General features: G+C 42.8%; 2 protein-coding genes across 5 annotated transcripts in view; both read left to right on the top strand.

Annotated features, from left to right (window-relative positions):
- Nucleotides 1-1,156, top strand: part of LOC109905645 (T-box transcription factor TBX2b) — a 10,402-nt gene extending 9,246 nt beyond the window's left edge. For all 4 annotated transcript variants that reach the window (XM_020503150.2, XM_020503147.2, XM_020503149.2 and 1 more), the window contains exon 7: nucleotides 1-1,156. This exon is cut by the window's left edge and continues 832 nt beyond it. The gene's annotated coding sequence lies outside the window, so the exon portion shown is untranslated.
- An 18,115-nt stretch (nucleotides 1,157-19,271) lies between these two features.
- LOC109904705 (T-box transcription factor TBX4-like) lies at nucleotides 19,272-48,129 on the top strand. The gene is made up of 9 exons (XM_020501880.2): nucleotides 19,272-19,687; nucleotides 24,278-24,423; nucleotides 24,784-24,878; nucleotides 37,105-37,224; nucleotides 41,280-41,427; nucleotides 44,373-44,525; nucleotides 44,779-44,867; nucleotides 45,653-45,891; nucleotides 46,142-48,129. Exons 2-9 carry the CDS (start codon nucleotides 24,280-24,282, stop codon nucleotides 46,813-46,815), a joined length of 1,662 nt encoding a protein of 553 aa, XP_020357469.1. The 5' UTR covers nucleotides 19,272-19,687; nucleotides 24,278-24,279; the 3' UTR covers nucleotides 46,816-48,129.
- Nucleotides 48,130-72,089: the final 23,960 nt, after the last annotated feature.

Below are 72,089 nucleotides of genomic sequence, written 5' to 3'. Positions count from 1 at the left end.
ACTGAAGAAAGAAAGAACTGTATCGAACTATAATCAATAGACGTGCTTTTGATTTACGATGAGAGCACTGCAACAGCATAAGTACTGAATGAATATGGGCGTGCAACCTGTGGAATGACAGGAAAACAAGCTACATCCAAAAGGTTTTCAAAAGGGATGGATAAAATAAACATTCCGTTAAATATAATTGAGAGAAGAAAGTTTAGGCCTATCATTTTTGCCAGAAAAAAATGTTTGAACTATTTATGTAATTAAAATTAATTATGTAAATAAGCTATAAAGGAATCCAAGAATATGCAATTGGTATTAATTTATTCAAAACTGTACATTGGCGTGTATATAATATTTAGAGTTTAACTCATTGCTTTTTATTATTTTTTATTTTACATGAACGTATAGGCCTTCTGTAAATGAAAGCTATTTAGCGCTTGTTGGTTTGAACCAGAACGTCTTTAAATGTAATGCATAGGCATAGCTGATTATCTGCCTGTGACACGTGAAGGAAACAAACATATGTGCCATGTTTATCTGCAATCTCTGTCTGCAAAAACTAATATCAGAAAAGAGAGAGAGAGAGATAGAAAGAGAGAGGGAGAGATAGATAGATAGAGAGGAAGCTGCCTATTTGTCACATTACCTGACTATTGTCTGCAGGAGAGGCAGAGATGTAGAAAAACCTCAGGTCATTTCACTCCAACACAGGAGAGGATGATAGCATGTATCTTTAAATGGGGCACAATGCATATCTATATATAAATATATTTAATTTGAAAGCGTATCTCGTTTATGCTGGTTGTCCGGGTAAGTTCATTTTTTTGTTGAATTATCTCAAAATTTCAATAAAAAAACAATGTGTTAAAAAGTTTAGTTCACTCTACTGGATACAGTTAAAGTACGTTTCAAATTCTGAATACTAATAATAATAATTTAAATGAATGATTCATAATGTATATAGGCTACCTATTACTAGTATTATTATGTTATAATTATAGCCGAATTATTATCTCCCAACATCAGATGAATGATGCCTCTAAATGAATGATAATACCGCCTTACAAAATAGAACTTAAAATGGTCAGACCTGAAAACACACACACACACAATTTTGTGAAACATGACCTAAGTAGTTCACTGAGTGTATGGCGCCCTCTGTCGGCAGTATATTTGAGGATAAAATGTATGTTTTTTTGCCCAGTATTTCTCTAGTTCTTTATCAGTGATGATTGTTTAATAAATTCACACGAAATATTATGTTACATTATACAATTTTTAAAAAGGCAAATCAATGTATTGTAGGTTTCTGTTCATTAGAGCAATGTAGCATGTATAACTGTCATTAGTTACAGGTCAATTTATTCTTATAATAATTAAGACTATAGGTCCATAATTGTCATATTTTCATTGCGTTGCAGTTGAATAGAGGCACGTGAGTGATGACACATGCAAGGTACTTATTTTTAAACTGAGCTACTGTTAGTGTTTCTATCAGTGTTTCCTGTAGTATTGTCTGTATTCTACTATTAATAGAATAGTAATATAGGAGTATTTATAGGAGGGCGAGACACGGAAGTTCCGTATCCTCAACCGCACATATCCTCTACACTTTCAATGGCACTTGGCCTATAGACGCAGTTAACCGTTTGAGTGAATGAGAAAAACGGATCACCATTTGTATGATACACACAAACACAGTAGCCTACGGTTGTATATAGGTCTATTGAAATCAACAATAATTGACATATAAGGAGGGTTAAATTAAATATACTTTCCCTTAAGAAATTAGAAACAAATTAAATTCAACAGCAGTGCTCAACATGCCTTATAAGCATTTTGTTGTCGCATTACAGAAACCGAAGGCATAACTTTCCAAAAAGTACACAAATATTGTCTTCACACGGGCTAGTACAGATGAAAACATTATTATTTTAATCGTGAGAGAGATGCCTTGGTCGGGGTGAACTTGTCCCATATCACCGTGAAAGGGTTTTAAACGCCACAGCACAGGCTGGGAAGTTTGGCGCTTGGACGCCAAGCCACTTTGGCAGCAGACAGCCCTTTGTCCAGCAACCGGCGCCTGTCGCCTGCCTGCCGGCCACACAGCCTCCCCACACCAGCGCATAAAGGCAAGGGGAGTTGGGGGAGATCCCACCAGCCACGGTTCTTCTAATTAGAGCACCCCTTCTTGTTTCTTTTCTTTTCTTTCTGCAGCCATAATCACAAAACTCTCATTCTATTATGGGGCCATTGTTGCCCACTCTGTTATCTTCAATTAACAGAGTGAGCTACTCGACCTCGCACTCTCGGATAACAAACTATTTGTCTAAAGCAATCAGTCAATGACTGATCAATAGGCTCGTTTAGTGGACTCATGGATGCGACTAATGATTGGTGACGGTTCGGGGTAAAAAGGCCAAGACTATTCACAACTTTGTTCAGTGATCAGTGTAGGCCGCTATTTTTCTATTGTTTCTACAACAGACATGAATAGAATCTCTACCAGGCCTGGTGGAACGAAATTAAATAAAATGTGCGCACGAGTTAATTAAAAGTGTGTGCATGACTCAAAAGAGCACGAGGTAAGCCTGAACCGAGATAACTCAAATTCTCTTGCTCATCATTAACTTATATAATTCGACTATAATTATTTATATGATTATTCAGCTACAGCAATTGAATATTCCGTTTTGACCACATTTTCACATGCATTCCCATGGGCATGAGAAAATGTCATTCTTCCTGATCTCAACCAACCAACCAACCAACCCAGCATGACTCATGATGAGTAAGTAGGCTACAGACTCGACTCCTTTCACTAAAATCAGGGCCAGACAATGACATGATGATGCTAATCTATTTGTCCATTACAGTTGACATGTGTTCTGTGTGCTTATGTAGATTTTCGGATGTTTACACTCACCTGAATCTCCAAACATTTCTCAGCAAAGTGATCGTGGAGGCAGGTGTTTCGCTGATTGGATCACTGTTGCCTGACTGTGGCCCAATCCCAAGTGCACATTTTCCCGTAAAAAGCCGATATTTGAGCTCAAATTAGATAGCCTATAAAATAGCTTCATCAATACAGCAAAGAGGAAATGCATTGGTCGCGTTCCCCTGCTCAGACACCTATAAAATAGCTTCATCAATACAGCAAAGAGGAAATGCATTGGTCGCGTTCCCCTGCTCAGACACCTATAAAATAGCTTCATCAATACAGCAAAGAGGAAATGCATTGGTCGCGTTCCCCTGCTCAGACACCTATAAAATAGCTTCATCAATACAGCAAAGAGGAAATGCATTGGTCGCGTTCCCCTGCTCAGACATTGCATGCATCAACCAAAAGTTGCATGAGATTGCTATAACAAAACGATGTGGTTAGCTGATACTTAAAATACCTATCCAGGCGTTGTAGATCTGGCATGTGTCAGCAACGGCTGGGCAAAGGAAAGCGTCCATTATCTGTTGTCTGTTCCACTGAATAGCAGATAATTAGGGGAGACCGAACACAAAGTAACACTTTCAGACTTTTGCTTATTTCTGAAACTATTATTTGAGTTAGATTAATAATATGTTTATACAAACAACATACACATATGCCATTGAACACTGTAACTAAGTTTCTCCCTAGGACATGGCAGAAGCAAAAGATTGTCTATTATATTTAACAAGACAGTCAAGTGAACGCTATAACAATGGAAATACATGTCCTCAAAGATGGAAGGCAACAGTAGCTAATAAGAGGGCGGGCATGCGTGAACAACAGGCCAGAGAGATAGATAGAGGACTCATTTTGTATCAGTCCCATTATTGACAGCAAGGACAACGCCACTGAGGCCATCTCCATTTTAAAGTAGTATATTTTCTTCTTCTTCATTGCCTGATCACTCCCAACTCAGCTATCCAAAATGGATAGACTCTGAATTATATTAAGATAAAGAACAAGTAGCCTATTCACTTATAGCCATTGGTGATTAGTTGGTGATTCTCTGGTGATTAGAAGCAAAGATGGTCTATTATATTGACAAGACAGTCAAGTGAACACTATAACAATGGAAATATATACTCTCAAAGATCGAAGGCAACAGTAGCTAATAAGAGGGCAGATGCATGCATGACCAGCAGGCCATAGAGTGGCACAGCGATCTAAGGCACTGCATCCCAGTGCTAGAGGTGTCACTACAGACCCTGGTTCGATTCCTAGCTGAATCACAACCGGCCGTGATTGGGAGTCGCATAGGGCGGTATACAATTGGCCCTGCCTCGTCCAGGTTAGGGTTATTTTAACTAGGTAACTGACTTACCTAGTTAAATAAAGGTCCAATAATACAGCATTCGTGGTCAACATAAACATAGACAACATAAAATGTATTGATTAACTTGAAGAAGGACATTTAAAAACTTTATTTTAACAAAATTATCGAGATTCCTGGGAATTCTCTTGGGGGCAGGAGGAGTCTATTCTGCATTCTATATCGCGCCCCTTGCCGTCGCTATCTCAGAACGTGAGCTGGGTGAGAACACCGACAACACACCACTGGAGGAGTGGAGACAGATCTCTTGGCGGAGATAACCAGCAAGGAAGCAGATATCAGCCCAGAATAGACCGGCAAGGAGGGTGGCGCGCGCACAGGCTGCAGTAACCTTCTAAATAAACATTTCCTTGGAAGCTCTCACCTGCTCTGCGTTCCGAAAAGACACTTGCCATGACCTGGATTTCAGGCATAGGGCGCGTACACATAATGTGGGCTGGAACTGCCTCTGCCTCCGACTTTTTGCTTGTTCTTGCCAATCTTAGTGGACTTGCTCCAAACAGTTCTGAAGTACCAGCATTCACCACTAGATGTCACAACTACTTACTTTTGAAAAACAACAAGATTTTGGGGGAAATATCAGTATGAGATCAATTATTTCGTGAAATGTCACAAAAGCTGGAAAAAAGGCAAAGAAAGCAAAAATAAGTTAGCTACATGTTCTAAATATGAAGCAACATTTATGAATTCTAACACATTAGTGATGGTTCAAATGTATTCAACTTCTCCAGTACTGAGTTAAAGCCTTGAAATAAAAGAAGAGTACATCGACCTAATAATGTGTGTGTGCGCGTGTGCGTGCGTGTGCGTGTGTGTTTGCATGCACCCAACAGTATCTATAGCCATACTTATTGAGAAGTATGCCTTAACGAGGCCCTGAGAAAAGACTATCATGTAGGCTACATTGTTATTTTACAACTATCCTCGAAAAAGACAGTGGTGGAAAAAGTACTAAATTATCATACTTTAGTAAAAGTAAAGATACTCTAGTTAAATAAAAAGCTACTCAAGTAAAAGTAAAGTCACCCAGGATAATAATACTTGAGTAAAAGTGTAAAACTATGGTTTTAAATTTACTAAAGTACAGTGGTGGAAAAAGTACTAAATGTTTTAACTTAATGCTATACATACAAATGCTATACAATGCTAAATGCTATACATACAATTCCTTATATTAAGCAAACCAGACTTCATGATTTAAATGTATTTACAGACAGACGGGCATACTCCAACAATCAGACATCATTTACAAACGCAGTACACAAAATAGAAGCAGTAAGGATGATAACGCATTATATTGCGTGGTGCGTGAATTGGACCATCATTTTGTCCTGCCTCAGCATTGAAAATGTAACAAGTACTTTTTGGTGTCAGGGAAAATGTATGGGAGTAAAAAGTAAATATTTTCTTTAGGAATGTAGTGGAGTAAAAGTAAAAGTTGTAAAAGTTGTAAAAAAATATAAATTGTAAACTAAAGTACAGATACCCCAAAACCTACTTAAGTAGTACTTTAAAGTACTACTGGAAAAGGATGTGTATAAACTAAAATATTACAATACGAAAACCAGTAAATCAATGATAAACCAAACAATATTATAAATGAGCTCTTGAACCCAAGATTGTGTCCCAAATGGCACCCTATTCCCTACATTGTGATTATGGGCCATGGTCAAAAGAAGTGCACTATATAGAAAATAGGGTGCCATTTGGAGGCATCTCTCAGACACATGCTCCATGCATCCTGTAGGACCTGTAGAGTATACAGAGTAGACGTCCAAAGTGTCTTTTGATCTCCGGGGTCCTTGAGGACATGTTTAAGAAAACATAAAACACTGCAGAAGAGCGGTGAGGGATTTTCAGATCTGACCCGGGAGAAATCATTTGCGCCTAGCAAGCAGCACCCCTGGTCCTGACGCAGAGATTAACATAGCAGATGAATTTAGACTAACAAAGTTTGTCATGATGAACGGAGTACAGGGTCTAGCCGGGGCCTGAGACTAAACCAGCCAGCTCTTCTAAAAACATACAATCCTCTCACACAACCCCGGGTTAAGCACAGCGAGAAACAGTCACAACGGCTGACAGGGAGATAGTGCACATAGCTTGATTCAATCATATTCACGCTAGCCGACACCTGCATAGCTGGTGTTTTGATGTGTTAGAGGTGGAACCGCGTTCGAACAGTCAAATCCACAAGTGGCTCCCGGCATAGCTATCGCGGACATTGGTTGCACGGTCACATTAATAGACTCTTAGAAAAAAAGGTGATATCTAGTACCTAAAATTATTCTTCGGCTGTCCCCATTTGAGAACCCTTTGAAGAACCCTTTTTCGTTCTAGGTAAAACCCTTTTTTGTTCCATGTAGAATCCTTTCCCCAGAGGATTCTACATGGAACCCAAACAAGTTATACCTGGAACCAAAAATAGTTCTCCTATGGGGACAGCCAAATAACTCTTTTGAAAGCCTTTTTTCAGTGATGGAAAAAGTACCCAATTGTCATACTTAACTACGAGTAAATATACTGTAATAGAAAATTACTTAAGTAGAAGTGAAAATCAACCAGGAAAATACTGCTGGAGTAAATGTCTAAAAGTATTTGGTTTTAAATATACTTAAGTATAAAAAATAAATGTAATTGTTTAAATATACTTAAGTATCAAAAGTAAAAGTATAAATCATTTCTAATTCCTTATATTAAGCAAATTTACAGACAGTCAGGGGCACACTCCAACACTCAGACATAATTTACAGATAGCCAGGGGCACACTCCAACACTCAGTCATCATTTACAGATAGTCAGGGGCACACTCCAACACTCAGTCATCATTTACAGATAGCCAGGGGCACACTCCAACACTCAGTCATCATTTACAGATAGTCAGGGGCACACTCCAACACTCAGTCATCATTTACAGATAGTCAGGGGCACACTCCAACACTCAGACATCATTTACAGATAGTCAGGGGCATACTCCAACACTCAGTCATCATTTACAGATAGTCAGGGGCACACTCCAACACTCAGACATCATTTACAGATAGTCATGGGCATACTCCAACACTCAGACATCATTTACAGATAGTCAGGGGCACACTCCAACACTCAGTCATCATTTACAGATAGCCAGGGGCATACTCCAACACTCAGACATCATTTACAGATAGCCAGGGGCACACTCCAACACTCAGTCATAATTTACAGATAGCCAGGGGCACACTCCAACACTCAGACATCATTTACAGATAGTCAAGGGCACACTCCAACACTCAGTCATCATTTACAGATAGCCAGGGGCACACTCCAACACTCAGGCATCATTTACAGATAGTCAGGGGCACACTCCAACACTCAGACATAATTTACAGATAGCCAGGGGCACATTCCAACACTCAGTCATAATTTACAGATAGCCAGGGGCACACTCCAACACTCAGACATCAATTACAGATAGTCAGGGGTACACTCCAACACTCAGACATAATTTACAGATAGTCAGGGGCATACTCCAACACTCAGTCATCATTTACAGATAGCCAGGGGCACACTCCAACACTCAGACATCATTTACAGATAGTCAGGGGCACACTCCAACACTCAGACATCATTTACAGATAGTCAGGGGTACACTCCAACACTCAGACATCATTTACAGATAGTCAGGGGCATACTCCAACACTCAGTCATCATTTACAGATAGCCAGGGGCACACTCCAACACTCAGACATCATTTACAGATAGTCAGGGGTACACTCCAACACTCAGACATCATTTACAGATAGCCAGGGGCACACTCCAACACTCAGACATAATTTACAGATAGTCAGGGGTACACTCCAACACTCAGACATCATTTACAGATAGTCAGGGGTACACTCCAACACTCAGACATCATTTACAGATAGTCAGGGGTACACTCCAACACTCAGTCATCATTTACAGATAGCCAGGGGCACACTCCAACACTCAGTCATCATTTACAGATAGTCAGGGCTACACTACAACACTCAGACATCATTTACAGATAGTCAGGGGCACACTCCAACACTCAGACATCATTTACAGATAGTCAGGGATACACTCCAACACTCAGTCATCATTTACAAACTAAGCTTTTGTGTTTAGTGAGTCCTCCAGATCGGAGGGAGTTGGGATGACCCAGGATGTTCTCTTGATAAGTGTGTGAATTTGACAATTTTCCTGTCCTGCTAAGCATTCAAAATGTATTGAGTACTTTTGCGTGTCAGGGAGTAAAAAGTACATAATTTTCTTTAGAAATGTAGTAAAGTATAAAGAAATAGTTAAGTACAGATCAACTCAAAAAAGGTTTTATTCTTCAGCTTGAAAATGAGAAGTCACACCTAATGAAGAGGATCCTTGTGTTTTAGGTATTGAAATGCTCAGTAAGACAGAGCAATGAAAGTACTTTACACCACTGCATTTTTTCCAAAAGTGTTGGAATCCCTTTCCACCATAATTTGCAAATTAATTAATTAAAAATCCTACAATGTGATTCTCTGGATTTTGTTTTCTCATTTTGTCTGTCATAGTTGAAGTGTACCTATGATGAAAATTACAGGCCTCTCTCATCTCTTTAAGTGGGAGAACTTGCACAATTGGTGGCTGACTAAATACTTTTTTGCCCCGCTGTTCATACACATATGCACACATTTCTATTCAAAAGCTTGCATTCAGTCATGCACTTACATGTACCCTCACAACACATCATCCATGCACACTGATGGGGAATTGATGTAGGCTTACGTCCAATGTTGCTTCCTAATTGTCTAGTTTCTGTCTCCTATAGTCCTGGTGTTTCTGTGTTTCTACTACTCTCAATGCTTCTCTTTCCTCGAGAACAAAGGCTGAGTACTAGGGAAGTCTTTTGAAATACATTTGAGATAAAAATGGAGGGAAAAACTAAGTGTTGCATGACAAATGGCCTCCCTTATTCCATATATAGAGAGCAACACAAAGACCAAAGGGTTTAGGAAAGTTCCAGACACTAGTAGATTTCTATGCCAAGGGGCATTTAATCTGTTCTGGCTCGTGGTGGCCCAAAGCTTGCAAGGAAGATGACAAAATGACGAGATGACAAGGAAGATGTGTGTTTTAAAAAGAGACACAGGAAGAGGCCATCAAGTTAAAGGGGGATTCTGGGATGCTGGAGTCTCCCTGGGAGGTCCAAGCAGCACTACACACACACAGCGGGTGGAGCAGGACTAGACCCACGGCTTCTGTAATGTCGAACGGCCAAACTAGGTCCCACGTCTCCTCTTTGGGGATCAAAGAGCAGTCGACAGGAAGAGGTGACTGTGTGTGATTGTGTTTGTGTGTGTGTAACAGTGTGTATGTTACAGTGTGTGTGTTGTGTAAGTAAGTGTGCGTTGTGTTAGTGAGACTATGGGCCTTGCTTGACCGTATCCTGAACCACACAGCACATGATGCCTACATACCAAGAGAGAGAGGAGAGAGCTACTAAACTGGACTAAACACACCAATTAACCCTGACACTAATGTCTCGTAGCACTGCTATGAACTGAACACTAACAGTCCAAACCCCATTTCACTTCTAAGCTTGAAGGGCTTACCTCAGAAGAACAGAGTGCATTACTTTTCTAATTTACGCTAGCTAAGGATCTTACGATGGTTATGGTGATGTAATGGAGTACTGATGGCAATACCACCAAATAAACATGAGAATGGTTTTTACAGAGAACAGAGACATGTGCAGTAGTGCTTGTTTGTATTGTGGATAAAGAAAATACAATTATATGAGTGGTTCTGTGGTTAAATTGAGACCCCTGACCTCTTACTTTTTATCTCACAGCTTAGACGTAGGCCTCTTTCCACTTCACAGTGTAACTAAAATCAGCTTCAATAGTTACATGATCAGTCTGCTCATTGGGTTCACGTTCAACAATGAGCATCTACAACTAGAACAAGCAAGGGATTGCAAGTAACAGGCTACCAATATATCCAATATTCTGTCTCCCTACACAGATTGGCCATGATCAGAGCCATATATTTATTATTATAAACCGGGTGGTTCGAGCCCTGAATGATGATTGGCTGAAAGCTGTGGTTTATCATACCGTTTACCATGGGTATGAGTACGACCAAACATGCATTTTTACTGTTCTAATTATGTAGGTAACCAGTTTACAATAGCAATAAGGCACCTCTGGGGTTTGTGATATATGGCCTATATACCATGGCTGTCGGCTGTGTCCAGGCACTCCGCGTGCGTCGTGGGTGAGAACAGTCCTTAGCCGTAGTATATTGGCCATATACCACACCCCCCGTGCCTTAAATATATATTGAATTAAATACATGGCTCTGGTAGAGACGTAACATGGTCATTTTTACCAGTCCAGGACCTCCACACTCAGATAGGAATGTGAACCTTGCCTCTCCACTGCCTCTGCCTGAGTCTGAACCTAAACAACCTAGTGGGTCTCAACTGAGATTTGTAGCATGACACCCTCGGCTAGCTGACAGCCAGGGCTCAGTGTTTCATCTGCTTCGGACAGCTCTGAACCATGTGTATAAACTGTCCATTTGCCTTGACAGAAAGCCAGAAGATGTCAACTGCACTTGAGTTACTTTTCCCCATGTGGGGTGAGCCTCGGTATGGGTGAGCCCCAGTTTCTGCTCCTATCCAATGTTTTCCCATACCTTAGGGGTCAACTGGTCATCAATGGCTCTGTTTTGGTTTATAGATTTGCATGTAAGCAGGGCTATTCAGCGCTTGTGCAAACGTGTCTCTCTATTATGCGAGGGAATACTTGGGAACAGATTTCCAAAATTAAAATCAGTTGGAAGCTGATTCCTATGTGTTTTCAAAGTATTTGAAATGCCCCCTCCCACCAGTTGGGGAACCCTGTTATGTAGTATAATCATCTGCACCGGGCTTCACCGGAGAGAATACTGGCGGATGGCATTTGTCACTTGACCAAATATCTATAAATGTAATCTAGGTGTATAGAATTGTCAGAAATTGGGTGAAAAGAGAAAGCAAACTTCTTATACTTGTCAACCTCATTATCTGTGATAACCTTTGACTGCATTCAAAAAGTTTTTCAACAAACCACGACTTCTACATTAATTGGCCTTTGGGGATTTATGCTCGATCTAATCCAACCACAGCTATTTGGACTCAACTTTACCTCCCAAATTAAGGATACTTAATTTTTGACATCATTCAAAACAACGTTATAGTGTGTGTCACTTAAAATGGAAATAAACAAAGTCTTGTTTGAAAAACATAATTGGGTTAAAGCTTCTTTTGAGGCTGTTGTTTCAGAGTAGACCAGCCCACTTGTGGTTGAACTGAAACCAGAGGAGGCTGGTGGGAGGATATAGGAGGACGGGCTCATTGTAAAGACAGTAATGGAATAAATGGACTTGTATCTACCATATGGAAGCCACATGTTTGACTCCGTTCCATTTATTCAAATCGAGCCATTACGACGAGCCTGTCCTCCTATAGCTCTTCCCACCAGCCTCCTCTGATTGAACCACCCCAAGAGCTCCAAGAAGGATCTGAAATCCCATCCTGCCAAGAAGCCATTTAACACAAGTTCTACTGTAGGCTTGCCCTATGAATATTCAGAACTAAAATCATGAGCTAAGTTTTACAATGTTATCAAGGTCATTGCTCTATAGATACATTCAGATCGGGTGGATAACTTTGAAAAATATATAAATTGTGCCTGCTTTATAAATGAAAATGAAGAAAAAAAAAGAATCTTAAATCAGAAGATTCTCCTAATATTGATTATATGAATAATACCATTTCTTACTAGTTAGTACATTACCTAATAGAACTGCACACACAATTCTTTACTGAAGGTCTACCAAACTGAACAGTCAACGGACACTTGAGCTGTGACAATTGGGACATGGTGTGTGTCTCTGTAACATCCTTAACATTTAACAATTAACATTTCAAGTTAACGTGATGTAACAGGGTCGTAACTTTAGCCCCGTGTACAGTTAATCTGCCCCCATGTTTGGTCAGTGTCCTGGGACACGTCCTGTTTCCCATGATGCACCATGGCCATAGAGTAGAGCCTGGGGAAAAGATAGCCGGTCGGACCACCATTTGGATCTATAGAGAGAGAATAGTCATTTACACTTCCTGTGTGAGCAGCCAATCAGAACCATGGGTAGTTAATTTAGGCAAACCCATGGTTCTGATTGGCTGCTCACACAGGAAGTGTACGTGACTATTCTCTTTCTATAGATCCAGCTGGTGGTCCGACAGGCTCTTTATCCCCCAGACTGGCTAGTGGAGGGGATAGGAAGAGTCTCATTGGACTCATGCAGTGTGTCCGCCACCCACCATTCGGAAAGTATTCAGACCCCTTCACTTTTTCCACATTTTGTTTCATTACAGCATTATTGTAAAATGAATTAAATCAAATAAAAAATCCTCATCAATCTATACACAATACCTCATAATGACAAAGTGAAAACAGGTTTGTAGAAATGTTTGCAAATGTATAAAAAAAACAGAAACACATTGTTTACATAAGCATTCAGTCCCTTTGGTATGAGACTCGAAATTGAGCTCAGGTGCATCCTGTTTGAGATGTTTCTACAACTTGATTGCAGTCCACCTGTGGTAAATTCAATTGATTGGTCCCACAGTTTACAGTGCATGTTAGAGCAAAAACCAAGCCATGAGATCGAAGGAATTGTCCGTAGAGCTCCAAGACAGGATTGTATCAAGGCACAGATCTGGGGAAGGGTACCAAAAAATCTCTGAACTAAATATCAGCATTGAAAGTCCCCAAGAACACAGTGGCCTCCATCATTCTTAAATGGAAGAAGTTTGGAACCACCAAGACTCTTCCTAGAGCTGGTCGCACGGCCAAATTGGGCAATCGGGGGTGAAGGGCCTTGGTCTGGGAGGTGTAAGTGGGAGAAATAGCCTAGCACTATGCTCACTGCTAAACTAATAGAGCACTGTAGGTGTAATAAGCCCAAATTCACCACTCTCTCTATTTCACCACTCTCTCTATTTTACCACGCTCTCTATTTCACCACTCTCTCTATTTCACCACTCTCTCTATTTCACCACTCTCTCTATTTCACCACTCTCTCTATTTCACCACTCTCTCTATTTCCTCCATTTTGACTGCACTCAAATCAGCAAGGAGAGGCACTGGCTTCTTCAAGCCACAGTCTGCAAGATTAAACAGTCTGTAAGATTATTTCAACTAATGAATTATGTACTCCTTGATTTGGAAAAATATGACATACGCACACCTTATGGAGTGTGGCTTTAAAGAGAAGAAAGACAGCGACGGGAGAGAGAGAGCGAGAGGGGGAACCACGTCGTTCCCATCTTTTGTTTTTTATTAGCCGAGACCCCTCTCTCTCACCCACTGCCAATTACACAGGCAAATGTTTTCCCAAGGAAAGAAAAACCCTCACTCCCTCCGACATAAATCAGCCAATGGACTACTCTGTATGCTGTGACACCAACGCTCACCCTAGTTAGACAATATCACGTAGACACAACTCCAGCTAAATAAGCATTGTCCTTTATCGAACAGAATAGAACATCCCTATTTTCACTCCACACCAGAATTTAAGTCCTTGTCACAAAGCATAAAAGCAATTCTGAAATCATGAAAGGCTGAGTGGTGTCAAACTTCTATATAATACAATGGTATGTATGGCAATATATCAGAGAGGGGAAATGTCAAGTATATTATTGTAAACAACTGATTACAGAGCTAAGTCTGCTTCCATACAGTCAGATGGAATAGATTGAGGGAACATGTACACTCATACAACATTATATCAATATTAATAACATCAATGGGTTTGGGGTAAAATTGGCACATACAGTGCCTTCAGAAACTATTCAGACCCCTTGACTTTTTCCACATTTTGTTACGTTACAGCCTTATTCTAAAATTGACAACATTTTAAAAAAATGTCCTCCGCAATCTACACACAATACCCCATAATGACAAAGCAAAAACATTTTTTTTATAAATTTGTGCAAATGTATAAAAATTAAAACAGAAATACCTTATTTACATAAGTATTCAGACCCTTTGCTATGACTCAGAATTTAGCTCAGGTGCATCCTGTTTCAATTGATCCTCCTTCTACAACTTGATTGGAGTCCACCTGTAGTGAATTAAATTGATTGGACATGATTTGGAAAGGCACACACAGGTCCCACAGTTGACAATGCATGTCAGAACAAAAACCAAGCCATGAGGTTGAAGGAATTGTCAGTAGCCCTTCGAAACAGGATTGTGTCGAGGCACAGATCTGGGGAAGGGTCCCAAAAAATGTCTGCAGCATTGAAGGTCCCCAAGAACACAGTGGCCTCCATCATTCTTAAATGGAAGAAGTTTAGAACCACCAAGACTCTTCCTAGAGCTGGCCTTCCCGGCCAATTTGAGCAATCGGGGGAGAAGGGCCTTGGTCAGGGAGAGTCTGACAGAGCTCTAGAGTTCCTCTGTGGAGATGGGAGAACCTTCCAGAAGGATAACCATCTCTGCAGCACTCCACCAATCAGGCCTTCATGGTAGTGACCAGACGGAAGCCACTCCTCAGTAAAAGACTCATGACAGCCCGCTTGGAGTTTGCCAAAAGGCACCGAAAGATTCATACCATGAAAAACATGATTCTCTGCTCTGATGAAACTAAAATTGAACTCTTTGGCTTGAATGCCAAGCGTCACGTCTGGAGTAAACCTGGCACCATCCCTACGGTGAAGCATGGTGGTGGCAGCATCATGCTGTGGGGATGTTTTTCAGCAGCAGGGACTGTGAGACTAGTCAGGGTCGAGGCAAAGATGAACAGAGCAAAGTACAGAGAGATCCTTGATAAAAAACTGCTCTAGAGCGCTCAGGACCTCAGACTGGGGCAAAGGTTCACCTTCCAGCAGGACAACGACTCTAAGCACACAGCCAAGACAACTCAGGAGTGGCTTCGGGACAAGTCTCTGAATGCCCTTGAGTGGCCCAGCCAGAGCCCGGACTTGAACCAGATCGAACATCTCTGGAGAGACCTGAAAATAGCTCTGCAGCGACACTCCCCATCCAACCTGACAGAGCTTGAGAGGATCTTCAGAGAGGAATGGGAGAAACTCCCCAAATACAGATGTAAATACAGATGTGCCAAGCTTGTAGCATCATACCCAAGAAGACTCAAGGCTGTAATTGTTGCCAAAGGTGCTTCAGCAACATTTATTTTTTATTTAACCAACATTTATTTTTTATTTAACCAGGCAAGTCAGTTAAGAACAAATTCTTATTTTCAATGACGGCCTAGGAACAGTGGGTTAACTGCCTGCTCAGGGGCAGAACGACAGATTTGTACCTTTGTCAGCTCAGGGGTTTGAACTTGCAACATTCCGGTTACTAGTCCAACCCTCTAACCACCAGGCTACCCTGCCGCCTACTGACTACAGGGTCTGAATACTTATGTAAATGTGATATTTCAGTTTTTTATTTAAAAAAATAATTATAATTGCAACAATTTCTAAAAACCTGTTTTTGCTTTTTCAGTTTGGGATATTGTGTGTAGATTGAAAAAACAACAATTTAATCCATTTTAGAATGAAGCTGTAAAAAGTCAAGGGGTCTGAATACTTCCCGAATGCACTGTAAATGAAAATATCTCATTGTTACTTATAGTATTTGAAATGTTAAATTCGTTAGAGATGCGTAATTGGTTCTGAAAAGGCATATACCAACAATTATACATAGAGTTGGTGTATATCATTCCAATCACGATAATGACTAAAACATCTGCTTTTCTAATTGCTACATTTTAAGAAAAAAATCATATACATACATATACATACATATCAAGAACGTAAGCGTAGGATTTAGAAGTCAAAAGGTCTTGTAATCTTTTTTAAATTAAACTGATATTTGCATGATGGCTAGTTTTTTCTGCTAGAATGTTTTTAATAACTATTAATTTGTAGGCAAAGTAGTGGTATACCGCCATGAAACAAACTAATATATTCTACGGACCGTTCAGAGAAATGTAATACTTACATCCTGAATTGTTTGCGACTGTACTGCACCTCGTGCTTATCTACTCAGGGCCAAAGGTCAATGACATGTTCATTCACCATTCATCTCTTTTTAAGTTTGGAAAAAACAGTTTCTGGTTTAATTTGATACCGAAATAACGAATTAAAATGGTTCAAAATAGACTATACAAATAAGACAATTGGCACACATTTGTTTTTCTCACTTGTGAAAAGAAGCTGATGTTTGTATTGGAATTAATGTTTTTGCAACAGATATTTTCATTAATAAAACCAAAATGATCTACATATTAGCAAGGTTTATTAATGGTCCCATCAGAGCCACAGGTAACATATTGACACATGAATAAAAGGAACGGACTTTTCTATTTTTCTGCCTAGTATTTCTCAAAAACATAAAAATAGCCTAACTACTAAACCAACAAACACTATTCGTTTCGGACCAGAGACCAAAACGCCATCGGTATATATAATATTGGAGTTTTTAACGATGCTTGAAAGATGCTTGAACATTGTCCTCAGCAACACCCCGTTTTGCTCCAAGTCCACTAGCCCACCACAACCCCACTGAACTCCTGTTCCTAATTTCTGCACCACGTGACTGTGGGAGTGAGTCAAGTTTAAATTCCCTTTCAGAAACCCATCTCAATTCAGCTCCTATAAAAAAAATCTACCATTTTATAGCAGAAGCATCTTCTATACCACGGCGGCTAAGGTTTTGTCGTTGTGGGACTAAGATTCTCGGAAGAAAAGCACAGCTAAAGGGGAGTACAGTGCAGAGGTCAAATTCGTGTTAAGGGCTGAGCAATAACGTGGAGGTAAGAACCGCTACTTTTACATCACGTGTTATGTTTGTGAGGGCCAGTTACACATCATTTAGTATTAGCCTTTGGGCGTTTTAAATTCGGTATATTTATTGTCGGTCAATGGTTATACCATTTTTTTTGTCTTTCATGAGGTAGGCTAATATATATGATTTAAGAGATAGAATGGCACATCTGCATTTCCTCAAGCCTTCACTATATCCTTTATTAGTGGCGCACATTAGCAATATGACAGAAACATCCTCTAAATACTCATTTCTGTTCAACATTTACGAGGTATTTGTGTAAACACAGCCTGGCATTGTATTTATATGATGCAATGAATTTAGGGTCAATATTTACATGTATCGCTAAATATGTTCTTCCCGCGCAAATGACTGGAGGACTGCGTTAGATCCTGGATGAACGGCATCTTCGATATGGAACTAAAGGCCTTCACCCGGACTCAAGAGGCTTTGGCCTTTTGGCGCCACATGACTAAAGACAGATTACTAAAAACAGATTAGAGTCCCATTTAGCGAAGGGGTTGATATAGCAATATGGGATGGAAAACCATAGAAAACGGACTATTCTGCTTGATTGTTCCCTGACAAGAAATGTCAATATTTATTATATCATATAATAAAGATGACAGGCCTATCGAAAAAAATGCACGTGTGCATTCAATTAGATTAGCCTATGATTAGTACCCTATTATTAGGCTATTAGTAGTATTCTATGTTTACAATAAAGAAACATTACAACTATTATTAGTAAAACAATAATAATTCATAACTTAAATGGACGAACATAAAACGAAAATCACCCCATCTACAAAGTAAAGAAATTAAAGGCAACTAGTGTGTTACATTGCAGCCGATTTTCACTTTAAAAATACAGTCAGCCTAGATGCAATTTATTGTTCTCAAAATGATACCAAAATCAAGCCATTTGTTAATTATAATGTATATGGAAATATATATTTTGAACCAACAAATGATCAATAGGTCTCTAAAACCTGACATTAACCGATACAATACATCACCCATGTCCAAACATTCAACAGACTCAAGAAATGACCACTGTCTGATCATTCGATGCCTCCTCACCAGTCATATTTTTGCAGAGAAATATTGAAAGGGCTGAAAATGACAAACTGTCGCTGGAAGGACATTTAGGCTGTTCTCGTTCATTTGGTCATGTCACCAGTAGATATAAGTCAAACTCTCCCCGACCAACCCGACCCGCCAACTTCTATTGTTGATTTATTGGTCTTTCGGCCTTGTGCTTCGACACATTTATTCCAAAACCACAACCATATTTCACCTGAAAATGTATGATCGTTTTAGCGTCATTCTTCGACGCCTATTCCTGTTTTGAAAGGAAAACATAGCGTGCGAAATAACTGTCCAGAAATACCATCTATAACTCAACCAGATCATGGGTAGGCTATAGGCTAGTCCACTCGTCATCACTGTTGCCCTCAGAGGTCATTTGCTGTTTTGAAAGGAATACGTGGCGTGCGAAATAACGGTAAAGAAATCAAATCTAGAGCCTAACAGAACCAGAGGATGGGTTAGTTGTAGGCTAGTCCACTCCTCTCCACTGTGGCCCTCAGAGGTCATTTGATCTCACACTGGAACAGAGGAGACTCTGTTACCCCAACAATCCTGATTTGGACATGGTTCACCTCACAGATGTCTGTTTGCATAGTGACACCTGATTGACAAAGACCCAGAGCAGATGCTTCAATTATCAATTTATGCTCTTCTGAGTTTGTTTAATTTTTTTTATCTAGTAGAAAAGGCCTATCGGGCAAACTATTAATTATTCTCTGAATTGTTTATTAATGAAACCTATACTATATTATGTATAATAATATCCCATAGGCCCTATCAAACTCTGCAGCTACATCTAGTTATAGGCTATATAGCCTATATCATTGGATTAGTATTTTTAATGATGTAACCAATAGCCTGTGGGATGGGGGAGGAGATGAGGTTGTATTCATGTCATACACAACATTTATTAGTCCAATAGTCGTTGGTGGAGAGATTCTGGCTCCAGAGGAGCAGTGCATCGCGCTGTAAGGTATTCTCGTCGTTAGAGGAGCGACGTCAGGTCTGCGTGGAAGAGAGGGAAGGGAGAGGGGGGAACGAGTCAAATAATTCACTCATCCCGGTTTTTTAACAATTCAAGTGATTGAGCAAATTCTTTTTTGTGTTTCCAAGAAAACATCACACACCAAGTTCGTTCTCTCTAGCTCAAATCGCACTGCACACGCGCAGAGTACGCAACAGTCAGTTCACGAGAGTTGAATCACACCAAGTCAGTGTTAACACCGGCGCTCACGCGTGTCCGGGAGTTTACTCGAGAACCGTTATGCCGGAGAAAGATAAGCAAAGCCTATTAAGATGAGATGCTGGACGACTTTCCCTAACTACGTCCCAATGGAACGTAACTTCCTGCTATTTCCTTGGTGAAGACAGAAAAGTACCATTTGGAAAATAAATGGATTCGAGCTGATAATATTTCATGAGGTAATATAATAATATGATTTCCTATGTTTATTGTAACCTGCCTATCTTAGGTGCTTTGTGCTTTGTAAACAAGCTCAGGCATGGAGTCAATCTGAAAACGCCATAGTTGGATAGGCTCAGCTTCTTTAATGCGATTAGTGTTAGGATATACTTTCTACTTAATTTTTTTTCCAGCGTTATTTGACTGCCTTGATAGGGATGGTGAACGCGACAACGCTATCTGTAGCCTATTTCAACAATAACAGCTACAGCAGTGTCCTTAACCGTTGTTGTATGATGTGGTGATATTATGGAGATGTATAACAGTCTATGGTCACACGGTCTATAAAAAACGTAATTGTAACTGATATGAACATGTAGCCTATAGTACAATTGGAAAGTCACAACTTCTTTACATTTCACATATGCTCAAAGAAGTTATAGGTTATATGCTTCTTATTTTCACAATATCATTTTGAGGTTACTATAAATTTGATGAAAACAGTTGTTACATAATTTACTCAATTTCTCCAAAATTTCAAGAGCCCTTGTCTGAGATTGTCCGTTTCTTTATGGATCGTAGCCTAGATGCTGTGTAGAAATGACATTAAATGTCATATAAAACACCAAAATACCAGTCTGATCCATGTTTCAGGGCCCTGTGATGGTACTCAAAGCTTAATTACATTAAAGCTATGAGTACTATGGATGCAAGGACTGACCATCCATTATAGTAAAATTATACTTTTAACCATGTTTTGATGCTATACAGTATTTGTTTACATTACGTTGTTTACAAACATTGGACTAAAACAAGCATTTCTTTTGGGTTCTGATGGGGGTATGACAGTTGAACTAAGCTCATGAGGCATTTATAAGTCATATTCTTCAAGAATCAATGGGTGTATTCATTTATAAGTCCAAAATTGGTGTAGCAACTTTCAATTCAAGCTTTATGGTAATATAAAAAGTTAAACAAACAACAATTCTATCTGTTCTGTTTAAGATGAAAAATAGTTCTTATCCTTAAATAATGTTACAAATATTATTATTAGTGTCATTGTTATAATAGTTAACGATGAATAATGATAATGATAATGATAAAACTATCATTAATATTCATAATAATATATTTCATTAGTTTATACAGACTGACTGCCAGATGATGATTTTAGGACATGCTTTTAGAATTATATGATCACAAATTACAACCAAATAATTTAATCTACAAATGGGAGTCTAAATAATGTCCTTTTCATTCAATAAATACCTAAATACATAACTCAAACAATTATGTTGGATGTCTCTAAAATCTGGACTATAAACAATTACACAAATTTACAATAAATAAAATCATATTTTATTTTTCATTTGACTCTTAACATTACATCCTGAGATGTTCTGTTAAGTAGTATACTGACATTTGAAGCCAATCAATCAACTAAACAACTGATTAAAACATAGGCCGTATTCACTTTTGTGGAGGGAATTGAACATTAGAGAACTGCTTTCCAGGTTAGAGATTTTACAGCACCATACTCACTTATTACTTTGGTACCATTACATTTTTGTTGTGATAGGTCAGTTTCACATCCAAAATAATTTTGCACAAATGGCGTGCTAACAAGCTCAAGGCTACGTGATGTGATTCTACTGACATCGCTGAGTAGTAGCGGCCAGAGACGTACATACAACAACAATAAAGGTGCTCTCTCTCTCTCTGTCTCTCTCTCTCTCTCTGCAACACATCACCAGATGCATGAGACTGGCTGCTGCACAAAATGGTAGGTCAGGTTTGAATTTATGGTAGCTGTCTCAATAACATGCATCATGCATCATGGCTATGCATTTCAGACTGGGAGGCGAAAACACAGACAGAGATACACTGACAGATACAGGCAAAGACACACACCACGCACACACACACACACACACACACACACACACACACACACACACACACACACACACACACACACACACACACACACACACACACACACACACACACACACACACACACACACACACACACACAGAGACACACACACACACACACACACAGAGACACACACACACAGGACAATCTGCCATGAATAGTTTAGTGGATTATATGTCTGGGAGTGACACAGATATAAACAGAGGGCTAGCTCAGTGTGTTTAGTTAAACAGGGTAAGTGAAAGGGCCCTGTTCAGGAGGGTAAAAAAGTACCACGGCTGATTTGCAGCGCGCCTTATCTTTATTCGCTTTAGCAAATGTCTGCGTTGGTTTACAGTTGGAGCCCCTTCTCTTTCATCCTGAGAGAGAGCACTCACATTGTTTACATGCCTGAGATTAAGGGAGGGCCGGGGTGAGTGTAAAAACTATCCGAAATGTACACTGTATACCTTTATATCTGCGTCGCAAATGGCACCCTATTCCTCATATAGTGTAGTACTTTGACAAGGGCCCATAGGACTCTGTTCAAAAGTAGTGCACTATATAGGGAATTGGGTGCTATTTTGGACGTAGACCTACAGTTTGAGTCTGTATGGTAAAATGGCTGGGGGAATGGTTGCTATAGGAGAGGAGAGGGCATTGTGAAACTGAACTGTATGGAGCAGACGAGGCTATATCAGGCTGTCTGTGTGTCTGTGTCTCTCATGAAAAGATGTTTGTCTTTGAGCTGGGTTTAGAGCTGTGAGAGCACGAAGCTTAGCTGGTGATCTGGACTAATGGAATGAACAGTGTTTAGGAGCCGTTACATAAAACTATTCCCCGTATGCTAGAAAAGTAAATATTTAATCCAACTCTTCTGAAGAACAAATTAATCTTGACCCCATGTGCTTAATATCGTGGTCTCCAAGCATGCAGGCTGAGTAATTAGCTTATGTCTAGAGTTTCTTATGATTTACGGTGTTAATATGCAAATATATATTAGGAATATTATAATTTCATTCATCAAACTAAACGTCAGAGAATCAAAATGGAGATGCTATAACAGAAATAGAAATATTCAATATGGCCGCTGGTACACCCATCACAGAGCGCAGACTTTAGTAATTGTAATTCTATGGCCAGAATGTTGCTTGAATATTTATGATTACTTAGTAGTTGTGTATTTACGATGACCTAATAAGCACAACAGTGTAGTCATATGTGGGAATAACGTCACTTGAATGGGTCCGGTAATTCAAATTCTATGTGAGGAACAATCAAGTTTGCTAGCTACTATTCAATCTTTTCATATGAGGGGAGAGCAGAGCAGAGCAGAGGGTGCAGTATACAGTAGACGATTCCTCCTTGAAACTCACATGGGACCTCTCTGCAAACATAGATCAGATCTACTTTGCATGAATGAAGGCCCATCATCATAAAGTATTTGGGTCATTGTAACCAAATTCCCCCAATGGCACATGGCCCTTGCTGCAGTGATCTACCTTGAAATGACTTTGCCTACACAATTCAACAAATATTTCTATTAAAAATGCTTAGTAGCTTGGGGACGAAACAGTGACCTGGTTTCCAAGAACTAAAATATCTATTCCAAGAAATGTCCCACAATTAGAGAGCCTGCCTTGAATGAATTAATATGCAGTTAAAAAAAATAAATGTTTCTCTCATTGCAAATATTAGTTTTTGAATACACACCTTCAAGTGTGTATTATTGCAGTGTAAGAATGAGGCATTGACTTCTGCATCCTTGAAATTTCCTTGTAAGGTTTGATTTGAAATAATTGTATCTACCAGAAATGTTAAAACATTTAAACAATTTACTTTTGATTCATCGTTCAATATAAATAGTAATTCATAAAACAGATATACTTTTCTTGTGTAAATAACAGACACAAATTGAAGTAGACGTGCCTTTTACCCAGACCAGATTTTCTTTCTAAAACAGACAGGAATTCCATTGAAGAACATCATTCAAGGTGTGGGATGACAACAATTAATGATCTGATAAAACATTTTTTACGGAGTCCCCTTTAGTTCCGTTTTTTTCTCCCATTGGTCATTCTGCAGATGTTCATTAGAAAATATTGAATTAATTAGCAGCTTTCCAGTAAGATGTGTTTGATTTCCATACAGGATTAATAGACATAATTATTGTAGAAATACAAAATTAACAGCAATTACTATACAAGTACATTATGTAAATGCACTTCATGTCAATTAGTAGTTGAAAAATAAATAATAGCTAAATTAAATATTAGGCTATGTTTTTAGGGGCGGGGTTCATCTTTGTATCTTGAAGGTCTGTTACATTGTGTTTGTGCATGGTGTATTTTGTATTTTGTCCAGTCCATTTCATGGGAATGTGTTATTTAAGTATTTTACGAGACAGTTTAGTATTGGTTTGGAGTCAGTCTGTGTATTGTAAGTCTGTTATTATCTGTAGAGATGCTCTGTTTTATTTTAGTATTATAGTAATTCTATGTCACAGATATCCTCTTACATTACTATATAAGTTCTATATGTAATTCTATGGTCTGTGTATTGTAAGTCTGTGTATTGTAAGTCTGTGTATTGTAAGTCTGTGTAGTGTAAGTCTGTGTATTGTAAGTCTGTGTATTGTAAGTCTGTGTATTGTAAGTCTGTGTATTGAACTGAAGCCGTTGTTCATCTCATAGAGATGCTCCAGGAGAAGGCCTCAGCTGTGACGGATGACAGTGTGACTGGGGTCCAGCCTGGAGGGCCCCCAGACCTCAGCCCTGACTCCGCTCACCTGGGCCTGCCTACAACTCCCAGCATCCCCCAGGGCAATGAGCCAGACCAGGTAATCATGGGTATTGTAGGCTCTCAACACAGCCAGAAACACAACTGCAAAGGTATTATATGTTCAGAAGTTTCCTATTTTTGGAAATGATGAAATGGGTATGTTTCCTTGCTCTCAATTTCAATGATTTTAGCTATTATTAAGGAAGTCGTTGACTTGTTAACAAAATAATTGGCCATATTAAGTCGTGGGTGTTTTTATTTCTTGTCAGGGAAGAGTAGGTGGACACCCTATCAATTGTGAATGATTTATTGAGAATGAACTGGTTTAACTTAAAAATGCAGATGGCATAATGTGAGTTGTCTATAAGCCCACAACAGGTTGCCAACCCTCATGGCTGTCTCTACCTTTCTCTATTAGAATATTGAGAACATCAAGGTTCTTCTTCATGAGAGGGAGCTGTGGAAGAAGTTCCATGAGGCGGGAACAGAGATGATCATAACGAAAGCAGGCAGGTGAGTACCTACAGTTCATATATCACAGCAAATACATGGGATATACCATATTAGTCGACGAGCACTACACATTCTATACTATACTAAACTGTACCAGACTCATCTCAGATTCCCCACAAATATGTGTTACTTCTGCAAATTGAGTAGCTGCTTTCATTAGTGTTAAAATGTAGTCATTATGGCACCTCCATTTTGAGTAGCTATGGCCATCTGTTGGAGCTAAGGCAACCAATTACACCATGCTACAGTTATGTCATGCTGGGTCTCAGGTAGAGAAAATGAAGAGACATAATTTCTGCCCCAGTGAACATCTAATTGAAAACACAAACCCACAGCTCTGCTCTGTGTGTTAGATTTAATGCTGCCCCGTGGATTAGACAGTCTGGCCCTTAACCTGGACTTTAACCAGAAGATGACTAGATTCTCTCTAACCAACCTCCGCCCACCCTTCATTCCTCACAGGGGCTTTTTTCCCAGTCCAAAATGTAAAAGGTCACCACAATTTTTCTTTAATGCCGCATCAACTGTGAAAGATGGGCTTTACCTTGTCCAGCTGATAAAGTGTGCTGAGAATCCTTTAAAACCTTTGAAGGGCCCGGCCTAAGAGTGATGCTTAGCTACGCATCTCCACCAGCTGCGCTCAGCTGAAAAACCTGACTGACTGAATAGGCTTATACAGTCAGTCAGCCTGAGAAGCCAGAGAAGAGCAGGGCGGCGTCCAAAACGGCACCCTGTTCCCTTTATAGTGCACTACTTTTGACCCGAGCCGATGGTGAGCATGAATAGGCTGCTATATGGGACGCACACCAGGTTTATGTTGCTCGGTAATGGAGCAGGAGCAGCTACAGTGTGTAATTCAACAATTCTAAGAATGAACTCTGTCTGAACTGATGTGAAGATAAAATGTTATTGAACATAAAAATGGATTGTAAATGAAACCAGTTGTAGGCCACATTGTGGAATGTTGTAGGTAGGATAACAAAAAACTATAGGGGCCAAAATTGTAATCTGAAATTTTTACAGGTATATTTCAATGTAAAAATTATGAGTAAACATAGCAAGGCCGCTTCACTGCTACACCAGCTCGAGCTAGACATTTTGCACTGCATGCTCTAACAGAAATATTGTTGTTCAATTGGCAACTGAGACTGCCAAAACAATTCAATGCCAATCTATTCCAACACCAACTTTTTTCAGAGAAGTATCTGGAAGGAGTATCAAGCAGTAGTGCTCGGAGCTGCTAGATGCTAAAGGATCTGACGAGCTAGCAGGTTTTAATCCCTCTCAGTACTTGAAGAGTGAATGAGTAAATGAATAAATGAATGAATGAAGGTTCTCAGGAACATTTTATCTTGTAAGGGATGACAGTGAGAGGTCAACATGCTATAGAGGTTGTGCAGTGTCCGGTCAGCACTCCTTGGAAGGGGCACAGTGCAGCTTGGCCCTTCAGCCTCTTACAGTGCAGCTTGGCCCTTCAGCCTCTTACAGCGCAGCTTGGCCCTTCAGCCTCTTACAGCGCAGCTTGGCCCTTCAGCCTCTTACAGCGCAGCTTGGCCCTTCAGCCTCTTACAGTGCAGCTTGGCCATTCAGCCTCTTACAGTGCAGCTTGACCCTTCAGCCTCTTACAGTGTAGCTTGGCCCTTCAGCCTCTTACAGCGCAGCTTGGCCCTTTAGCCTCTTACAGTGCAGCTTGGCCATTCAGCCTCTTACAGTGCAGCTTGACCCTTCAGCCTCTTACAGCGCAGCTTGGCCCTTCAGCCTCTTACAGTGCAGCTTGGCCATTCAGCCTCTTACAGTGCAGCTTGACCCTTCAGCCTCTTACAGTGTAGCTTGGCCCTTCAGCCTCTTACAGTGCAGCTTGGCCCTTCAGCCTCTTACAGTGCAGCTTGGCCCTTCAGCCTCTTACAGTGCAGCTTGGCCCTTCAGTCTCTTACAGTGCAGCTTGGCCCTTCAGCCTCTTACAGTGCAGCTTGGCCCTTCAGCCTCTTACAGTGCAGCTTGGCCATTCAGCCTCTTACAGTGCAGCTTGGCCCTTCAGACTCTTACAGTGCAGCTTGGCCCTTCAGCCTCTTACAGTGGAGCTTGACCCTTCAGCCTCTTACAGTGTAGCTTGGCCCTTCAGCCTCTTACAGTGCAGCTTGGCCCTTCAGCCTCTTACAGTGCAGCTTGACCATTCAGCCTCTTACAGTGCAGCTTGGCCCTTCAGCCTCTTAAAGTGCAGCTTGGCCCTTCAGCCTCTTACAGTGCAGCTTGGCCCTTCAGCCTCTTACAGTGCAGCTTGGCCATTCAGCCTCTTACAGTGCAGCTTGACCCTTCAGCCTCTTACAGTGTAGCTTGGCCCTTCAGTCTCTTACAGTGCAGCTTGGCCCTTCAGCCTCTTACAGTGCAGCTTGGCCCTTCAGCCTCTTACAGTGCAGCGTGGCCCTTCAGCCTCTTACAGTGCAGCTTGACCCTTCAGCCTCTTACAGTGTAGCTTGGCCCTTCAGCCTCTTACAGTGCAGCTTGGCCATTCAGCCTCTTACAGTGCAGCTTGGCCCTTCAGCCTCTTACAGTGCAGCTTGGCCCTTCAGCCTCTTACAGTGCTGCTTGGCCCTTCAGCCTCTTACAGTGCAGCTTGGCCATTCAGCCTCTTACAGTGCAGCTTGGCCATTCAGCCTCTTACAGTGCAGCTTGACCCTTCAGCCTCTTACAGTGTAGCTTGGCCCTTCAGCCTCTTACAGTGCAGCTTGGCCCTTCAGCCTCTTACAGTGCAGCTTGGCCCTTCAGCCTCTTACAGTGCAGCTTGGCCATTCAGTCTCTTACAGTGCAGCTTGGCCCTTCAGCCTCTTACAGTGCAGCTTGGCCCTTCAGCCTCTTACAGTGCAGCTTGGCCATTCAGCCTCTTACAGTGCAGCTTGGCCCTTCAGACTCTTACAGTGCAGCTTGGCCCTTCAGCCTCTTACAGTGGAGCTTGACCCTTCAGCCTCTTACAGTGTAGCTTGGCCCTTCAGCCTCTTACAGTGCAGCTTGGCCCTTCAGCCTCTTACAGTGCAGCTTGACCATTCAGCCTCTTACAGTGCAGCTTGGCCCTTCAGCCTCTTAAAGTGCAGCTTGGCCCTTCAGCCTCTTACAGTGCAGCTTGGCCCTTCAGCCTCTTACAGTGCAGCTTGGCCATTCAGCCTCTTACAGTGCAGCTTGACCCTTCAGCCTCTTACAGTGTAGCTTGGCCCTTCAGTCTCTTACAGTGCAGCTTGGCCCTTCAGCCTCTTACAGTGCAGCTTGGCCCTTCAGCCTCTTACAGTGCAGCGTGGCCCTTCAGCCTCTTACAGTGCAGCTTGACCCTTCAGCCTCTTACAGTGTAGCTTGGCCCTTCAGCCTCTTACAGTGCAGCTTGGCCATTCAGCCTCTTACAGTGCAGCTTGGCCCTTCAGCCTCTTACAGTGCAGCTTGGCCCTTCAGCCTCTTACAGTGCAGCTTGGCCCTTCAGCCTCTTACAGTGCAGCTTGGCCATTCAGCCTCTTACAGTGCAGCTTGGCCATTCAGCCTCTTACAGTGCAGCTTGGCCCTTCAGCCTCTTACAGTGCAGCTTGGCCCTTCAGCCTCTTACAGTGCAGCTTGGCCCTTCAGCCTCTTACAGTGCAGCTTGTCCCTTCAGCCTCTTACAGTGGAGCTTGGCCCTTCAGCCTCTTACAGTGCAGCTTGTCCCTTCAGCCTCTTACAGTGCAGCCTGGCCATTCAGCCACTTACAGTGCAGTCAGTGAACTCCTTACTGAGGAACGTAGATGTAGTTTGTTATTGTGAGTGCAACAATCCCAGTCTTAATTCTTGCTCTTCAACGTACCTAGGCAGTGCTCCAACTCTCTCCTCTCTCTCTTTCTATAGGCACAGTGCTCATTCTCTCCTCTCTCTCTGTCTGTACACAGCCAGTCAGTGGGAGCGGTGGCAGAGGGGTGATAAGAGGAACACGGGGCCCGCTTTCAGCGGCGTCTAGCGGTGGCCTGGAGCACTCCATCATCCCCCTGCCGCTCCTTTTGATCTCCCTCAGTGTTGGATGTTCCCAGAGACTGGATGGGAGTCCCAAATGGCACCCTATTCCCTGTATAGTGGACTAGATTTGACCAGAGCTCTATGGGCCTTGGTCAAAAGTAGCACATTATAAATGGAATAGGGTTCTATTTGGGAACAGCCTGGATAGATCCCTTGACTGGAGGGCCTAGGAGGCAGGGAGGCTCATAGTGCTGGGCTGCTAGGAAAGAAACAGCTGGCACACACCACACAAACACACACCCACACACTGACACTGATATCATACACATTCTCCATCTCCATTTCTCATTCTCTCCAGTCCTCTACACACCAAACACTCTCTCAGGCACGCATGTTCACAGAAAATACATGCCTTGGGAAAATGTGGCAATCAGCTTGTCCTGACTTGTTTGACCTTGTTTTGACAGGCACTCGTTCTAATAAACGCATCCCTTTCCATTGTTCATCATTGTCATATTCCGTTTTTCATGACACAAAGGCGTGCTTTAGAGTAAAGTCCTGCACCTCAAGGGGATGGGCAGTAAAGCTTAGATATTTCTTCATGGCTGTTTGGCAGCTTTGCCATGGAAACCACAGCATCTGTCATCAGGCAGGGCTGAGGTGGCTGAGCCATCGAGGGCCTCGATTAGCCATTAGCAATGCTAAGTGATTCAGTGTGGGCCCCCTCGCTGAGCTATGCTGTGGACCCCGTCGTGGAGATGAGTATTTTGGTAATGGACTCAGATAGGGAGAGGGTAATTCTGGGGCCCAATCGAACACGGTTTCCACCGTAACTATACACCACTATTTCAACTCATGAGTCATGTCTGTCAGAAAATGGAATCATTCTTATGGATGTGCTGAAAAGCCATCAGCAATAATGTCAGGCTGAGTTACATAGAAATAGCCTTATATCCACCTAGAGACCTCCTGATCTGTTGACACAGGCCTCAATATGGGCCTGGTTGGAGGGTGTGAGTGGGGCTGGGATGAGCTGCAGGTCTGTTTTGGAAGTTCCCCTCAGATTAAAATGTATTTCTGTGAGCATGACACCAGGACTGATCTCCACACTGATTGAATTTGGAGCCTGAGAGAGAGACAGAGGGAGATTACCTGCCTTGAATGCCCTCTACCGTACAGGATGGGTTGAGTATTTGTGATCCATGAACAAGGCATTAGTAAGGGCTCCTGTCAGGCCAGAAAGATCTGGGATGGGTCCTTTGAAGCATTGTGCGTTAGCAGCAGATAGAGGCTGGGTCCCAAATGTCACCCTGTTCCTTATATAGTGCACTACTTTTGATGCACCCAGAGCCTTTTGCTTGGTCTGCTTAGGTGGCCCCAGCTATCTGCTCACTCTTACACTCATATGTTCAGAGAGCATGTCACCGTCAGCCTTTCACAAGTGTGTCTCACACTCTTCTATTTAAACCTGTTGCCAGGGGATATGGGAAGCAGCAGATCAACTGTACTGGAGTACAGACCCTTTGACCGACCATTCTCTCAGGGGGTGATGCGGTACGATGACAAGTCAGATGTAAAAACTGCTGTCTGATCCGGACCGCCATTAAAAAGCACTTAGGGGTTTATAAGGGGTGCTGCAGATCCCTTTGCAACTTTTTGCTTTGACGCAGATGTGATGAAAAAGAGAGCCGTTTCTCAGGGAAGAGGTCACGGAAGGTAGCGCCATTCATGTGTTTTATGGCCTTGTCTGCTATATTAGCATATTCTGTCTATCATTCCTGAGTCTCCCTCTCTCTCTGAGACGGCTGAGAGCAGAGAGCTACACTCACAGCGTTCCTACACTTGTCTTTTTATGGCGCTGCTGCCGCTGCACTCTCAAAACCCATCATGTGAGTTCTAAGAACATCCCACTGGGAACACCATGTCATTTTAACCCGGAAATTTGATTGAAATGTTGATCAATGAGATTTCAACCTTTATCCCCCCCACTCATAAAGACAGCCAGAAGTCTGTTGAATAACTGATGTGTTATCACTATGCTTTCAACCATCTAAAAGCACAGTAAAGTTCAAATGGGAATACAATATCAGATATTTTGTATTCATATACCAACTTAATGTGTTATCACTGTGCTTCATCTAATAGCACAACCAAATTACATGGATTGTAGTTGAGATTACATCAAAAGTACATAGTGTAGGGGATCAATGCTGTTTGAGATTCTGCACAGATTATTATAGCAATTGTGAAGCTCTCCACCGACCTGCGACCTTTGTGTGCTGTCTTGAACATGCACGCTTCTATGATGACAAAAGAAGACAACCTCAACATGTGGCCGTAGATGTGTTAGTCATTTTAAGGTTGAATAAATAACGGGTTCATAATATTAGGAAAGAAAGAAAAGCCATCTAAATATATGCATATTTTTCTATGTGTCAGCACCAATTGGTAGATTTAAAAATACTCTGATCCTGTAGATTATTTTGGGTTAGGAAAGTATGTAGAAATCATAAAAAACAGGTTAGGAGAGCCTTTATGCATGAAAGATATAAAACTGTGGTTTGATTCATTCTGAAAATTGCCTCATTCAGTTCTTTAACCCATGGTAATGTTGGAAGATTAGTGTACATAGAATTATAATAGGGAGAAGAGTGTACAATAGTAGGCTATACCCTCGTCTATTGCCTGCACTAACCATGGAACTGTGGGATGAGACAGCCAAGTATTGCTCTATGCATCAGGTTCAAACTGTTACGGCTTGGTCTGCACTCCGCTCCATAACCATTTAATAAAAAATATTATCAACTGTTACTAATGATCCTCAGCAACAACCACATGGTGGTGACGACATTTACAGAAAAAGCAAAGGAACGTAAATGAAAAATTGGAATTAAATGGAATGATAATGTAGGCTATACCAACTGAAGGGAACTAACAGTAAGTTGGCAGTTAAATATGTGTTGTTATTAGGCCTACTGATGGTCGATACTGATAGTGGCTAATATTTAACATGATTGTCAGAGAAAGTTGAGGTAGTCTAGTGGCTATCCCTGCAAGTTAAAAGGCCATACACTAAAAATTCTGCATAATGGCACAGTGTTTCATGAACTTTACTGTGGGAACGTTATGTTGATATGCTTCAGTTTGCTGCCATAAGGCTGGTTTCACATTTTTCTCCAGAGACTAAAAAGTGAAATATATCTAAAACAAGTGTATTTTATATTTTTCAATTCCCTTATCCAAACAGATTAATAATTTACCTATCTCTTATCCATAGTTCTTGTCAAGTTGTAAATTACAGTCCATGGAGAATGGTGTTATTTATATCGGGAGAAAATTATGTTGATGCTTTTTTTCTCTTGGAAACAGGATGTTCACCAGACTTTTTTCATGGTTTCTTGCGCGTAAAGGTGGTGGATTTATGAGGGAATTAAGTAAAGGTCAGAATACAGCATATCTGTAGACACACCTCAGCCACACCTTAATTTACTTGATCTCCACCCAAAAGGAATAGCAGGTGAAAAGCTTGCTATTCTCATATGCTTAAGCTCAAGGTCAGTATACTCGTAGTTGGAATCGGCTCCATATTGAATTGTGTTTGGTTGTCAACGCAACCAAATATCAACATTTGAAGGAGATGTATCTTTTGTGCCACTGACTTTAATTCCAGTTTGTCTACAAATTAATAATTGATTTAGAATTCAGGTCTCCATCTCAACCAAGAATCAAAATTAAAGATTAGGACTAAATCATATCAAACTTGATGTGCATTTAAAGTCTGATTTAGTCCTAGTCTTTAATTTAGATTTTTGGTTGAGATGGAGACATGAATCCAACATATCAATGATTCATTTGTAGACAAACTGGAATTAAAGCCAGACTAAGTCAGTGGCACACATGGAACTATCCAAGCAAAAGTATGTGGGCACCTGCTCGTCGAACATTTCATTACAAAATCATGGGCATTAATATGTAATTGGTCCCCCTTTGCTGCTAAAAAAGCCTCCACTATTCTGGGAAGGCTCTCCACTAGATTTTGGAACATTGCTGCGGGAACTTGATTCCACTCAGCCACAAGAGCATTGGTGAGGTCGGGCACTGATGTTGGTCGATTAGTTGTAATAAGGAGCATCCAGATGCTGCACTTGATGAATTTATAAAATTGCGTCTTCCAATTATTGATAAACATGCACCTGTTAAGTAACTGACTGTTAGAACTGTTAAGGCTCCATGGATTGATGAGGAATTGAAAACTGTATTGTTGAAAGAGATGGGGGCAAAAGGAGTTGCTAATACGTCTGGCTGCACATCTGACTGGCTGACTTACAGCAAATTGAGAAATGATGTGACTAAACTCAATAAAAGAAGAAGAAACTGTATTATGAAGCCAAGATGATATAAAGAAAACGTTGGAGTACTTTAAATGAAGTTATGGGCAGAAAGATAAATTCAACTTCATCTTTCATCGGATCAGATGGCGTATTCATTTCAAAACCATTTGATGTTACCAATTCTTTTATGATTACTTCATTGGCAACGTGGGAAAACATAAGCAGGAAATTCCAACAATGAACAGTGCGCCATCATATTCATGCATAAAAAAATAAAATAATGAAAGAAAAGCATTGCAAGTTAGAATTTTGTAAAGTTAATGTGGTAGAGGTGGACAAACCTCCTGGTGTTGACAACTTAGATGGAAAGCTACTGAAGATAGTAGTTGACTCTATAGCCACTCCTGTCTGTCATATCTTTATTCTGAGCCTAGAGGAAAGTCTTTGTCCTTAGGCCTGGAGGGAAGCCAAAGTAATTCCCATACCCAAGAGTGGTAAAACAGCCTTTACTGGTTCTAACAGCAGACCAAAAATCTTGCTGCCAGCTCTTAGCAAACTGTTGGAAAAAATAGGGTTTGACCAAATACAATGCCATTTCTCTGTAAACAAATTAACAACAGACTTTCAGCATGCTTATAGAGAAGGGCACTCAACATGTACAGCACTGACACAAATGACTGATAATTGGTTGAAAGAAATTGATAATACAAAGATTGTGGGAGCTGTACTATTAGATTTCAGTGCAGCCTTTAATATTATTGACCTTTTGTTGAAAAAACATATGTTATGGCTTTTCAACGTCTGCCATATCGTGGATTCATAGCTATCTATCTAATAGAACTCAAAGGGTTTTCTTTAATGGAAGCTTCTCTCATGTCAAACATGTCATGTGTGGTGTACCACAGGGCAGCTCTCTAGGCCCTCTACTCTATTCTATTTTTACCAATGACATACCACTGGCATTAAAAAAAACATGTGTGTCCATGTATGCTGATGATTCAACAATATATGCATCAGCAACCACAGCTAATGAAGTCACTGAAACCCTTAACAAAGAGTTGCAGTCTGTTTTGGAATGGGTGGCGAGTAATAAACTGGTCCTGAACATCTCTAAATCTAAGAGTGTTGTATTTGGTACAAATCATTTCCTAAGTTCTAGACCTCAGCTGAATCTGGTTATGAATGGTGTGGCTGTTGAACAAGTTGAGGAGACTAAATTACTGGGCGTTACCTTAGATTGTAAACGGTCATGGTCAAAACATATAGATTCAATGGTTGTAAAGATGGGAAGAGGTCTGTCTGTTGGTCTGCTTTTTAGACACCACACTCCAAAAAAGCTCTAGTTTTGTCCAATCTTGATTATTGTCCAGTGTGGTCCAGTGTGGTCCAGTGCTACAAGTAAAGTTGCAGCTGGCCCTCTTTTAAATTTTTATACCCCCCAATTTCATGGTATCAGTTACAGTCTTGTCTCATCACTGCAACTCCCGTACAGACTCAGGAGAGGCAAAGGTCATCCTCCAAAACACAACCCAACCTAGCCACACTGCACAACACAGAAGGCAGCTGCACCAATGTGTCAGAGGAAACACCATACACCTGGTCAGCGTGCACTGCACCTGGCCCGCCAAAGGAGTCACTAATGGCCGGCAGGGATATCCTTGTCTCACCTAACGACACTTGGCCAATTGTGCGTCGCCCCATGGGCCTCCCGGTCACGGCCGGCTGCGACAGAGCCTGGGCTCAAACCCAGAATCTCTGGTGGCACAGCCTTAGACCACTGCACCACCCGGGAGGCTCTATGACTTGCTCTTAATTATAATCAGAGTGCTGATATAAATACTGTGCATGCTAGTCTCTCTTGGCAAAGAGTTGAGAAGAGAGTTTTTTAATTTTTTTATAAGAAACAATAATGTGTTGAAAATCCCAAATTGTTTGCATAACCAATTTACACACAGCATCTTTTCACAGTCCCCAAATCCAGAACAAATTCAAGAAAGTGTACAGTATTATATAAAGCCATTATTGCATGTAACTAAATCCCATCTCATATTGCTCAAATTAACAGCAAACCTGGTTTCAAAAACAGATAAAGCAACACCTCACTGCACAATGCCTCTCCCCTATTTGACCTAGATAGTTTGTGTGTATGTATCGATATGTAGGTTACATATGCCTTTCATTTTTTTAAATGTTCTTCTGTCCTTGAGCTGATCTTGTCTATTAATGTTCTGTATTTTGTCATGTTTCTGTGGACCCCAGGAAGAGTAGTTGCTGCTTTTGCAACATCTAATGGGGATCCTAATAAAAGACCAAAATACCAAACCAAGATTAGTCTGTTGGAGTGCCAGCTGGTGAATAATGATTCATCATTCCAGAGAACACTTTTCCACTGCTCCAGAGTCCAATGGTGTCAAGCTTTGGTGATCTTAGGTGTGTGTGTGGCTGCTCGGCCATGGAAACCCATTTCATGAAGCTTCCGAAGAACAGTTATTGTGCTGAAGTTGCTTCCAGCGGCAGTTTGGAACTTGTTGCAACCGAGGACAGACGATTTTTACGCACTAAGCGATTCACCACTCAGAGGTCCTGTTTTGTGAGCTTGTGTGGCCTACCACTTCGTGGCTGAGCCGTTGTTGCTCCTAAACATTTCCACATCACAATAACAGCACTTAAAGTTGACCGGGGCAGCTCTAACAAGGCAGAAATTTGACGAACTGACTTGTTGGAAAGATGGCATCCTATGACGGTGCCACGTTGAAAGTCACTGAGCTCTTCAGTAAGTTCATTCTACTGCCAATGTGTGTCTATGGAGATTGCATGGCTGTGTGCTCGATTTTATACACCTGTCAGCAACAGGTGTGGCTGAAATAGCCAAATCCTCTCATTTGAAGGTGTGTCCACATATTTTTGTATATATAGTGTACATCTTCTTTAAATGTTGATATTTGGTTGCATTGACTACCAAAGACAATTCAATATCCATTTTTTCTACAAATGAATCATTTATATTTTGGATTCACTTCTCCATCTCTACCAGAAATCTCAGTTAAAGAATATAGTCTAATCAAACTTAAATGCACTATAAATAAAGTACGTTTTGATTTAGTCCGATTCTTTAACTTTTATTTTTGGTTGAGGTGGAGACGTGAATCCAACGTGTCCTTTCCACGTACATTCCACGTCACAATACGTTGACAAATTACATGGAAATAACGTTGATTCAACCAGTTTGTGTCCAGTGGGATTGTACTTTACATATGACCCTCAACTCTGAGATCCCCTGTGACCTCTCTAGCTCTTCCCAATCAGTCTTTAAGCCTGGCTTGATACGCTTTCTGAGCGCTAATCGTCTGCTCGCTCACCTGCCGGATAGAACACTTTCCGTGCTGATGCTCCACTCAGGGCTGACTAAAACCCTCCTGCAAAGCCGGAGAAGAGCCTCTTAATGCATGCTTACCGTGTGCCCTCAGCCCCACGGAGAGACACCTTGGGGCTAAAGCAGATTTTCATTAGCTCATCTGAAGAGGAAAATCTTTTCCAGTGTAAGGTAGCTAGGTGAGGGAAGGTACTTAGGTGCTCAAAAAGCTTGTGTGACATCATTGCCTAAAGCGCCTTATCAACTCGCCTTATCCCGTTCAACATCCCTCAAAGCTCGAAGGTGTGAGGGCAGCACGATGACAAAAGGCATTATATAAACCTCTGTATTTACGGGTCTTACGATACTGAAGGTGCTTAGAAGCTAATGGCAAGTTTTTCCAAATTGGATCAGGATGAGGTGACTTCGTCACCAATAACGAAACACCTGCTGACCCAATTCGTGTTTGAGTGAGTTGGGGAGCGAGCTTTATGTCTAGTGGGTATAATGGTGGGTGAAATCATCGTCATTAGGGAATGTCTAATTTAATGTAAGACCCTTCTCGTGTCCTTCACAGGAGGATGTTCCCCAGCTACAAGGTGAAAGTGACGGGTATGAACCCCAAAACCAAGTACATCCTCCTCACAGACATCGTCCCTGCCGACGACCATCGCTACAAGTTCTGCGACAACAAGTGGTGAGTTAGAGACACCTTTTAAAAAATGTAATTCTTTATTTAACCTGGAAGACTGTTGATAAGGATTCTCCTTTACATGGAAAACCTGGTCACCAACACAGCAGCTATTTGTTATGTATTTATTTGAACCTTTATTTAACTAGGCAAGTCAGTTAAGAACAAATTCTTATTTACAATGACAGCCTACCTCGGCCAAACCCTAACCCGGACGACGCTGGACCAATTGTGCATCGCCCTATGGGACTCCCAATCATGGCCGGTTGTGATACAGCCTGGAATCAAACCAGGGTCTGTAGTGATGCCTCTAGCACTGAGATGCAGTGCCTTAGACCGCTGCACCACTCTGGAGCCCCTATACAGTCAATACAAAAATCTACATATTAAGAACAGACAATACAGCAATACATACAATACAACAGTATACAAAATATACAAAGACAATGATAAAATCCTGCCAAAATCCTTGTCAGGGTGGTTCTTCCAGTTTGCAGTATTGCTCAATTTCTTCTCTAAGCTCAGTGTTTAGATGAGTAACATCCTTAATGGTAGTTATGAGACATCTAACAATTCTACCCTGTCTCAGATGCTGCTTGGCTTTAGAAAGGGGGGGTCAAGAAATGGGGTGGTGAGGGAGGGTGGGGAGGGAGCGGTGGTGAGCTTAAGGAAGGTGAAAATAGCTCTCATCTTCTCAGCCACAGCTTCAGCCCCACCGCTCTGTAGAGGCCTTCCTCTCACCTTAGGAAAACAACCCCCAATGCTGTAGAGTAGACAATAACGGTGGGTGCAAATGAGAGAGACATTTAACACTCTTAGACAGTTTTATATGCTTGAGGTGATGCTGCCTCCCACATTCAGTATACACACAGACAAGCAGTACACACGCACACACACATCCCTGGCGGAGGGCACTGTTCCCGGCATGCTCTGGAACAAACACTTTACATGCTGTGACATCATTATGCAAACCAAATAAATGGAAGGGTACAAATTAACATGTTTCTGCATTATATTCTTTATTTATACCTCCCTCTCTTCCTCGCCTTTCACAAATGTCATGTTGGATAATGTAACGTTGTTACATTAGCGGATCCCATAGCGGATCCCTTTTTGGTGCTGTATAGAACCCTTTTTTGAAGGTTCTATAAAGAACTATGCTCATATGGTTCTAAATGGAACCTTTATGGTGCGTTAAATAACCCTTTCCTATAAAGAACTATAAAAAAAGGTTCTCTATAGGACCAAAAAGGGTTCCGCTATGGTTACAACCCTTTTTGGTGCTTTATACAGTACAACACTTTGTAATGGTTCTTTATAGAATCTTTATGGAGAATGGCTCTATTTAAAACCTTTTTTAATCTCAAAAGTTCTACAAATAACCTTTTTTGAAGAACCATACGGGGTTATTTTTTTCTGGTTAGCCATATTATATTGTAAAAATTACATAGGTTATATTATTTTATAAACTGTGTGGTTCGAGCCCTGAATACTGATTGGCTGACAGCCGTGCTATATCAGACCATATACGATGGGTATGACAAAACATTTATTTTTACTGTTCAATTACGTTGGTAACTAGTTTATAATAGCAATAAGGCACCTCGGGGTGAGTTGTGCCTAAGAACAGCCCTTAGCTGTGGTATATTGGCTATATACCACACCCCCTCAGGCCTTATTCTTATTCAGTGTTTTAATTGCTATATTGTATTTACTTTGCCACCATGGCCCAATTATTGCCTTTACCTCCCTTATCTCACCTCATTTGCTCACATTGTATATAGACTTATTTTTCTACTGTATTATTGACTGTATGTTTGTTTTACTCCATGTGTAACTCTGTGTTGTTATATGTGTCGAATTGCTTTGCATTATCTTGGCCAGGTACCAGTTGTAAATGAGAACTTGTTCTCAACTTGCCTACCTGGTTAAATAAAGGTGACATAAAAAATAAATAAAAATGATGGCATAAGTGTTCGTTGACAAGTTGAATCAGGTGTGCTAGCTCTGGAACAGCTGGGGGTCCTTAAGGAGAGAGTTGAGAACCACTGACTTACACAACAGTTCTCAATTGACACAAGGCTATATGTGACTCTTTCACAAAACACTGTCACTGGCCATAGTAATTTTCAACATGGCATAACAAAAAAAATAGCTAAACTGGAATGACACTCACTCACTGTTGTACAAAAAGAGCGGTGCACAAACCACCCCCCAAGATATGATAATGAGTTTAATTATTTTAATTATCACTGAAATTGGAAATAACCCTTTTTTTGACTCCACAAACTGCAAAGAACTATTGAAGGGCTCAAAGGGTTCTTTGGGTCAGTATGGTTCCACGTAGAACTATCACCCTTCACAAATAACCATTGAGGAACCCTAATTTGTTGTGTGTATTGGTTAACAACATTCGCCTTGTGTTCAAGACCAACATGTGTGATGTTCACCTCCCACTCATCTGTTCATTCATTCATCTCTATCCGCTCATTGATGGAATGGAGAGATGGAGCGTGAGTCCAGGCACTTGCTGCCTCCAGTCATGGATGTCTAAATTTAGTCTGTTGTGGTTGAATAATGAGGAAAACCAACTGGTTTCTGTCAATTTAGTCATTGCTCTTGTGAAAAGGAGCGCCCTAATCCCCTCTTCCCACAAAAACGGGATCATTTACATCAAAAAATACATTCTTCCAACCATTTTCAAACATCCTGGCTGCAGAGAAATATCACCACTTCTCAGAACGAGAGAGAGGACGCAAATACAGTATGATGATCATCAAAATCTCTAGTACTGTAATATTTTAAGTGACAAGGCTGTCCACAGGCAACTTTGTTGTTATTGAGGTCATGGTACAATAGTATGCCATGCCATGCATGCTCCTTTGTTCTTTCAGAGCACACCAAGACCAGAACCTCATGTCTCAGTCGCTGCGCAAACTTAACTGTAGCTACGGATTGTCATTAGCACACAGTTCATTACCGCAGGGCACTGGCAAGCCGCCTGTCAAAACCTATGGGATAAAAACAGCTTGGCTGTACCCACTGGCCTTCCAGTGACCCTTTACTTTGGGTGATGCCTAGAGAGGAAACAACTTATGTTAGAATTGACCAGAAATAATTGACTTTTCAAAACAGGTTTGGACAATTAACGTAGGAAAAGTGTTAGGTTTAGCTAAAAGGCAGCAACTTTTGACATCAATTTGATATAAACTGTATCCCTCTAGCCATGACCGGTGATGCCACCACAGCCTGCTTCTGCCACTGCCCACCGGAGCAGCATCAACCGTTGGCACTGCTGGCCGTGCAAATGACAAAACAACCGTCTCCAGGGTAGGGCGTACTGAAACCAGAACCCGACGTCACGCCAAGAAAAGAAAAGCCTGCGTCCTAAATGGCACCCTAATCCCAGGGCCCGTAGTAAAAAATAGTGCACAATGTAGGGTACCATTTGAGACCCAAACAAAAACCCCATAAAATGCACAACTGTGCTTTGCTTTCTCCAGCAGAAACCCAGCCATTTCTTGTTTTACAGCCATTTGTTCCCGATCTTTGTGGGATGGCCTGGGAGGGCCTGGAATCCCAGCGGTTGCCAGCGTGGGGTTCTGGACTCTTTCAGCGACACCTTGGAGGAGCGTAATTAGCAGTGATGTTACGGTTGAAGCAGCCTCCAGTCTGGGGGAATGGTTCCTCTAGCCCCATAGTGTGAGGACTGAAACCACTGCCATTACTGACTGTAGCTACATGTGTTTGTTATAAAAAAGGGATTCTTCAGAGGACAATCAGTGAGCACGAATGGATTCGTGTGGCTGCTAGAAGATTTAGCCATGCCGTGACAAGAGGTTGACAATAGGGTTTGCTAGAGCACTGGGCTGCTGGGTTGCATATGGTTGCTGGATTGCCACAATGGCTGAGACATCTTGGCAGAGAAATGGTCGTTGGTTGCTGCTAGCCCAGCGGTCCTTATGATGATCACGACGTTGCACCTTCATTTGTCTCTTCATCTCCCTCTCTTTCCTTCCCACTCTCGTTCTTCTCTCTCTTCTCCTTTTCTTTCTACTCAGGATGGTGGCAGGCAAGGCGGAGCCAGCCATGCCAGGGAGGCTCTATGTCCATCCAGACTCCCCGGCAACAGGAGCCCACTGGATGAGGCAGATGGTGTCCTTCCAGAAGCTAAAGCTCACCAACAACCACCTGGACCCCTTTGGGCATGTGAGTGACTCTCAGTCTACAAACTAATGTCAACGTTTATAATCTTTAAGCTCAATTAACTGTAAAGGTGTAGAGAGAGAGAGAGATGATTAGCTGGGCGGCAGGTAACTAAACCCCGAGCGGACTAGGTAAACATCTGTCGTTCTGACCATGAGCATGGCAGTTAACCCACTGTTCCCTGGGCGCCGATGACGTGGATGTCGATTAAGGCAGCCCCCTGCACCTCTCTGATTCAGAGGGGTTGGGTTAAATGCAGAAGATGCATGCAGAATAACAACTGACTAGGTATCCCTCTTTCCCTTTACTGATGCCTCACAATGTAGGTGAATTCACATCCCAGGAAGGCACTGGGTCATTTCACACAATAGAGCTTATCACTTCTCCTGGTCATGTAAAACAAGAGAGGTGATTGGACACAGCTCATTTTCTCAAAACTACACAGTAGATGAGACTTAAATAGATTAGTGTTAAAACAAGAGCTGAAAATATGTGTTTTTTAACAAGAGACAGAGTCATAAAGCTGTCTTCGTGGAATGAGTGGGAGAGAGGAGAGAGGGGGAAGGACTCGAGGAAGGATGGCCAGAGAGGAAAAGGAAGAGAGCAGGAGAGAGGGTGAAAGATGGACTGAAGTGGAGGGAGTGGCGGTGAGAGAAGAGAGGGAGAGAGAGAAAGCATACGAGAGAAAGTGAGCATCTTGCCACAGAGGGAGTGAGAAGTGTGACGGCGGCAGCAGTGCTGCCCAGAGGAACTCTGAGCAGGCTTGTCCAAAGCCATCCCGTCAGAAGGCGAGCTCATTAGGTTCATAACCCCTGGGATCAGTGGCGGGGCTCGCTGTCAGGTTGAATCCGCCGCCTGGATAGTGATAAGGGCGAGTAATGAGGACAAAGAGAGAGAGAGGGGCCAGGTCTTACTAAGCCCTGCTGATAGAACAGCCCACACCAGCAGGGGAGCCAGAGAGCCTCTCCCTCCCTCTGGCCTAGCACTGGATCCACCACCCACCTGACCCACTAAACCAGGGGTGTCAAACATATGGCATACGGCCCATGGGGGTGGGGGGAATAAAATCCAGCTTGCTAATAATCACTGAAATGAAAGCTAGACTGTCAGGGAGCACAGAAAATTATAAAAACAGTGCATAGAGGACAATTTTTTTCATATTTCGACTCCTAGGAAATATAAGCCATTTTCAATGCGGCCCTCCGGACCTCATTGAAGACCGAGAGGCAAAATGAGTTTGACACCCCTGCTATAAACTGACCCACAGTTGAAATAAAACAGCTTGTGAAGTCAGCTAATGACAGTCAATGACAGACTCTGTTGTTTGTGCATTTGAGAGTGTGTCTTTTCAAGAGTGTTTGTTTATGTAATGTGAGTATGCGGTCTGCATGACTGTGTGTGCAAGTATGTGGGTCAGCATGGTTGCTCGTCCACAGTCCAGAGCAGGATGGCCATCAGCTTGATTCAACCCAGGGGTATCTCAGATCTATGACAAACCTTCCCCTTCCTCACCATCCCCCACAAACTCTGCCCTTCCCCTCCCTTCGCTGCTGACCTGTCAGCATCAGCAGTAAAAACACTATCACTGATCTGGGATCTGGGCTCCCACTGACCCCTGCTACTGTTGACCAAGAGATGGTCCAAGGAATCACTCCTGAAATGCTGTCACTTCCCAGCTGTCACTGAGTGTCTTGGTTTAAAAACCAGTTAGCAGACATTTTTACCCAAAAGATGAAAGAGAGATTGCACGATTTGGTTCTGGATTGATCCAAGGAGGGCTTGTCCTGATCAATGCAACCAGACAGCACAGAGAGAGTCAGACTCCTTTCTGCACTGCCTCCAGACAGACCCCGGCCAGACTAGCAGACTAGACAAAGGTCGTGACCATAGTCTCCAGTCAACCAACCACTAGCTTATTTCTATCAGTTCCGTCACTACAGAGTCTGTAGTCAGCCAATGAACCAATTGATTATCTCTGCCTGAACCTTGCCTCAACTGAAGGGGGGAAGGGGCATGTGAGCATTGGGCTGTTCAGGGTGCAACTATGACCCCAGCCGCCTGTGCCCTGATACCACAGGATGCTGCTGAGGGGAGGATGGCTCATAATAATGGCTGGAATGGAGTGAATGGAATGGTATCAAACACATGGAAACCGTGCATTTGATGTGTTCGATAACATTCCATTTTTTCCGTTCCAGCCATTACTATGAGCCTGTCCTCTCAAATGAGTCTTAACCTCTTTCTGTGATAGCCTCCTGGAGGGGCTGGCCTCTTAAGTCAGGGCTCTGGTACCAGCGGGCTGTGAGTCTAGAAGGTAGGAGAGGTGGGAGAGCTTGATGCTCATCGGTCCTGACAGAGCTACGCTGGAGATGACCCTGCTCCGGTCCTGCTGACGCTCCAGTGAGCATGTTCCTAGGCTACTGGGCTACTCTGAGCAGACTGGTGCCGATGTGCTGACCTAGCCCCCCCCAACCCAAACATTGAGCACGCTCCACACGTGCTGATTAATGCACTATACAGTTGCAACTCAAGTGTGACAAAGGGGTGCCCACTTTTCAGTATCAACACATTGAACTACAGTACATTGACAAATGTCCACATTGTATGCACACTAACGGCGACTCCAGGAGCATTAAAATAGGCCTACTTCCAAAAAAGGCTAGCCATGGAAAACTTGAGCATCGTAAGCACCCCATTCACACTGTGAGTCTATTCAAGTCAATACAATTACATCACTTGGCATTTAGCATCTAGGGCAGGGACAACCATTCATTTAAAGGGGGAAAAACGAACCTCTTAAACAAACATCTTAAAACGTCTCAAGACTGTGGTGGTGGCCGGTCATTCACTGGTGCCTCTAAGAGGACTGTGTGCTGTGATCGACTTCGTTCGTCTGACCTTGTACTGGTTTTTCTTTTCTTCTACATTTCCTTCCTTCCCACTGATAGATCATCCTGAACTCGATGCACAAGTACCAGCCTCGGCTCCACATCGTCAAGGCCGACGAGAACAACGCCTTTGGGTCTAAGAACACAGCCTACTGCACTCACGTGTTTCACGAGACAGCCTTCATCTCCGTCACCTCCTACCAGAACCATAAGGTACAGTATGTGTGCCACCCATGTAGTTGTCCACCTGCTGTCTGATGTTCAACGTCTTCTGCACATAGTCACATTTCTAATGTCAGTAATACGAGAGCATGTCTTCAAAACACTGTCTGCAGGAGAAAGGTTCCAAATCCAAAATGGACAGTTATAGATCAAGTCAAGTTTTCATAGTCAAGTTTTGACTGAACCTAGCTGCACATTTCATGATGAGTCAGTGCAGTGACAAGATATGTTGCTGTCTTCCCAGATAACTCAGCTAAAGATCGAGAACAATCCGTTTGCCAAGGGTTTCCGTGGCAGCGACGAAGGGGACCTGCGTGTCTCCAGACTCCAGGGGTACGTTCTGTTATGTTTATGGGAATGTGCCACTCAATAAAAGTATATGGAATAGTTACTTTATCATGGAAACAATTCTTCTTTTGACACAGTACATCATTCATTGGAACCATTTTTTCCTTTTGGAACTTGTTCCATTTCTTCCTTTAGCAGATTCTTTCCCACCTGTGAATGGATTAACTGTGCTTGCTTCCTTTAATACATCGTTCTCTCTCTGCAAAGTAGAATCTATTAACGCAAGTGTTGGGGAGTAGTGAACTACATTTAGTCATTTAATTACATTTTGCAGTAGCTTGGTGGTAGTTGAACTAAATTCAAATCTTGGTAGTGTTTTCAGTAGTTGCTATGTAGTGGTGTAGCTAACTAGCTAACTAGCAAAAATAACAGATGGGTGTTGGCAAGAATGTACCTTCTTGTTTACTTCATACCTCACTAATTCTCACTTGAAACACTTTTTTTGTGTGCATAATCACTTTTTGTGTTTAAACTACACATTCTGTTAACATCTGACTCCAGAGTGATCTGTTCTTGCAATTTGTAGTCTATGACATTTCAGATTTATATATGATAATTTTTCACTAAGTAGTTTGGATGTAGTGAACTACTTTTATTTTTATTAGTAACTTAATTAAGTAAACTATAGTTTTTCTTAAGGGTAGCTTTGGTGTAGCTTAACTTCTTCCAGTGTGAAGTAATTGGTAGCTTGGTAAACTATATTTTCAGACTAGCTTCCCCAACACTGTAATGCTAATCCTTCCTTTCTTGTTTCTCCTTCCTGTCCATAGAAAAGACTACCCAGTGATTTCTAAGAACATGGTCCGCCAGAGGCTCCTATCCTCACACGGTCACCTGACGGGGAAGCTGGGAGCTGGGGTACACCTGTCGGGGCACCCCCAGGTCCTGTCCCACTACCAGTATGAGGGTGGGGTTCCCCTGGGGAACTCAGACCACCAGGAACACATCTCCAATTCCTTCCCTCCCACCCGAGAGCCCAGCCTGCTCTACCACTGCTTTAAACACAGAGGTGGGTTAGCTACAGACCTACCTGAAAATCTCCACACCTGTCAATCACAGAAAGTGGGCAGGACTCATTAATCTTTCAGAAAACTTTCTCGTCTTGCAATACATCTTTTGGTGCTACACATCAATATCACACAATATAGATGGATTGGTACACAGTTCCGACCAGTATGAAGAAGCATCATAGGACAGCAGGGTGATACATACAAGTTTTTGCATTCAGTTATGATGATTCAATCTTCATTTCTTTACAGATAACACCAGGCACTTGGAACTGGGTTGTAAACGGCCATATCTGGACACGGCTCCTCCACCAGTCTCAGAGGAACACTACTTCCGTTCTCCTCCCTCCTATGAGCCTCCACTGTTGTCCCACCCCTACTGTGGTGAGGCCATAAGCTCCAGGGAGGCCTGTATGTACGGAGGGATGGAAGGAGAGAACGGCCACGGGGCTGTGGGTGCTGACGACCTGGTTCCCCCCTCTCTGAACTGCAACGTATGGGCGTCGGTGCAGCCTTACCCCCGGTACAGTGTGCAGACAGTGGAGGCCGTCCCCTACCAGCCCTTCACTGCTCACTTCACCAGTACTGCCACCGCCACCTCCGTGGTGCCCCACCACACCCCCTCCGGTCCCTCACGCCCCCAGCCCGACATAGGAGTCTACAGTCCGGCCACGGCACAGCGAGGCCTGGCCGTCATCCCCTCGTCATCCTCCGCCTCGTCTTCTTCTCCACCGGTTCCTGGTTCCAGGGATAGTAGGCCGCTGGTCTATCCTCCTCTGTACCACAGGAAGCCTGGGTCTCCTCTCCTGCCTCACAGGGAGTTCTCGGCCTTCCCAACACAGAGCGCCCCCCCATCCATCCGGGACCCGTCCTACCAGTACCAGATGGGGCAGAGCAGTGTAGGGGCCCACTGGAATGATAGCTAGGGCTATGGGGTGCTGTGTGGCTCCTGCGGCAGCAGCGATGTCCACCCACCCGGTCGGTCCAGAATCAACCAGACTCCCCCTAGCCAGCCAGCCAACTTTGAACTGCCTGTGAGGCATCTGAAGTGAGATTATGTTGAAATACAGCCATGATGACCTTGCCAAGTTGCAAGGAAGCTATAGTAGTTTAGCATGAGGAGAAGCAAATCAGAGTGGCCAAACTCCAATAGAAGCCTCCATCTGCCCAAAAGCTCTGCACCTTCAGATCCATGTTATCCTGACTGGAGGAGCATCATGACTGTGATGATGATGAGTATTCCAGAGGAAGAACCCCTCCTATAGCGTGCCATATATTGGCTTTAAAAAATGATCAATGTCAAACAGTGTCAAAAGGAGATGTGTTCAGCAAAGTGAAGAGTATCCATTATGCCTTTGATGTTTTTGAAGTAGTGTGTTTAGGATTAAGATGGACACGTATGTACCAGTAATGAATTGATTAACGTTTCTAAGAAAAACATTTAAATGCAAAACTTTATCATATCATATACGACGGAGTGGGACATGGATGTGTATGTGCAAAGAGATTGAAGTAACAGTCTAAATGTTTTGTTGAGACCTTGAGTAAAGCCTTCATTTAAATTGCCTTCTCTGCTTGTGTTGAGAAACTTTGCAGTTAGAAATCTGTTGAACTTTTAAACATGGGCTGCAGGTGAACTACACAACAAGCCCACCCATGCAGTCCATTTGAGCAGAGCTTAAGTGTTTTGTAGGTCTAGATCTCACCTTCAGCCATAAGCCTCTGCTAGCCATGTTTTAAGCTAGCGTGACACCACTTAGCATGAAGCCAAACATCCGCTAGGCTAACGGCTAACGGCTCTTAGTTACAAACCCGAGGTCCGTTCCAAAGCAGCGTTCCCGCCTGTTGAAGTGGGACTTCGGATAAGGTCTCTGGCCAACCAGATGGGAGCTTAAGGAATCGCTGTTAAGTCAACGCTAGTGCAGAACACAGAGCTCCGCACAAATCCCAGCCCCAAATGACTGAGTTGGAAAAATCCTTACAAGACTGCAAATGTAAAACAGCCCGAGCGGGGCGGGCGAGGAGCCACATTGTGAAGTCAAGCTGAGCTGAACTGAAGCAGGGACGACCGTGTAACATTCGGCAAGGCCTAGCCTGTCTGACATTGACAAGTAGGGATGGGTAATAATAGAACAATATGGTGGTCTATTACCTGGCACACTCACATTATCCCTTCATTTCTTTTGATATTCGATATAACTTCTTTTTTTGCACACCTGATTAAATAAATATTTGTATGCCTCCCATTGTTGCTTAGCGTTATGTTTACTCCAAAAAGTTGAAGAGGTCAGATAGAGTTGAAAAGGTCAACAGAGTAGCTTTGCGGATGTATTATTTTGGTAATAATAATGGTAATGGATTCAGTCTGAAATGAATTTATGTCTATCCTCCACTAGCACTTACCTGTCATTGGTGATCTAAGACACATAAGCTCACATCAATCATTACGGGCGGCAGGTAGTCTAGCAGGTTAGAGCGTTGGGCCCACAGAAATATAAATTATATTTCTATTTCCCTTGAGCAAGGCTCCAGGGTCGCCGATTATAATGGCAGACCCCGGCCATGACCCCACTCTCAGAGGGTGTCTCAGGGAGAGGTTGGATATGCAAAAATCACATTTCCAATTCACACCTGCGTATTAATACACACTTGTGTGAAATAGGACAAATATAAGCACCCACCAAATTATTATTATTTAAAACCAATCAAGCTATCAAAGACATTAAACATAAACAACAACTACACCCACCTAAATGACATCATACCATGAACATTGACTGGGTTAGTTATCTATCAAATGAAATCATTTGTGTCTGTCATATGTCAGTGTGTGTGTCAGGGCAGCGTGGCTGTACAGTAACAAATGCAGGTGAATGGTAGAGGTAAAGGAGGTCAGATCTCCCAGGGCATACATACGGGTCCTGTAGCCCTCTGCTTTCTCTCACACACAGCAATCATTAGGGTCCTGAGTTATAGTGATGGTTCTGCCCTGGCTCATGTCAGCACCTCCTTTCTCTCTCTATACCTCATTCGCTCTCTATTTCTCTTCCTTGTTCTTCTCTCTCTCTCTCTCTCTCTCTCATTATCTCTCTCCCTCGTTCTCTTTCTCTCTATCTCGGAGGAGAACTTCCCACTCCAACTAATCAATGGCAAGAGATCTAGGGTCCTCAGACAGGATGAAATGTCTACCACTTTCTTTGCCTGATAATAGGGGTACTGATATTTTCAACAGAGATCCTGTTAGGATCTTGAACATGAATAACATTTGTACAATGCATGTATTTTCCCATATACTGTATGAGCAAATTAGGTTATGTATACACCTTTACTGGTGTGACAAATACCCCACAATACATACACCAAAGATACGAGAAATAGAGATAATTTCCTCTCTGAAATGGATGTAGAAATGATTGGATGTGGGGCCTTGCAGTGTGTCTACACAAGAGAACCTAACTATTGTGGGTACAAATCATCATTTTACCATAATAGATCTTTACAGTTATATACAACATAAAATACCTGGTCAAATTCATTAAGAGACATATTTATTACATAGAGCTTCATACAAATCACAAGTATGACAATAATGAGATACAGGATATTAGTAATAAACCATGTATATTGTAATATACACAAATGTGTTATTCTCACATGTGCACACCAGGAGGTGTATGGTTAGGATGTGTATGTGTGGCGGATATGGTGGTTGTGAGGCTGAATAGTTAGACTGGCCTCCATGTTTCTTTGGAGGATGTTCAACTGAGTGCAGGTGGTTCTACTGGGCTGGGCTGTAGGTCTGGAGGAGTGAGCAGAATCGGACCGCAGCTGGGACCAACCAGATCTAAGAGCAGGAAGGAAACACAACAGAGAAAAAGAGGGAATATTGGACCATTCAGTCAAGAGTCATTTGACTACAAAATAATCTCTATTGATTTGATTGTCCTATGATGGATGAGAGGCCAAGGATGGCTAACAGAAACAATGCTATGGTGTGAGAGGAGAGGACAGATAAATAAAAGCATCATGTGGTTTGAACAACCTGCCTGTAAAACAGGAGACACCCAAAAGATACTATTAAGAACCTACTGGGAAAAAAACGAAAGTTAATTCTCATCGTTCAATTTATGATGACCTTTTTCTGACTTTAGCTAGCTTGAATAGAGCATAAAAAGACAGATGTAGCAGTAGTCGTTAATTTATGCGAACTTTCCACATAAAATGCAGTCTATCTCTGTTATAAAAAAGCCAAGTTTAAGCCCCATGCAGAGCACAGTATCCCCACTCTAGAGCTGCGGAGGTATGGCAGTGTATCAACATATGTGTCCAAAATGGAACCCTATTCCCTTCATAGTGCACTACCTTTCAAAAGTCAAAGCCATTTGGGATGCAGCCTATCTGTGAGAACCTGACTGGGGGCCTAGGGTTCCATCTGGAACTCATTGGTGATGAGATCTGGCTGTGCCGGTGCCTCTCTCCCCTGCCTCTCTCCAGTCCACACTGCCCTTTCTTTCCCTTACCGCTGTCATCCCATAATCCCGTCTGAGAGCCGCCTGGGGTTGCGTCCCAAATGGCACAAATTCCCTATATAGTGCCATAATTTTGACCAGAGCCAATGGGCCCTGGTCAGGGGTAGGGTACCTCATAGGGACTAGGGTGCTATTTGGAACACGGACCCGGGCTGGGCGGTACCCACTCTGATGACTCTGACCCACTCCGATGGGCTTAACTGGGCTGCCTTGTAAAAAAACCCAGGCCCTCTTTGACTCCTTCTCTCCTTCAGTCCAGCCGAGGCACTCTGAAAACACGCTTTAAATAGTGGAGGGGGGATTTAATATCAAGTCCATTACGGCCTTTCTGGAGCCCTGTAAATAGTCAATTAGTGGACGATTCTGATTTGATCCACATGCGGAGAGATCCGCTGTGGGGGAGGAGGGGAGGGAGGGAGGGAAGAGAGATTCTAGCTACCCATCTTGAGGTCAACCTAATACGCAATGCCAGGCTGCTGCACGGACTGAAAAGGTTTCTGGGAGATGTTTCCCCACCAGCTGCCACAGGAAGTGCAGCAGAGGGAGCAGAGAGAACCCTGGGAACTCTGAATTCTTTCTTCTGAAGGCTATGTGTAAGTGTGTTAGGAGTGAATGTATGTGTGTGTGTGTGTGCTTATGGGGGGGCTGCGGCGGGTTCAACTCTCTGGTGGGACACAACTGTGGCGGTGTCCCTTGATCAAAGGTAGGGCCGACATCTGGTGGGCTCCACTAAAGCCCTCTGTATAAAACTGGGCTCCCACTTTAATAAGTGGCTTTGGATAAAAGCATCAGTAAAAAAATTAATAATTATATTGTGAGAGCTTCCTGGATTAAGCCGTTAGGGAGGAAATGGGGGGGATGGATTAAGTGTTTTATCCAGCAGATTAAGTTAGAGTTCTACGAGCCTTGTTGAGATCGCAGAGTCGTCGCTGTGCAACGTGAGTAGAATGATGGTGATGGCAGTGGAACACAGAACAAACAAGCTCTAGAACTTTGAAGAACTCTTAAGATCGAAACCCTCTGCTTTAGCATTACGTCTCAGCCTAATTGGCCCTGAAACCAATCAATGCATAGCACTTATAACGTGGCAGAAGCGGGTTGCCATCCAAATCCATAGTTACCTCAGCTCAGTGAAATATGCACATGTTATTGGAGGGAGCAAACAGAACAGAACAGGATCTCATTATGGACTGTTGTGGTGGAGGGAGGCTCTAAACTGCTTTGATGATGCAGATGCATGGTCTGAAAATTACCTCATCTTTCTCTGCATAGCTCTGATTAAAGCCAGTGTTTATCGAAGTGAATGTATTGTGTGTGTGTTGGAATATGTGTGTAATGATGCTCGAGTATACACTGTGTGGGTGAGACATTCATTTTCAGAGGTTTGCGTGTCCAGCATTCTTCTCCGCCTCTCTCCTCCAATTGCTGCCAAGGCTGATTCTCCTTAGCCAATCAGCACCTCTCTTATTGTCTCCCGACCCTCTCCTCCCTCCTCCTCCTCTCTCCCTGCTCCATCTTTGCTCCAGCCAAGAAAACAACAGTGTCCCTTAGCCTGAGCAGTGGGCACAAGGAACACAACAAACATGTCCAATGACAGTGTCCATGTCTATAGTTCTCTCTCACACACACGCACATACACACACACACACACTCAGACACACACACACACACACACTCAGACACACACACTCAGACACACACACACACACACACACACTCAGACACACACACACACACACACACACACACACACACACACACACACACACACACACACACACACACACACACACACACAAAAGGAGAGGGGAGGGAATTGCCAGGGACCTCACAATATGAAATTATCCCTATACTTAGGTGCCGATACGATATGTATTGCGATTCTCACGATTCTATATGTGTTGTGATTCGATACTGCAAATTACTTACGATTTGATGTTCCAAACATAGTGCTCACTATATGTCTGCTGCAGAAAGAAGAGAGAACATGAGAATGAGGTTTTGGACAGTCAAGGAAATAAAAGTGCAGATATCCTGTTGGCTCACTATTTAAAAAATATTTTACAAAGCAATATATCAAATATCAATATAATATCGTCCCAAAATAATATTGTGATATGCAACTGTATCGATTTTTGCCCCCATCACCACACAAAACAAGAATAATTCCCATAACAAAACATACACAAGTAGGCCCAACTTGAGGCCCTCAGGACTGTCACATAGGTTGTTCCTAATTGGTGCAGAAGAGGTTAAAAGTAACAAAACAATGATGACTAGAATAGAGATGAAAAATATAATGTTTTATGCGGATAATCCAATGACTGTATATATGAATGGACAAAGCTATCGATCACGTGACACCACTCCTATGTGAAGACTCAATAGCTCACTGAAGCCAAATTTGGTCAGTTAAGATGTTGTCTCATGGACAGGGCTGGATTAATGCAGGGGTTACCGGGGCTGAAGCCCCTGGGCCCATGCCTGTGGGGGGCCCAAGAGGCAGCAAAAAATGTAAAGAAAAAAGTGGTTGGAACAGAGCAAACGGAATGGCATCAAACACAACCATTACCACGAGCCCGTCCTCCCTAATTAAGGTGCCATTAACCTCCTGTGGTGCCACTCTGCTAAACATCAGATGGGGGGAGGAGAGGAGGTAGGGGGACCTCGTGGGCAACTGGGGGGGGCCCTGTCTTGATTGGGTAACTGATTAATATACTTATAAAATAAACTGCATAATAAATACATGTGACTGGTCAATTGTGTGAGTCAGGGGTTCAAGCCAAAATGAAAGAAATATAAAGTGTCTTAAAAGGGACAGCTTCAATGCGCTTTGGCATAGATTCTACAAATAGACCTAAACCATGCCAGGAAAATGCACCCTACACCATAACATATACTTTGTATCCCTTGTTTACTGAAGTGTTTCATTTATTTTGGCAGTCACCGGTATGCCTACAGTCAGGTAGGCCGCAGTTTGGGCAGCATGCCAAATATAGGATACAGCTTGTTGCATTGTGGCCATAGACATATAATCCACATAAGGGTTTTTAAACCTTTTTCCTGGCAATTTGACTGTTAAACTCATGGGTCCTCTAGCAATGGATGCTAGTCCTGGCATTAATGGGAACTGCCATATATGGATTCTATTCTATGGTTGGTTGCAGCCCAGTTTGTCTTTTGTAAAAACGTACAGTTTGGAAAGCATATGCCTACTGCTGAAAAGAGAAGACTAGTCTGTTTGTAGAACCAATCGAAACATGATTTCCTAATCCTGTCCTGCTCATGGAGAAGTAGCAGTTTGTGCTACTCCAGGAAGTGATGTTGCAGGCTAGCTCAGGGCTGCCCCCTCTGATTATCTCAAATTGAAGGCCGACCGGGGTACTGCAGGCTGCCATTAGCAACTAAATGATCCTTATAATTTCTTCTGTGTGCGATTTTAAATAAATCGGTTGTAGGACATACATCTGGTGTATCAGAAGCAATTATTGGTAACATGATTGATAAGCAAACTAGGTGCCATATATTCAATGTATGCCAATAACTTTTGCTTTAATTTCACAGTGACACACAAGGTCACTCTCATCACTGATGACAGAGGTCTGGTAAGGCCAGGGCCAGCCACCTTGCCCCGCCCTGCCTCTCCACTATCCACAACCTACAACTAGCCACCCGCATCACCCCCCATGCCTCCTACTGTCGACCAGCCCCCACCAGCTAAGCCCATTGCCACCTCTAGCCAGAGCCTATGTGATGTCTGGCTGGCCAAGGCAAGCACCAGGGCTCCAACCATCCTCCCGCCTCCTTTCCCCCTCCCGCCTCCTTTCCCCCTCCTTCGCATCCACCTTTCCCCTCTTCAGGTTCAATGTAGTTTGGTGACAGGATTTCCATTATGTGCTCCGCTATGTGTGTAAGCCACTGGGAGCCAATGAGGAAATTCCTCCCGACAGACTCCCTAGTAGTCTGCGGCTGAGTCCCAAATGGCAGAAAGGGCCGATAGGGCTCTGGTCAAAAGTAGTGCACTAAATAGGGAATAGGGTGCCCTTTGGGACAAAGCCTGTGGAACAATACAGCCACCAACACCACCCCTTTAAAGGGATTATACTTCTCTGGTTTCACTGTGGGTCTCTGTTGATGCTGACCCACGAGCAGGGAGACAGATCCATCTGAAATACTGCCAGGTTTCTGTTTATCTAATTCAGAGACAAATGAACTGCACTAGCTGACAGAGAGACACTGGAGGGAGAAGAAGGCTGGTTCGGTTCAAAATGGCCAACTCCTCTCCTGTCCTGCTGCTGTGTTGTGATGAGGTGTGACATCAGATCCCATACATATGGGCTGTTAGATATGGGGTGGAAGAAAACAATGACAACCTTGCACAGTGAGACAATGAGCTGAGCAGCCTGGACAGCCACACTTGGAGTGCCTATCCCCTCTACTGGTCAGGGGGCGTAACTGAACGATCACAGTAGTTTCCATCCTCTGACATTCTCCAAGGTGGGATACATGCTTTGCTCTTTAAAATGACTCTAAAACTGTTGATAAAGACTGGAGTTCAGGACATCTTTGAGAAAAACATGCCATGTGTAGGCAGTAATAGACAATGCCAGAGAGCAGCTGACTACCCTGAAAACTGGGAACTTTCCCAGAAGATTAGCCAACATTCCGTTTGATCTAACCTTAGGATAACATCCCCAAAACATTCAGAGATTGTTTTTGATAACAAAATATATACAGTACCAGTCAAAAGTTTGGACAAACCTACTCATTCAAGGGATTTTCTTTATTTTGACTATTTTCTACATTGTAGAATAATAGTGAAAGACATCAAAACTATGAAATAACACATATGGAATCATGTAGTAACCAAAAAAAAGTGTTTTATATTTGAGATTCTTCATAGTAGCCACCCTTTGGCTTGAGGACAGCTTTGCACACTCTTGGCATTCTCTCAACCAGCTTCATGAGGTAGTCACATGGAACGCATTTCAATGAACAGGAATGCCTTGTTAAAAGTTCATTTGGTGGATTTTTTTCCCTTCTTAATGCATTTTAGCCAATCAGTTGTGTTGTGACAAGGTAGGGTTGGGTATACAGAATATAGCACTATTTGGTAAAAGACCAAGTCCATATTATGGCAAGAACAGCTCAAATAAGCAAAGAGAAACGACAGTCCATCATTATTTTAAGACATGAAGGTATGTATGTATACATAACTTTTGAACGGTAGTGTATGTATACATACACTACCGTTCAAAAGTTTGGTGTCTCTTAGAAATGTCCTTGTTTTCCATGAAAACATATATGAAATGAGTTGCAAAATGAATAGGAAATATAGTCAAGATGTTAACAAGGTTATAAACAATCTTTTTTTCTTTAAATATTAATTGTGTCCTTCAAACTTTGCTTTCTTCAAAGAATCCTCCATTGCAGCAATAACAGCCCTGGAGACATTTTGGCATTGTAGTTGTCAATTGTTGAGGTAATCTGAAGAGATTTCACCCCATGCTTCCTGAAGCACCTCCCATAAATTGGATTGGTTTGATGGGCACTTCTTACGTAACATATGGTCAAGCTGCTCCCACAACAGCTCAATAGGGTTGAGATCCGGTGACTCTGCTGGCCACTCCATTATAGACAGAATACCAGCTGACTGCTTCTTCCATAAATAGTTATTGCAAAGTTTGGAGCTGTGCTTTGGGTCATTGTCCTGTTTTAGGATGAAATTGGCTCCAATTAAGTGCTGTCCACAGGGTATGGCATGGCGTTGCAAAATGGAGTGATAGCCTTCCTTCTTCAAGATACCTTTTACCCTGTACAAATCTCTCACTTTACCACGACCAAAGCACCCCCAGACCACATTGCCTCCACCATGCTTGACAGATGGTTCACTCCTCCAGGATCTTTTCATTTTGTCTGCATCTCACAAATGTTCTGAACACCTCAAACTTAGATTAGTCTGTCCAAAACTTTTTTCCAATCTTCCTCTGTCCAGTGCCTGTGGTCTTTTGTCCATCTTAATCTTTTCTTTTTATTGGCCAGTCTGATATATGTATTTTTCTTTGCAACTCTGCCTAGAAGGCCAGCATCCAGGAGTCGCCTCTTCACTGTTGATGTTGAGACTGGTGTTTTGCGGGTACTATTTAACGAAGCTGCCAGTTGAGGACTTGTGAGGCGTCTGTTTCTCAAACTAGACACTATAATGTACTTGTCCTCTTGCTCAGTTGTGCACCAGGGCCTCCCACTCCACTTTCTATTCTGGTTAGAGCAAGTTTGCGCTGTTCTGTGAAGGGAGGTGTAAACAGCATTGTACGAGATCTTCAGTTTCTTGGCAATTTCTCGCATGGAATGGCCTTCATTTCTCAGGACAAGAATGAGTTTCAGAAGAAAGGTCTTTGTTTTTGAGCCTGTAATCGAACCCACAAATGCTGATGCTCCAGATACTCAACTAGTCTAAAGAAGGCACCACAATTTACAGCTGTGCTAACATAATTGCAAAAGGGTTTTCTAATGATCAATTAGCCATTTAAAATTATAAACTTGGATTAGCTAACACAACGTGCCATTGGAACTGATAATGGGCCTATGTACGCCTATGTAGATATTCCATAAAAATCTGCCGTTTCCAGCTACAATAGTCATTTACAACATTAACAATGTCTACACTGTATTTTTAATGCTATATACAATTTTATGTTATTTTAAATGGACTTTTTTTTCCTTAAAAAACTAGGACATTTCTAAGTGACCCCAACATTTTGAACGGTAGTATATGTGTATATGTATGAATGTTTAAATATACATATATAAACTCAGCAAAAAAAGAAACGTCCTCTCACTGTCAACTGCATTTATTTCCGGCAAACTTAACATGTGTAAATATGAGTATGAACATAAGATTCAACAACTGAGACATAAACTGAACAAGTTCCTGTCACGACTTCCTCCGAAGTAGGCTCCTCTCCTTGTTCGGGCGGCGTTCGGCGATCGACGTCGCCGGATTTCTAGCCATCGCCGCTCCATTTTTCATATGTTCATTTGTTTTGCCTTCATTCCCCAATCAATCTACACAAATTTTGTCCTCTGTTCCCCATCATGTCTTTGTGTGTAATTGTTCTTTGTTAACGGTGTATGTTCACGAGCAATACTTTTATAGTTTATGTTCCGTGTTTTTGGGCACTTATTGTCATTTTTTTGTGCCTATTGTTGAACGGAATAAAAGTGTGCCTGTTTACTCTACTCTGCTCTCCTGCACCTGACTTCACCTCCCTTACACAGCCTTAACAGTTTCACAGACATGTGACTAACAGAAATGGAATAATGTGTCCCTGTACAAAGGGGGAGGGTCAAAAGTAACAGTTAGTATCTGGTGTGGCCACCAGCTGCATTAAGTACTGCAGTGCATCTCCTCCTCATGGACTGCACCAGATTTGCCCGTTATTGCTGTGAGATGTTACCCCAATCTTCCACCAAGGTACCTGCAAGTTCCCGGACATTTCTGGGGGGAATGGCCCTAGCCCTCATCCTCTGATCCAACAGGTCCCAGACATGTTCAATGGGATTGAGATTCGGGCTCTTCGTTGCATGGTAGAAAACTGACATTCCTGTTTTGCAGGAAATCATGCACATAACTAGCAGTATGGCTGGTGGCATTGTCATGCTGGAGGGTCATGTCAGGATGAGCCTGCAGGAAGGGTACCACATGAGGAGGAGGATGTCTTCCCGGGAACGCACAGCGTTGAGATTGCCTGCAATGACAACAAGCTCAGTCCGATGATGCTGTGACTGTAATGAGTGCGTACTGGTGGCAGAGAGGTTATGCTCAGGAGAGACTGTGTTACAACGACGCAGTTTAATAATAAAATCACTGTGAACAAAAACAATATATACACTGCTCAAAGAAATAAAATAAACACATAACACATCCTGGATCTGAATGAATGAAATATTCTTATTAAATACTTTTTCTTTACATAGTTGAATGTGCTGACAACAAAATCACACAAAAATTACCAATGGAAATCAAATTTATCAACACATGGAGGTCTGGATTTGGAGTCACACTCAACATTAAAGTGGAAAACCACTCTACAGGCTGATCCAACTTTGATGTAATGTCCTTAAAACAAGTCAAAATGAGGCTCAGTAGTGTGTGTGGCCTCCACATGCCTGTATGACCTCCCTACAATGCCTGGGCATGCTCCTGATGAGGTGGTGGATGGTCTCCTGAGGGATCTCCTCCCAGACCTGGACTAAAGCATCCCCCAACTCCTGGACAGTCTGTGGTGCAACGTGGCGTTGGTGGATGGAGCGAGACATGATGTCCCAGATGTGCTCAATTGGATTCAGGTCTGGGGAATGGACGGGCCAGTCCATAGCATCAATGCATTCCTCTTGCAGGAACTGCTGACACACTCCAGCCACATGAGGTCTAGCATTGTCTTGCATTAGGAGGAACCCAGGGCCAACCACACCAGCATATGGTCTCACAAGGGGTCTGAGGATCTCATCTCGGTACCTAATGGCAGTCAGGCTACCTCTGGCGAGCACATGGAGGGCTGTGCGGCCCCCCAAAGAAATGCCACCCCACACCATGACTGACCCACCGCCAAACCGGTCATGCTGGAGGATGTTGCAGGCAGCAGAACGTTCTCCACGGCGTCTCCAGACTGTCACGTCTGTCACATGTGCTCAGTGTGAACCTGCTTTCATCTGTGAAGAGCACAGGGCGCCAGTGGCGAATTTGCCAATCTTGGTGTTCTCTGGCAAATGCCAAACGTCCTGCACGGTGTTGGGCTGTAAGCACAACCCCCACCTGTGGACGTCGGGCCCTCATACCACCCTCATGGAGTCTTTCTGACCGTTTGAGCAGACACATGCACATCTTCCGGCGCCGACAGAGATGTCCGCCTCGCTTTGAGTTCCTAGGAAACTATGCAGTTTTTTGTTTTTTTACGTGTTATTTCTTACATTGGTACCCCAGGTCATCTTAGGTTTCATTACATACAGTCGAGAAGAACTACTGAATATAAGAACAGCGTCAACTCACCATCAGTACGACCAAGAATAGGACTTTCGCGAAGCGGATCCTGTGTTCTGCCTTTCACTCAGGACAACGGAATGGATACCAGCCTGCTACCCAAAAAAACGACTTCAGAAAAGAGAGAAACGAAACGGTCTTCTGGTCAGACTCCGGAGACGGGCACATCGCGCACCACTCCCTAGCATACTTCTCGCCAATGTCAAGTCTCTTGACAACAAGGTTGATGAAATCTGAGGTAAGAAGAGGGGCGGGGGCGTATGCTTTATGGTTAACGAGACGTGGTGTGGTCACAACAACATACAGGAACTCAAGTCCTTCTGTTCACCTGATTTAGAATTCCTCACAATCAAATGTCGACCGCATTATCTACCAAGGGAATTCTCTTCGATTATAATCACAGCCGTATATATGCCCCCCCAAGCAGACACATCGATGGCTCTGAACGAACTTTATTTGACTCTTTGCAAACTGGAATCCACATATCCTGAGGCTGCATTCATTGTAGCTGGGGATTTTAACAAGGCTAATCTGAAAACAATACTCTCTAAATTGTATCAGCATATCGATTGCGCAACCAGGGCTGGCAAAACCTTGGATCATTGCTATTCTAACTTCCGCGACGCATATAAGGCCCTCCCCCGCTCTCCTTTCGGAAAAGCTGACCACGACTCCATTTTGTTGCTCCCTGCGTACAGACAGAAGCTAAAACAAGAAGCTCCCGCGTTGAGGTCTGTTCAACGCTGGTCCGACCAATCTGATTCCACGCTCCAAGACTGCTTCCATCACGTGGACTGGGATATGTTTCGTATTGCGTCAAACAACAACATTGACGAATATGCGGATTCGGTGAGCGAGTTCATTAGAACGTGCGTTGAAGATGTTGTTCCCATAGCAACGATTAAAACATTTCCAAACCAGAAACCTTGGATTGATGGCAGCATTCGCGTGAAACTGAAAGCGCGAACCACTGCTTTTAATCAGGGCAAGGTGACCGGAAACATGACCGAATACAAACAGTGTAGCTATTCCCTCCGCAAGGCAATCAAACAAGCTAAGCGTCAGTATAGAGACAAAGTAGAATCGCAATTCAACGGCTCAGACACAAGAGGTATGTGGCAGGGTCTACAATCAATCACGAATTACAAAAAGAAAACCAGCCCAGTCACGGACCAGGATGTCTTGCTCCCAGGCAGACTAAATCACTTTTTTTGCCCGCTTTGAAGACAATACAGTGCCACTGACACGGCCCGCAACCAAAACATGTGGACTCTCCTTCACTGCAGCCGAGGTGAGTAAAACATTTAAACGTGTTAACCCTCGCAAGGCTGCAGGCCCAGGTGGCATCCCCAGCCGCGCCCTCAGAGCATGCGCAGACCAGCTGGCTGGTGTGTTTACGGACATATTCAATCAATCCCTATCCCAGTCTGCTGTTCCCACATGCTTCAAGATGGCCACCATTGTTCCTGTTCCCAAGAAAGCTAAGGTAACTGAGTTAACTTCTTGCGTCGAGCCATCCCGGATCCGGGATCGTGAATACAGCCTCAAGCTCATTACCATAACGCAACGTTGACTATTCATGAAAATCGCAAATGAAATGAAATTAATATGCTAGCTCTCAAGCTTAGCCTTTTGTTAACAACACTGTCATCTCAGATTTTCAAAATATGCTTCTCAACCATAGCAAAACAAGCATTTGTGTAACAGTTAGCGCAGCTAGCGTAGCATTTAGCGTTAGCATTAGCAGGCAACATTTCACAAAAACCAGGAAATCATTCAAATAAAATCATTACCTTTGAAGAACTTCAGATGTTTTCAATGAGGAGACTCTCAGTTAGATAGCAAATGCTCAGTTTTTCCTGAAAGATGATTTGTTTAGGAGAAATTGCTCCGTTTGGTGCGTCACGTTTGGCTACCAAAAACCCCCGAAAATTCAGTCTTCAAAATGCCGAACTTTTTTCCAAATTAACTCCATAATATCGACTGAAACATGGTAAACGTTGTCTAGAATCAATCCTCAAGGTGTTTTTCACATATCTCTTCATGATATATCGTTCGTTGAAAGCCTCCTCTCTCCTCTCAATCACTGGATGACTGCGTGCAGCTTGTAGATTACGCACCAATTTAGACAAAGGACACCGGGCGGACCCCTGGTAAATGTAGTCTCTTATGGCCAATCTTCCAATGATATGCCTACAAATACGTCACAATGCTGCAGACACCTTGGAGAAACGATAGAAAGGGCAGGCTCATTCCTGGCGCATTCACAGCCATATAAGGAGACAATGGAAAACAGAGCTTCAAAAAGTTTCATCTTGGTTTCGCCTGTAGCATGAGTTCTGTGGCACTCACAGATAATATCTTTGCAGTTTTGGAAACCTTAGAGTGTTTTCTTTCCAAAGCTGCCAATTATACGCATAGTCGAGCATCTTTTCGTGACAAAATACACTCGCATTAACATCTGCTAACCATGTGTATGTGACAAATAAAATTTGATTTGATTTGATTTGTGGCCTGCTGGAGGTCATTTTGCAGGGCTCTGGCAGTGCTCTTCCTGCTCCTCCTTGCACCAAAGGCGGAGGTAGCGGTCCTGCTGCTGGGTTGTTGCCCTCCTACGGCCTCCTCCACGTCTCCTGATGTACTGGCCTGTCTCCTGCTAGACACTACCCTGACAGACACAGCAAACCTTCTTGACACATCTCGCATCGATGTGCCATCCTGGATGAGCTGCACTACCTGAGCCACTTGTGTGGGTTGTAGACTCCGTCTCATGCTACCACTAGAGTGAAAGCACCGCCAGCATTCAAATGTGACCAAAACATCAGCCAGGAAGCATAGGAACTGAGAAGTGGTCTGTGGTCCCCACATGCAGAACCCATCCTTTGTTGGGGGTGTCTTGCTAAATGCCTATATTTTCCACCTGTTGTCTATTCCATTTGCACAACAGCATGTGAAATTTATTGTCAATTAGTGTTGCTTCCTAGGTGGACAGTTTGATTTCACAGAAGTGTGATTGACTTGGAGTTACATTGTGTTGTTTAAGTGTTCCCTTTATTTTTTTGAGCAGTGTACAATGGGACAAAACCCCGTAGCACACCAGACATAACGTGCACAAACACTTACAAAAAACAATTCCGGACACGGACATGGGGGAAACAGAGGGTTAAATACACAACATGTAATTATGGAATTGAAACCAGGTGTGTGGGAAGACAAGACAAAACAAATGGAAAATTAAAGGTGGATCGGCAATAGCTAGAAGACCGGCAACTTCGACCACCGAACGCCGCCCGAAGAAGGAGAGGGACCGACTTCGGCGGAAGTCGTGACAGTGACACACCACCCCAGACCATGACAGACCATCCACCTCCAAATCAATCCCACTTCAGAGTACAGGCCTCGGTGTAACGCTCATTCCTTCGATGATAAACGAGAATCCGACCATCACCCCTGGTGAGACAAAACCGCGACTAGTCAGTGAAGAGCACTTTTTGCCAGGAAAAATGTCAAGAACTTTGAACGTTTCTTCAAGTGCAGTCGGAATAACCATCAAGTGATACGATGAAACTGGCTCTCATGAGGACCGCCACAGGAAAGGAAGACCCAGAGTTACCTCTGCTGCAGAGGATAAGTTCATTAGAGTTACCAGCCTCAGAAATTGCAGTCCAAATAAATGCTTCACAGAGTTCAAGTAACAGACACATCTCGACCTTAACTGTTCAGAGGAGACTGCATGTATCAGGCCTTTATGGTCGAATTGCTGCAAACAAACCATTACCAAAGTACACCAATAAGAAGAAGAGACTTGCTTGGGCCAAGAAACACAAGCAATGGACATCAGACCGGTGGAAATCTGTCCTTTGGTCTGATGAGTCCAAACTTGAGATTTTTGTTTCCAACTGCCGTGTCTTTGTGAGATGCAGAGTAGGTGAACGGATGATATCCGCATGTGTGGTTCTTAACGTGAAGCATGAATGAGGAGGTGTGATGGTGCTTTGCTGGTGACACTGTTGGTGATTTATTTAGAATTCAAAGCACGCTTAACCAGCATGGCAACCACAGCATTCTTGAACGATCCCATCAGGTTTGCACTTGGGACTATCCTTTGTTTTTCAACAGGACAATGACCCAACACACCTCAAGGGCTATTTGACCAAGAAGGAGTGCTGCATCAGATGACCTGGCCTACACAATCACCTGACCTCAACCCATTTGAGATAGTTTGGGATGAGTTGGACCGCAGAGTGACGAAAAATCAGCCAACAAGTGCTCAGCATATGTGGGAACTCCTTCAAGACTGTTAGAAAAGCAGTCCAGGTGTAGCTGTTTGAGAGAATGCCAAGAGTGTGCAAGACTGTCATCAAGGCAAAGGGTGGCCACTTTGAAGAATATAAAATGTATTTTGATTTGTTTAACACTTTTTGGGTTTTACATGATTCCATATACAGTTGAAGTCAGAAGTTTACATACACCTTAGCCAAATACATTTAAACTCCGTTTTTCACCATTCCTGACATTTAATCCTCGTAAATAAATCCATATCTTAGTTCAGTTAGGATCACCACTTTATTTTAAGAATGTGAAATGTCAGAATAATAGTAGAGAGAATGATCTATTTCAGCTTTATTTCTTTCATCACATTCCCAGTGGGTCAGAAGTTTACATACTGTAACGGCTTTCTTCCTGGGAAGGAGAGGAGGACCAAAATGCAGCATGGTTATTTATAAACAGCTTTAATGAAAGATGAAAACGTGAAGACTATACAAAATCGAAAACGTGGAAAAACAAAAACAGTCCTAGCTGGTGCAAAACACAGAGACAGGAACAATCACCCACAAGATACCTAAAGAATATGGCTGCCTAAATATGGTTCCCAATCAGAGACAATGATAAACACCTGCCTTTGATTGAGAACCACTCCAGGCAACCATAGACTTACCTAGAACACTCAACTGAACACAACCCCATAGACTACAAAACCCCTAGACAAAACAAGACACATAAATCACCCATGTCACACCCTGGCCTAACCAACATAATAAAGAAAACACATAATATTAAGGCCAGGGTGTGACACATACACTCAATAAGTATTTGGTAGCATTGCCCTGAAATTATTTAACTTGCGTCAAATGTTTTGGGTAGCCTTCCACAAGCTTCCCACAATAATTTGGGTGAATTTTGGCCCATTTCCCCTGACAGCGCTGGTGGAACTGAGTCAGGTTTGTAAGGCCTCTTTGCTCGCACACACTTTTTCAGTTCTGCAAACAAATTTTCTTTAGGATTGAGGTCAGGGCTTTGTGATGGCCACTTCAATAACTTGACTTTGTTGTCCTTAAGCCATTTTGCCACAACTTTGGAAGTATGCTTGGGGTCATTGTCCATTTGGAAGACCCATTTGCGACCAAGCTTTAACTTCCTGATTGATGTCTTGAGATGTTCCTTCAATATATCCACATAATTGTCCCTCTTCATGATGCCATCTATTTTGTGAAGTGCACCAGTCCCACCAGTCTCCCCGTGCTTCACGGTTGCGATGGTGTTCTTCGGCTTGCAAGCCTCCCCTTTTTCCTCCAAACATAATGATGGTCATTATGGCCAAACAGTTCTATTTTTGTTTCATCAGACCAGAGGACATTTTTCCAAAAAGTACGATATTTGTCCCCATGTGCAGCTGCAAACAGTAGTCTGGCTCTTTTAAGGCGGTTTTGGAGCAGTGGCTTCATCCTTGCTGAGCGGCCTTTCAGGTTATGTCGATATAGGACTCGTTTAACTGAGGATATACAGTGGGGATAACAAGTATTTGATACACTGCCGATGTTGCAGGTTTTCCTACTTACAAAGCATGTAGAGGTCTGTAATTTTTTATCATAGGTACACTTCAACTGTGAGAGAAGGAATCTAAAACAAAAATCCAGAAAATCACTTTAAGTAATTAATTTGCCATGCAAATGGACTGAATCCACAAAAAAAAACATTTCCACTGCAATTCAGCCCTGCTGTGTCATGTCAGTGATTATTTCGTTAACACGGGTGTGAGTGTTGACGAGGATAAGGCTGGAGATCATTGTTCTTCCTCTGTCAACCATGGTTACCTGCAAGGAAACATGTGCCGTCATCATTGCTTTGAACAAAAAGGGCATCACAGGCAAGGATATTTTATTTATTTTATTTATTTTACCTTTATTTAACCAGGTAGGCAAGTTGAGAACAAGTTCTCATTTACAATTGCAACCTGGCCAAGATAAAGCAAAGCAGTTCGACAGATACAACGACACAGAGTTACACATGGAGTAAAACAAACATACAGTCAACAATACAGTATAAACAAGTCTATATACAATGTGAGCAAATGAGGTGAGAAGGGAGGTAAAGGCAAAAAAGGCCATGGTGGCAAAGTAAATACAATATAGCAAGTAAAACACTGGAATGGTAGTTTTGCAATGGAAGAATGTGCAAAGTAGAAATAAAAATTATGGGGTGCAAAGGAGCAAAATAAATAAATAAATAAAAATTAAATACAGTTGGGAAAGAGGTAGTTGTTTGGGCTAAATTATAGGTGGGCTATGTACAGGTGCAGTAACCTGTGAGCTGCTCTGACAGTTGGTGCTTAAAGCTAGTGAGGGAGATAAGTGTTTCCAGTTTCAGAGATTTTTGTAGTTCGTTCCAGTCATTGGCAGCAGAGAACTGGAAGGAGAGGCGGCCAAAGAAAGAATTGGTTTTGGGGGTGACTAGAGAGATATACCTGCTGGAGCGTGTGCTACAGGTGGGAGATGCTATGGTGACCAGCGAGCTGAGATAAGGGGGGACTTTACCTAGCAGGGTCTTGTAGATGACATGGAGCCAGTGGGTTTGGCGATGAGTATGAAGCGAGGGCCAGCCAACGAGAGCGTACAGGTCGCAATGGTGGGTAGCATATGGGGCTTTGGTGATAAAACGGATTGCACTGTGATAGACTGCATCCAATTTGTTGAGTAGGGTATTGGAGGTTATTTTGTAAATGACATCACCAAAGTCGAGGATTGGTAGGATGGTCAGTTTTACAAGGGTATGTTTGGCAGCATGAGTGAAGGATGCTTTGTTGCGAAATAGGAAGCCAATTCTAGATTTAACTTTGGATTGGAGATGTTTGATATGGGTCTGGAAGGAGAGTTTACAGTCTAACCAGACACCTAAGTATTTGTAGTTGTCCACGTATTCTAAGTCAGAGCCGTCCAGAGTAGTGATGTTGGACAGGCGGGTAGGTGCAGGTAGCGATCGGTTGAAGAGCATGCATTTAGTTTTACTTGTATTTAAGAGCAATTGGAGGCCACGGAAGGAGAGTTGTATGGCATTGAAGCTTGCCTGGAGGGTTGTTAACACAGTGTCCAAAGAAGGGCCAGAAGTATACAGAATGGTGTCGTCTGCGTAGAGGTGGATCAGGGACTCACCAGCAGCTAGAGCGACCTCATTGATGTATACAGAGAAGAGAGTCGGTCCAAGAATTGAACCCTGTGGCACCCCCATAGAGACTGCCAGAGGTCCGGACAGCAGACCCTCCGATTTGACACACTGAACTCTATCAGAGAAGTAGTTGGTGAACCAGGCGAGGCAATCATTTGAGAAACCAAGGCTGTCGAGTCTGCCGATGAGGATGTGGTGATTGACAGAGTCGAAAGCCTTGGCCAGATCAATGAATACGGCTGCACAGTAATGTTTCTTATCGATGGCGGTTAAGATATCGTTTAGGACCTTGAGCGTGGCTGAGGTGCACCCATGACCAGCTCTGAAACCAGATTGCATAGCAGAGAAGGTATGGTGAGATTCAAAATGGTCGGTAATCTGTTTGTTGACTTGGCTTTCGAAGACCTTAGAAAGGCACGGTAGGATAGATATAGGTCTGTAGCAGTTTGGGTCAAGAGTGTCCCCCCCTTTGAAGAGGGGGATGACCGCAGCTGCTTTCCAATCTTTGGGAATCTCAGACGACACGAAAGAGAGGTTGAACAGGCTAGTAATAGGGGTGGCAACAATTTCGGCAGATAATTTTAGAAAGAAAGGGTCCAGATTGTCTAGCCCGGCTGATTTGTAGGGGTCCAGATTTTGCAGCTCTTTCAGAACATCAGCTGAATGGTTTTGGAAGAAGGAGAAATGGGGAAGGCTTGGGCGAGTTGCTGTTGGGGGTGCAGTGCTGTTGACCGGGGTAGGAGTAGCCAGGTGGAAAGCATGGCCAGACGTAGAAAAATGCTATATCTGTTCCTGGTTCTAAATTTCTTGAATGGGGCATGTTTATTTAAGATGGTTAGGAAGGCATTTAAAAAAAATATCCAGGCATCCTCTACTGACGGGATGAGATCAATATCCTTCCAGGATACCCCGGCCAGGTCGATTAGAAAGGCCTGCTCGCAGAAGTGTTTCAGGGAGCGTTTTACAGTGATGAGTGGAGGTCGTTTGACCGCTGACCCATTACGGATGCAGGCAATGAGGCAGTGATCGCTGAGATCTTGGTTGAAGACAGCAGAGGTGTATTTAGAGGGGAAGTTGGTTAGGATGATATCTATGAGGGTGCCCGTGTTTAAGGCTTTGGGGAGGTACCTGGTAGGTTCATTGATAATTTGTGTGAGATTGAGGGCATCAAGTTTAGATTGTAGGATGGCTGGGGTGTTAAGCATGTTCCAGTTTAGGTCGCCTAGCAGCACGAACTCTGAAGATAGATGGGGGGCAATCAGTTCACATATGGTGTCCAGAGCACAGCTGGGGGCAGAGGGTGGTCTATAGCAGGCGGCAACGGTGAGAGACTTGTTTTTAGAGAGGTGGATTTTTAAAAGTAGAAGTTCAAATTGTTTGGGTACAGACCTGGATAGTAGGACAGAACTCTGCAGGCTATCTTTGCAGTAGATTGCAACACCGCCCCCCTTGGCAGTTCTATCTTGTCTGAAAATGTTGTAGTTTGGAATTAAAATGTCTGAATTTTTGGTGGTCTTCCTAAGCCAGGATTCAGACACAGCTAGAACATCCGGGTTGGCAGAGTGTGCTAAAGCAGTGAATAGAACAAACTTAGGGAGGAGGCTTCTAATGTTAACATGCATGAAACCAAGGCTATTACGGTCACAGAAGTCGTCAAAAGAGAGCGCCTGGGGAATAGGAGGAGAGCTAGGCACTGCAGGGCCTGGATTCACCTCTACATCGCCAGAGGAACATAGGAGGAGTAGAATAAGGGTACGGCTAAAAGCTATGAGAATTGGTCGTCTAGAACGTCTGGAACATAGAGTAAAAGGAGGTTTCTGGGGGCGATAAAATAGCATCAAGGTATAATGTACAGACAAATGTATGGTAGGATGTGAATACAGTGGAGGTAAACCTATGTATTGAGTGATGAAGAGAGAGATATTGATATTGATGCCAGTAAGATTGCATCTAAATCAACCATTTATCGGATCATCAAGAACTTCAAGGAGAGCGGTTCAATTGTTTGTGAAGAAGGCTTCAGGGCGCCCAAGAAAGTCCAGCAAACACCTGGACCGTCTCCTAATGTTGATTCAGCTGCGGATCGGGGCACCACCAGTACTGAGCTTGCTCAGGAATGGCAGCAGGCAGGTGTGAGTGCATCTGCACCCACAGTGAGGCGAAGACTTTTGGAGGATGGCCTGGTGTCAAGAAGGGCAGCAAAGAAGACACTTCTCTCCAGGAAAAACATCAGGGACAGACTGATATTCTGCAAAAGGTACAGGGATTGGACTGCTGAGGACTGGGGTAAAGTCATTTTCTCTGATGAATCCCTTTTCCGATTGTTTGGGGTGTCCGGAAAAAAGCTTGTCCGGTGAAGACATGGTGAGTGCTACCATCAGTCCTGTGTCATGCCAACAGTAAAGCATCCTGAGATCATTCATGTGTGGGGTTTCTTCTCAACCAAGGGAGTGGGCTCACTCACAATTTTGCCTCAGAACACAGCCATGAATAAAGAATGGTACCAACACATCCTCCGAGAGCAACTTCTCGCAACCATCCAGGAACAGTTTGGTGACGAACAATGCCGTTTCCAGCATGATGGAGCACCTTGCCATAAGGCAAAAGTGATAACTAAGTGGCTCGGGGAACAAAACATCGATGTTTTGGGTCCATGGCCAGGAAACTCCCCAGACCTTAATCCCATTGAGAATTTGTGGGAAATCCTCAAGAGGCGGGTGGACAAACAAATCCCCACAAATTCTGACAAACTCCAAGCATTGATTATGCAAGAATGGGCTGTCAACAGTCAAGATGTGGCCCAGAATTTAATTGACAGCATGCCAGGGCAGATTGCAGAGGTCTTGAAAAAGAAGGGTCAACACTGCAAATATTGACTTCATGTAATAGTCAATAAAAGCATTTGACACTTATGAAATGCTTGTAATTATACTTCAGTATCCCATAGTAACATCTGACAAAATATCTAAAGACACTGAAGCAGCAAACGTTGTGAAAATTCATATTTGTGTCATTCTCAAAACTTTTGGCCACGACTGTACATTCTTGCAACATCAGGAGAATGTTTTATATACAAACATTCTATAATCATCACCACTACGTGTTTGTGTTATGAGAACATTTGATACAATTTTGATAATTTCACAATTTCAGAACCAATTTTGATTTGCTGTGCAGACATATGCAAGATTAGTGTGTGTGCTTACTAAGGGCTAAGGAAGAGGGCAATGGAGTGCTCAGCAATCGCATGCACAGATAGTGAAAACTTACCTTGCCTTTAGTGTTTCATTTTCAAACACCATCGAGGTCTAAACGTGGTCATCTTGGCTTAAATATCCCCAAGATGAGTATGGTGAAAGGGGATGCACAAGTAGGCTGTATGCACTAGCTTGAACTGGTCATAAAGTAAGCAGACTGCTGGTACAAGTTAACATGGCATCGGATACAGTAAATATCTGATTGTCCACTTGTTTAAAGGTCCAATGCAGCCATTTTTTCCTTCTCAATATCAAATCAATTCTGGGTAACAATTAAGTACCTTACTTTTTTCAAATGAAATGGTAAAAAATAAACAAAAATAGCTTCTTAGCAAAGAGCAATTTCTCAAGCAATAATTTTGCTAGGAGTGGTCTGAGTGGGGAGGGGGAAACTGAAAACTAGCTGTTATTGGCAGAGAGGTTTGGAACTCTCTTTCTTATAGGTCAGGCCAAAACTCCACCCGACCAAAACAGGCTGAAATTTCAGTCAGTCTTTTCAAGCAGCTCTTACACTAAAAGGGCATTATCATCATCATCATCATCATCAAGTATAACAAACATCAGGAAAACCTACCTGATATTGAGTTGCACCCCCCACCTTGTCCCATGTCCCTCAGAACAGCTTCAATTCGTCGTGGCATAGACTCTACAAGGTGTTAAATGTGTTCCACAGGGATGCTGGCCCATGTCGACTCCAAAGCTTCCCACAGTTGTGTCAAGTTGGCTGAATGTCCTGTGGGTGGTGGACCATTCTTGATAAACACGGGAAACTGTTCAATGCTGCCTGTTCAAAGACACTTAAATATTTTGTCTTGCCCATTCTCCCTCTGAATGGCACATATACACAATCCATGTCTCAATGGTCTCAAGGAGTAAAAATCGTTCTTTAATCTGTCTCCTCCCTTTCATCTACACTGGTTGAAGAGGATTTAACAAGTGACATCAATAAGGGATCATATTGTTGACCTGGTCAGTCAATGTCATGGATCGAGCAGGTGTTCTTTATGTTTCGTATACTCAGTGTATATTAATCACAGGGAAATCATTGAATGTGTTAAGTGCAAGCCAACACAAAAACATTGCCAAGAAAGGATCTTAACTAATTCCCCTCACTCAGCTCAGCACCCGTGGGCTACAGTTTGTCTGCACAACTCTGTCTGCATTCCAAATGGCACCCTAATGGCACCCTCTGATATGTAGTACACTTGGTAAAAATGTGTGCACTATATAGAGAACAAGGTGTCATTTGGGAGGCAGGCAGACAGTTGCCCCCTGGAGCCACTTCACTGCACTAATCCCAGACCAGGCCAAGTGGTCCAGGCCTCACGGAGCATCTTCGGAGGCAGGGGGAGATCTGGGGATTAGCTCCAGAAAAGTGTCTCCAGCTAAAACATTTGTCGTCTTTAAAGTCTCTGCCTAAAGCCTCTAGGTTGGCTCCTTAATGCTTCAGCTTCATCCCGAAGCGCCGCTCCAGATCATGTGTTTAGTTTGACAAATACGGCTTATCAGGGATCGCCAGGCCTGCCGGTGATTGGTAGGTTAGCTAAAGGAAAAGCAAGACTCTTGCCTAGAGAAAAAACCCTGAGAGAAACACACGCCAACCTTGTTTGTCATTTTGCATGCTTAAGTCAGACAAAGCCGTAATGTCAATTAAGACAAATGAAAATAAGACGTAAGCAGATGGGATAAGCGGTTCATCTGTCACGTCCACTTGTGAGCGTTACCAGGTAGCAAGTCACATGTGCAACCTAGGTTTACTACTCATGGAATTACAGCTGCCGTTATTCAAGTTCAGCAGAATCAACAAATGTACATTTCCAGGTAGGAACAACTCACCTGGTGCCAAAAAACAAGAGGACTCTTCTAGGGTTGAAGACAAAAACATTCACAAGAAAGGCATGGGCCTCCCGAGTGGAGCAGTGGTCTAAGGC

This window comes from Oncorhynchus kisutch, linkage group LG15 (genome assembly GCF_002021735.2).
Source record: "Oncorhynchus kisutch isolate 150728-3 linkage group LG15, Okis_V2, whole genome shotgun sequence".
Taxonomy (NCBI): Eukaryota; Metazoa; Chordata; class Actinopteri; order Salmoniformes; family Salmonidae; genus Oncorhynchus; species Oncorhynchus kisutch.
The sequence above is the reverse complement of the archived record's forward strand: the minus strand, read 5'-3'. Positions and strand labels throughout refer to the sequence as shown.

What these genes read in the sequence shown, in the direction of transcription:
- LOC109904705 (XM_020501880.2), top strand. Translation starts at nt 24,280, where the DNA reads ATGCTCCAGGAGAAGGCCTCAGCTGTGACGGATGACAGTGTGACTGGG. An exon ending in AGGGCAATGAGCCAGACCAG is followed by an intron (nt 24,424 to 24,783) that starts GTAATCATGGGT and finishes TTTCTCTATTAG; the next exon opens with AATATTGAGAACATCAAGGT. An exon ending in AAGTTCTGCGACAACAAGTG is followed by an intron (nt 37,225 to 41,279) that starts GTGAGTTAGAGA and finishes CTTTCTACTCAG; the next exon opens with GATGGTGGCAGGCAAGGCGG.